Here is a 71,782-nt window from a genome sequence, read left to right on the forward strand (position 1 = left end):
TGAAAAATATCCAAGTCAGGTAATTTCCCCCACCTCCAGGATCCTTTAAGCTTAACACGGATGGCTCCTACTACGCTAAAGACAAGACTGATGGTATTGGAGGTGTTATAAGAAATGCAAATGGGGAGAGGGTCATATGATTCCCCAAAAAGATCTGTGCACTCAACCACACTCATGCCGAGCTAAGTGCCTTAGAGCACGGGTTACATCTAGTAATAGACCACAAACTAACTCCGGTGAAAAGTGAGACAGACTCTATCGAGGTAATTGAACTATTAAATGAAAAAATCCCTATTTTTAATAATTTAATTAACTCTTGCAGGTCTCAGTTGAAGAGGTTGGGGAATCCAGTCATCCGGCATAGCCTCCAGGAGGGGAACAAAATAGCACATGCTTTGGCGAATGAGGGTCTAAGAAGCAAGCAAGTGATAATATATATATTATAAATTATCCGCCTACGTCTGTATTTTCAACCTTACAATCAGACAAAGAAGGCGTGTTGTCAGCTAGAACAATCCTCATATCTATGTTTACTAAGTTTGCTAGTTTTAGAAACCTATGTGTACTATCTACTTGTCACGACCCCAACCCCGGTCATGATTGCGCCCAACACACTGCTAGGCAAGCCCGACCATTCAACAACATTATCCCAATTCTTATTCAGATTATAGATAAATATCACAGAGAATTTACTAAGTCATTACATTCAAGTGTATAATTAATAATAAAATCTGCGGAAGTTCAATTAAAATACCACACCATAGCCCAATAGAATCCGGTGTCACGAATATGAGCCTCTAATACAGAATATCCACCTATTACAAGTCTGTCTAGGAAAAATACGGAATAAAAGATAGAGATAGAGGGGAGAGATCAAGGCTGCGAATGCCATGCAGCTACCTCAATACTCCCGGATACTGCCTGCTCAGCTAAACAATTCCTCACTTAGCCTGTGGTGTACTTGGATCTGCACGCAAGGTACAGGGAGTAATGTGAGTACTCCGACCCAGTGAGTAATAAACATAAATAAAGACTGAGAATAAGAAATCGTGGAAAAATACAAAGTAAACTATGACTGGCAGTTTAGAACAACAATTAGTGAAGCAACAAGTCAATTAAATCAGAGTACCAATTACTGAGACAGGTATAACAGATAAAAACAAATGCATGAGTGTAATGCAATGCATGTGATGGTACACTCTATGCATGAGTGCAATGCAATGCATATGATGGTACTCTCTAGTACCCACTGTGGCGTGCAGCCCGAGCCATCCATTTTATTTATCGTCGACGACGCTCACTGTGCAGACTCCGGAGGGGCTCCTACAGCCCAAGCGCAATATCACGCCATCTCGTGGCAACAAATCTAGGCCCTCGGCCTCATATCAATATCAATGTAATCAACCAGGCTCTCGGCCTCAATATCAATGTAATCAACCAGGCTCTCGGCCTCAATATCAATATAACACTGCTGCGGCGCGCAGCCCGATCCATGCTCAGTCCAGAAATCATCATAAGCCCCTTGGGCATTTGTAAAACAGTAGTTCTCAGCCCGAAATATCATTTAGAAATATCATTTAAGTTTTCAAATCTTAGAAAGATGGCTGAGTTTGCAAAACAGTATTTAAAACCTTGGACTGAGATCAAATGATATGCATGTATGCGAAAACAGTGATGTCAATCCCTGAAGGATTCAAATAATTGGCAAGAAGCCCAAATGTAACAATTAAATCCAAGTAAGGATGATTCTCAATTTAGTTCAAATAGAAAACACGGTAAAAACATCTCTCGGGACGGACCAAGTCACAATGCCCAATGGTGCTCTACCCCACGCCCGTTATCCGGCGTGTATGTCACCTCAATAAAGCGTTACGATGTGAAATTTTGGGGTTTCAAACCCTCAGGACATCATTTACATCAATTACTCACCTCAAACGGGCTATTTCTTTAATTCGCGACGCCTTTGCCCCTCGAATTGGCCTCCACGTGTGTCGAATCTGCCCAAAATCGTAACGAATATATCACATAATGCTAAAGAGACAATACCCAATCGAAAGCACTCGAAAAATATCAAAATTCACGAATTTGGCAAAACTCGAGCCCCGGGCCCACGTCTGGAAAAATCAAAAAATTGACATCACCGGATTCCTTATCTCGCCACAAGTCTATACACATCAAATTTACCAAAATCGGAGTCCAAATGACCCCTCAAATCCAAATTTGAAATATTAAAACTCAAGCCCTAGTTCTTCCTCTTTCGCTAAATTTCCATGGATTCCAAGATCAATTTCACAATAAAAACATGTTTTTAGTTCATAGGACTTACCTCCAATCACTTCCTGTCGAAACCCCCTTCAATCCCCGTCCAAAAGCTCTCAAGGTTGCTCAAAAATGGAGGAAATGAGACTTGGATCGCGGGTGAAATGTTTATTAAACTTACTGCCCAAAATTTTTCGGAAGTACTGTTCCCCCGCGCGGTTACTGTTCACGCTGCTAAAAAAAATACATCAGCAGCCAAAGAAATTGCAGCACTTTTCTTTTTACTAAAATGGCTCTAACTCCATCATACAAACTCAGAATTCGATGATTTTTGTTCCTATGAGTCACAAATAATGATACAAACATAGTCCTTCAATCAAAACTCAATTTAGAGCTCGTTTGCTCAGTGCGATATCTATTTCGCTCGTTAAACAATTAACTCATGTTTCGTGTCAAAAACCCAATCGCGACTTGATGAATTAGACCAAACTTTTCAGATCACTCCTATAATTCATTATTTAAATTCTGGAAATCTCGAAATAAAATTTCGATCTCTAGAACTAAAAATGGACCTTTGGATCATTACATGCTTATGCTCAAACGACAAAAATCTTCCAAAAACTCTTCCAAAACTTATCCGAGCCTCATGGGACCCCGACCAAACATGCTAACATAATTCATAACATTATTCAAACCTCTTCCAATCATCAAAACACCTCAAAAAATATCAAATTACCCAAAACTCATCGAATTCAAGCCTAATTTTCTAAAAACTTCCGAAATACACTTTCGATCAAAAACCCGAACAAACCACGTCCGAATGACCTGAAATTTTGCACACATATCCCAAATCACCTAACGAAGCTACAGCAACTCTCGGAATTCCATTCCGACTCTCGGATCAAAATCTCACATATCAACCGGAATTCGCCAAAATATTAACTTCGTCAATTCAAGCCTAATTCTACACCGGACCTCCAAAATTACTTCCGATCACACTCCTAAGTCACAAATCATCCCCCGAAGCTAACCGAATCATCGGAATTCATATCTGATCCCTCTAACTCATAAGTCAACATCGGTTTGACTTTTCCAACTTAAGCCTTCTTAAAAGAGACTAAGTGTCTCATTTCTTATCAAAACCACTCCAAACCAATTCGATCACATAAGATACGGATAATAAAGCATAAAGAAGCTGAGAATGGGAAAAACTGAGCAGTAACCTATGAGACGACGGGTCGAATCGTCACACTACTCAAAGCAGCTGTAATGGGACATCCAATGTCCTTGTAATGACTTAATATATATGAATATTTCCCTTTGTTACCAAAAAAAAAAAAACAGAATTGATGATAATTATATAGTGCAATAGCAATGTAATTTTCGAATTTTCAAACTTTCTTTCATTCTTTTTAAAATATATTATACTTTTTAAATTATTTCTCTTTCATTTCTTTCCTTCTCGCCATCTTCAACAGATGTGGAATGCTAAAGCAATTAGATAGAATTGCTTAAAAATATTTATTATGAGAACTTTTTTACGAGAACACTTGCTAAAAATAATTTCGTATTTTAGTAGTTGTATTTTTATTTAGCTTGGTTTGAGAGTTTGTGTAATTTATATAACCCGATCCTTGCTCATTTTATAAGATTTCTATGCAGAGTTTTTTGGTCTTTAGACTGCCGTTTTCCTTGGTATTCATGTTGCGGCTGACAATAAAAATGGAGGAACAAGGTAGGCTGCAGATTTTGAGTCTTACTATTTGATGTTTTCTTACTCGTATATTGTTATTGCATTGGATTAGTTCTCGTTGTATTCTCTAAATTCAGCAATAACTCTAAGAAAGTAACAAAATATTTTTAATGATCAAACTTATGTATATTTTTTCTCCCTATAGGTTACTACTTTGATTTTGAACAAAGATTTTATCAACAGTGAGCTTATTATATTTGTGAGTATCATTTTTAAGAATATTACAGTTTATGGCTCAATGCGCTAGTTAATTTTCGAGCCGCATAAATTGAAGTGATCGGACCGAACAAATCAAAATAGAAAATAGAAAAATCAAACGATATTAAATTTAATTAGGTATGGTATTTGTATCGCATTTTTAAAAATTAAATATTAAAAATACCGAATCTGTTATAAAACAATAAAAGAAGAAGAAAAGTATTGCATAGAAAAGTAGGGAGAGAGAATTATTATTGATTTGGGATCAATTACAATGGAATATAACCCTCTATTTATAGGGAGAGAGTGACTTAGCCACCAAGTAATAAACCCTAGAATCTCTCTAAATATAGACATTCACCATAAATAAAATTCTATTTATAACACTCCCTCTGAATGTCTATTCAACAGATAATGTGCCTCGTTAAAACCTTAATTAAAATAAAATCCAGTGGGAAAAAAATTCTAGAAAAGAAAAAAGAGTACACATGTTTAGAAATGCGTCTTTTGGTTGCCTCGTTAAAAACCCAGTAGGACAAAACCTTGTAAGGAAAAAAGAGTGAAACGCGTATTAACTCCCCCTGATAAGAGCATCAATTCATATCCTTGAGTCTTCGCATCCCAATCTTGTTCACTAGCTTCCTGAAGGTTGACGTCGGCAGAGATTTGGTAAATAAATCACCCATATTAACTCCAATGAAATGTTGCACCTTGAAAATTCTCGTTATCACATTATCATGCTTATAATTATAGCAAGATACATATGTGCACAAATAGCACTTAAGATATGGTACTTCAGGACAAATAATTGTATATGCTTTAAGCAATTTAAATCCTTCGTGGATTGTCATATAAGTATAGTCATATAAGCCATTTAATAGACTTTAGATGCATATCAATTTTTCATGTCATGCTAGACATATAAGATAAATAAAAGTGATTGCACATACCATTGACTTTATATTTTCAAGTGTTTGAACTACAGGTCCAAAACTATATGTCTTTCGTATGGAATCAATTCTATTCGAAATTGTTTCTCCAGACTTAATATCCTCATATATATTTAGCGCTATCATAGATGTCGACGACGAACATTTTATATCGGTTCCAATCTCCTTATTTTTCATAAAGACATAACATAGAGATCTCTTCATTCATATATTCAGGTACCTGAACCTCTCTTGAGATTTTATGAAGTGTTATGTCATGTGATCTTTTAGATCACTTGCCTCCTTATTATGATCATTTTGATCATTTGCTCGTCTTCTTTATTAAGAAGTTTATTTGAAACTGATTTGTCTATACGCCTTAAGCGTACCACAGAGTTTGTCCTTCTAGGATATATTTTTGTAGGAGCATTTTCAGTGAGAATACAGCTACTTTCTTTGGGTCAGCAAATGCATCCGGCATGCTTTGCAATATATTGCACATGGATTATCTTTTTATGAACTTCAAGTTCATGTTATCTTATTCGAGGATCTAGATGTACATATGAAAATTCATTCCACGTAACTTTTTCTCAATTGTTTGTCATATTTTCCCCTCATGTTAGAAAAACTAACTTGTTTTCTCAACTTTGAGAACTCATTTTTGTGCATTATGGTATTAATCAAAATATATCCCGCACATCAATAATAATAATATGAATTATTTGGTTCCTGACCCTAAACCACTTGTAAGGGGAGAATGTAATATACTTTCGTATATGACCTATATCAAACTGATATAGATAACTTTGTTCTCATAAGCAATTATTTAGCTATTAAGTGGAGGCACTCAATAAATTATTTTGCTAAACCAACTGTGATGTAAACCAACTTGTCAAAATGAACTATCTTGAATAAAAAATCTGGAAATTATGCTCTAAATCAAATTATTGAGCAGTTACCTCGCAAACAACAGGTTGCAGGTTAATAATAGTCGCACATGTAACTATCTCATAGATGCATCTTATGTGGTGTAAACCAACAGTGATGTAAACCAACTTGTCAAAATAAATTATCTTGAATAAAAAAAATCTGGAAATTATGCTCTAAATCAAATTATTGAGCAGTTACCTCGCAAATAACAGGTTGCAGGTTAATAATAGTCGCACATGTAACTATCTCATAGATGCATCTTATGTGATATACATGGCAAGTGAATGAGCCCATATTCACCTTTGATATTTTCAGCATTCATGGGATTCAATCCCAATTTTATAAGTTGGTCAATTAATTAATGTGAACAAGCAATATAAGAGAATTTGTAAAGAACTTTCTAGTCATTTAATATTTACCCATGTGAATTCTCTTTTATTTTTGTACATCATACTTAAATTAATATGGCTAAACTAATTATGCCAACTGAATAAATTATCAATATTGATAAAATTCAGATTTACACCATGACATGTGCAATTATTAATAAACTCCAAGTTTATTATGATATGAGTTTTTATATCAATAAACATCTACTTTATTGTGGTATTCTTTTATTTATGTAGTACAAACTGGAGAATAAAGTAGGTAGCTTTTCATATATATATATTACCCCGTTACAAGTTGTAGTAATAGAAGATATCAAATCTTTTCTTTATTTATAGTCTCAATATAACCAACCGCTTTCGCAAATAGTTTAGAAACTGAATAAACTTTTTTGAGACTTACTACAACACAACAAATTGACATGATGATCAATTGTATTCCTCCAAAATAGTAATAATTGGCTCTTCCAGAGCTCTCAATTAATTTGTACTATTACATATTCATCAACATTCATATGGTGAATATCTCTTTTAAAGAGAAAGTTATACCATTATGGTTATGGTCAAAATTATATGCAAGATATGTTTCTTGCATTAATGTTATTCTTTAATAATCACATTACCAAAATATTTTGGCGTGCAATAGGTACGTGACCAATGACCATTCATGACATAATAATGACATTATTTTCTTATATCATCTCAAACCTCCTTCTAGGATGAGTGTGGTATATTCACTACCACTAGTACGTTCATATTCTTTCAAGAATGAATATGTATTCATAAGTCAGATGTTGTCACATTCACATCATGAATGGATCATAATCATCTATATGTGCTTTACTAAATCTCATGTCAATTTGATGACAAATATTACTTTCACAAAATGAAGGATTATTTTGAGAATCCTTATTGTTCTCATTACCACAATGATGACGATTATAATTCGTCTATTGCCACGTCCACATCCATTGATACATTCATAGTAATAATTTTGTCTTCTTTCAGACTTATCACATACTGCTATCGCATTCTTTTAAGGGAATAAGAATGAAGCAAATTCAATGAGACGAGTTTTTAATTATTTGCCCACGACCATACATGAATTTGATCATGACAAGGCATAGAAATTTTAGCACTTTGGCTGGTTATAATTTCTTTCAAACTCTATTAGAGTTATAATCAAAGTTTATTGTCTTTGCTTGTATTTAAAATCAAATTATAGAATAAAAGAGAAAAATAGGGTAAAACACTTACTTTAAATCAAGAATTTAATCATGAAGGAAGTTCATGGAACAATTGACAATCATTATGCTCAATCTCAAAGCTTCTACTCAATTTATTAGAGTCTCGTGCTGATAACATGTTATAAATAATAAAAGAAGAAGAAAAGTGTTGCAGAGAAAAGAAGGGAGAGAAAATTTTTATTGATTTGGGATCAATTACAATAGAATATAACCCTTTATTTACATGGAGAGAGTGATTTAACCACCAAATAGTAAACCCTAAAATATCTCTAAATATAGACATTCATCATAAATAAAATTTTATTTATAAAATATTGAAATATCATATCGCATTAACCGAGAAACACCCCTAAGTCAGGTAGATGCTTAGATACTTGTGATATTTTCTATGATTTCAAGTGTTGGTTTTCGAGAAATACTGAAAAAAGGACAAACATCCCTTGCGAAACTCATAAAAAATTCCTTTTTAAGTTTGAGCATGACACGTAATTAGACGTGCAGTTAATTGTTTTTAAATTGGAAATAGATAAGAAAAACGTGAGTTTTTTTTAAAAAAGAATCCTTCTTAATTATCATCCAAAATAGAGTCATAATTTGAAGTATATGTATTATGAATTTTTGATTAAATTTATAACTCATTTTATTTACTGGATCCATAATTAAATTGTTTTATATATATTTAATAATTTTTTAATAAAAATATAAAATTTTAATAAAAACTACTAAGGTCGTACGAAACTATAGATAATATTGTAGCTCCCTAGCAAAATAATGATATCTGCTTAACCAATCAGGATTGTGATAGAGTGGTAAATATTCCTTCATTCTTAATCAGGTTGTTCGACGTTTGAATATAAAATTGTCTTTATTAGGGAATTCTTTACCCCCAATCATGCATTGAAGGATGGTCAATCGAACATCCTTCATCGAAAAATTATACCATATATATAATAACTTATATTATGTATCTAGGTCAAAAAAAATTCTTTTTTTATATGTGGATATTAAATTTTCAATATTCTTCGAGAAATTTTTAACTTCGTCATTGTCCCAATATGGTATTTTTCGGTACGAGTTATCGGATCCCAATACGACCCAACAAAAAAAAAGATAGGTGCGTGACTTACTTTAGCCTTTAAAACGGGCTTTATCCCATTTTAGACCGACAAAAACCACTTCAGCTGCGGCAACTCCAAAGTGAACAGTGGTGAGTAACAATGTTCTCAGATCAAAATCTGTTTCAATTCATCGTCTTCTTTATTCTCCTTATGTCAATACCCACTTTCATCTTAAGCCAATTCTTAACTTCTCCCTATGGCAAACATTACCGTTCAAATTCAGGAACCACAATTTCATCACCTTTTGCATGGTTTCTAATGGAAAGTCCAACACTTTGGCTTACAATTCTCCTCTTTCCTTTTGGTAAAAATCACACAAACCCTTTAGCCTATATTCTCATTTCTCCTTTCCTTTTACATTACGTTAATCGTACAATTATTTACCCAATTAAACTCTCCCAAAAAACCACTAATGGTAATTTTCCATTGCATATTGCTTTGACAGGTTTTGTTTATAATATTTTGAATGCTTATATACAAACTAGATGGGTGTCTCATTATGCTAATTATGATGTTGATAAGTGGTTTTGGTTTAGGTTTGTTGGTGGGATTGTTGTGTTTGCAATTGGTATGATGATGAATGTTTGGGCCGATGGAGTGTTAATGGGCCTGAAAAGTCAACGTGGCGGATATAAGATTCCGAGAAATGGGCTTTTTGAATATGTGAGCAGCCCAAATTATTTGGGTGAAGTGATGGAGTGGTTGGGCTGGGCTTTGATGACATGCTCTTGGGCTGGGCTTGCTTTTTTCGTTTACACTTGCTCTAACTTGGTTCCGAGGGCTGTTTCGAATCATAAGTGGTATTTGGAGAAATTTGGGGAAGATTATCCTAAGAATAGAAAAGCTGTTTTTCCATTTTTGTACTAAGATATTTTATGTATATCTTGTTGCGTCTTTGTGATTATGCAATGCAAAAACTATTCCTGCTTTTAATATTTCTCAAGCATAATGTGTTTTTATCTTCTGCTACATTTCTTTCTCTATGCTATTGTGATCATGCATGTTTGTTTTGAGCCGATGGTCTATCGGAAACAACTTCTTCACTTGAACAGGGTAGGGATGAACCTGCAGACTTAGTACCCTCTCAGACCCCCACTTATAGAATTGCACTAAGTATGTTGTTATTGTTAAACAACACCAACAATCCAACATACCTAGTGATTCCCACAAGTAGGGTCTGGGGAAGGTAGTGATTACCCTCACCTTAGTAGGATAGAGAGGCTATTTTTGGTAAATCTTTGGCTAAAAAAAATTAGAAACAAAGCAGTAACAACAACAAGATATTAGAAAAAATAAACTCAAAGATAACAATCAAACAGTAAATAGTAATATATAGCAATTTAAGAATTAAAGTATACCATACTAACACTAATATTACTGGTACGAGGATGGAAAAGAGAGTCGCTCAACTGAAAAACTTATGTTGTCATTGTTGTAATGTGTTTTTATCTTTGAAATAAATTTCATCCCTTGGCACCAGCTCAAACTTAGAAAGTAGTAAGAGAATAATTATTGCATGTATGTAGGAAATGATCCCATGGGTATAAGATTTTCGGCAGATTTTCCTAATTTGAAGTTTGAAGTATTAGCAAGTAGTAGAGAACCTACCATATTTAAAGTTTTAGCAAACGCAGCTCACAATTTGTATTTCATTATGATATTAAATGACAAAGTAAAGAAAGTTGCAGAGGACATACAGTTGTATAGAGAAGGAGGATCCAATACATTTGCAAACTCAATGGCATTGTAATAGTAATTTGGTGAATTTACTGCAAACATAAAGTGAAAACTAACTAGTAGATTTTGTCCCTATTATATGAATTCGATTACAATATGATACACAATTCGTTGAATGTTATTTCTAGTAGATTTTCTCTCTATTACTTGAATACGACTACAATATGATTGATAATTCAACATGAACACAAACTAATTTATTAAGGGGTGTCAAAATATGATTCAATGATGAACACAAACTTTATTAAGGGGTGTCAAAATATGATTCAATGATGAATACAAACTTTATTAAGGGACGTCAAAAAATGATTCACAACTCAACGATGAAGACTGTCACACCTCCTTTTTCACACCTCCGAGAAGGGTATGAGGGAGTTTTTCCCAATTTAAGTGACAATCGAAACGGAATTATTTTTTTAAAGTTTAGAGACGCCACTTGGGATGATTTATGGTGTCCCAAGTCACCGGTTGAAATCCCGAATCGAGGAAGGTTTTGACTCTAATTATGATCTGCGAACACAGAAATCCAGGTAAGAAATTCTATTAACCCGAGAGAAGGTGTTAGGCATTCCCGGATTTCGTGATTTTAGCACGGTTGCTCAATTATTATTATTGACCTAATTATCTAATTTTAAAATATTTTTAAACCTATGTGCATTTTTAACTTTAAAACCGCTTTTATTTATTTAAGGAATTATTTCAAGGTTATTTAAAATACATCGCAAGCCACGCTACATGAAATGCACCCGTGATTCATGACACGTTCTATTTAACCTTGTTAGAAATTAGAACTGGGTCACATGAAATGTACACCCGGATTTAATAATAGCCATGATAATTATATAATTAACGCGCCTAAAGCAACCTACGAAGTTCATTTTTAATATCTAAATTATAACATTTGTGAGGGCCATGAGTGATTTAATTAGGATGGCATACCTCAATCCATTCTTTCTTTAAGAAATTATACTTAATTAAAGTCATCGAAAGATGTTTGGATTCTTATCTAAATTAAATCTATCTAACATGACTATAAGCAGCCTGCGCAAAATACCATACTAGCCTAACGTTTAGGGGGAAGGGGCGAGTTCCAAACTTGCAGTAACAACAAACAACATTTTAAAGGGGAATTGGGCTCAAGGGAAAACCCAAAGCTGAAACTAAAGTGCCGGAAGTCTTAAGGGCTAAGCTGGGCCAGACACAAAGCCCAAATATGAGAATCACTGTGGCTATTCAAAGAAAATTTCAGTATATTATCAACTAATGATCGAAATAAGTACTAAACAAAGTGTAAGGGAAACAAATGACCAATATCAATCTGAAACACCTCAGCTGAAGACTAGGCCACTTAAATCTGGGCCCAATGCTATAATGTACTCAGTAATTATTTTGGGGAACAAACTGTGTGCTTTCGGAGGTTGGGCTCAAGGTAGAGCCCAAAAGAAAATTCATCAAAATTCCAAATGGCCCCATTTGGACCTAATTCAACTTCTCAAAAACGTGGCAGGAATGTGTTGAGAATTAAGGCCCTACTGAGGCCATAAACAATCACCATTCACACGAAAGAACATCATATACAATTCCCAAATATACAGCGACAACAATGATATTACAGACCTCGAATTGTTACTGCTACTAATGCTACAACATGAACTCGGACCATTTAAACTATTTATCAACTATACTAATGCAAACACGATCTGTTCTATCAAGTTAAAGCCCAGAAAACATATACATGCTGAACATTGTATTTTAAACATATTAGAGCCAGATTTTACATACCCCACAGTGGTAAGCTTTCAGCCCCTTCTAAAGAGCATTTCCCATTAAACACATAAACCTCAAACACACCCTATGAAAAGTCATACTACTACAGTAGACTGAAGCTTCAAACAAATCTCCCAAAGCAACTTAAAGGCACAAATACCTCCCACACACCTTACAATACAGTTCAAGCTCAAAACACACATCTATTACGTACCAATTTTAGCTAATTTCTAACATACTAAAAAACAAAATGGGGAAGGGAAGGAAACAGAAATACAATAAATTCCAACATCATGGAATCGATCTCTAGCAGAGCAAACAGGCATCTACTGAGTGGCAATAGCCAACAAACTCTAAAGCTTCAAGTGTATTATTCACATGGCCATAGGGATTCAGCTTACATACCTGGATATAAACCAAAAACAGCCACAGAACTTCAGCAAGAAAATAGTAATATCACCAGAGTTTAAAACAACAACAAGCAGCAACTATCAATCAGCTTTAACCATGTTTTGAACCCAGAAAAAGAACAACAATATACTCAAGTTTTTAAAACCCAAGAAAGATGAAAACCATCTGCAATGGAAGAGTATTTGTGATTTTTTTTTGTATTTTTCTTTCTAATTTTTGAAACTCTATCAGTGTGTGTGTATTCTTTAGTGTTTTAGGTGCAGAGAATAGTATTTTTAAAATCTCCTCCTTTAGAGTGAGGGAAAGGGTTCTATATATAGGTGCTCACTCTCCATGTGCTACTAAGGAATTTTTGAATCAAATCTCTGCTGCCCACCCTAAATTTCAGGAAAAAAACATCTTTCAAAACTGATTTCTGTACAGCTGTCAGATATTTTTATTTTTCAGCCTTTTATCCTAACAATTTTGGGCAGCTGTCCATTTTAAGAAGTTTCCATTTAGTTACTAAAGATTCTCCCAAGTTAAAATGCCCAAATTACCCCCTTAAATTCCTAGTTATTCAATTAACCCCTTGAAAGTTTATACTATCCCCAAATCAGGACTAACACATTTAGGCAAAGAACATATCGAAATTCAGATTGAACAAACAATAGTCATTAAGCATTTGAACCTTTTAAGCTAACCAAAACAAAACAATTCAGCAAACAGAAGCATTTACATCTAAAACCAAACGATTTTCAAATTGTTCAAGCTTATTGAAGCTACGAGATGAAAGACCTAACAAAAATTAAACTAGACTAAACATGCAAATTGAGTAAGGAAACAAATACGAAAGGAAAGATTAACCAAGGACCTATAAGAAATCAGAAGGAACAAAATCCAGGTTCAGAAGATTTTTCATCAATGAACTCTGAATTAACCTAAGAACAAAATTAAACCCTTACAATTCAGAAAAGAGAGGAAAAGAAATACCCTCCGAACAATGAAAACTCTGGACTTCGAATACATTTGGTCCGGTCAGAGGCGAATCAACTAAATCCCGGCGACTCCGAAATGAGTTTAAACTTACATTAACCAATAGCTCTTAACAAAAGCCATTGGCTAATGTCAGTTTCAGACTCAAAACATGCTCAAATCGACGGAGAAATCAAATAAAAGACATGATATTCTTGACCATTTTTAAATCTAAAATATGTGACTTTTGGATCAATCGAAAGACATGGTCACGAGATAGATGATGAGAGGGGAAGGTAGTGATTACATGGTGTCGATTTTAGTAGTTTGGAAGAGGTTGGGTGAATTAGGGCTTGGCCCCAGATGTGGATTTGGCGAGTTTGGGCGGTGATTTAAAGGAAGCTATTTTTGGGTTTGAACAGAGGGGGAAAGGGTAATGGTGTGGTAAGAATTTTAGGGTGATTTGAGGTGTTGCCGCCGGCCGGTGGGGATTTGGAATTTAAGGGCGGTAGATCTCTAGGGTTTGGGGTGAGGCAGACGGATTGGGGATTTGACTGGGGGGAACCGGTTAGGACATACATGTATTGGAATAAATCAGTTCCCAGCCGTTGGATCACACAAGATCAACGTCTGGGATTCGCTTGAAAGAAACGGCGTCGTTTGGTTAAGTGGGGTAAGACCTGGACCAGGTAAATTGGCTTCGGGTTAGGTTTGGGGCTGACCTGGGGTTGGATTTGGGCTCAAACGATTTGGCCCAATTTTGGGGCCAAGTTAGACCCTTTTTAATTCTTTTCTCTTTCTTTTTTTTCCCTTTTTTTTCCTTTAATTAACTAAAATCCTAAATTACATATCAAATTAATCTAATTTGCAAGGTTAATCTAATTATCTAATTGTAATATTTACAAAATTAGTTGATCCTAAATTAAAGAAAAGAAAATTACTAAATTAGAATTAAAAGACTAAAAATGCAAAAGTAAGCCAATTTTTATGATTTTTGTTTTTTTAATAAAGCAACTAATTCACTAATTAACCTAAAATGTAAAAATAAATCCTAAATGCAATGCATGGTATTTTTGATATTTTCATGATTTTTAACAGAAATAAACATGCACAGAAATGCAAACAATTAGCACAAATTCTCACAAAATCCTATAAACTGCAAATAATGGAAAAAATTTATTTTTTTTGAATTTTATAGGAGTAATTCATATAGGGCAAAAATCGCGTGCTCACAGCTGCTCTTCTTTGCTCGGAAACACGAAGAGTTTTCGTGCAAAGATAAAGTAATCGGATACAAGCGATTTTTGCCCGTTTGAATACTTTGTGGGAAGAATTTTTAAGAAATTTGACCGCACCTTGCTTCCGAGGTTGCCTACATATTCTTGGCTATAAAGGAATCAGGTCGGTGTAGTTCGGGAAGTTTTGGTAGCTGGGACTACCAGGAAACTGTGATTTCACTGTTGCTGCTGCTACTACTGCTTGCTGAACTCCTTATTACACCAAGACAAAATAAAAAAAACTAGACCAAACTATGATCTATGAATTACAAGAATCCTATCTATATCTTCAAACTTGATATTGCAGTTTCTGTCGCTCTGCTGACTTGTACTCTCCAGATGAGCTTCATTTGTTGCTGACTTGAATTGCATTCTGAAATGAATTCCCTTATTCTCCAGGCGGGCGCATGATTGCCGGCACTTGAACTGTATTCCCGTGTTCTTCAGGTGGGCGCCTGATTGCCGAAACTTGAATTGTATCCCCTTTGTTACCTTAAACTGTTTTCCCTTGAATCTGTGATGTCTTCCTTTGAAACTTGAACTACTTCTCTTGTTCTCTAGGTAGGTGCCTGACTGCCAAAACTTTGAACGGCATTCCCTTGCTCTCCAGGTGAGCGCCTGATTGCCGAAACTTTAACTGTATTCCTTACTCTCCAAGTGGGTGCCTGATTGCCAAAAGTTTAACTATATTCCCTTGCTCTTTAGGTAGGCGCTTGATTCCCAAAACTTCAACTGTATTCCCTTGCTCTCTAGGTGGGCGCCTGATTGCCAAAACTTCAACTGTATTCCCTTGCCCTCCAGGCGGGCGCCTGATTACCAAAGTCTAACTGTATTCCCTTGCTCTCCAGGTGGGCGCCTGATTGCCAAAACTTTAAATGTATTCCCTTGCTTTCCAGGTGGGCGCCTGATTGCCAAAACTTTAACTGTATTCCCTTGCTCTCTAGGTGGACGCCTGATTGCCAAAACTTTAACTGTTTTTCCTCAGAACTGACCTATTTTCCCTTATTCTCCAGGTGGGCTCCTGATTGCTGAACTTGACTCGTCTTCCTTTGAACATTGCTGCTTTCCCTTTGTTCTCTATATGGGTACCTGATTTCCAACACTTTAACTGCTTCTTCTCGAAACTTGACTTGTTTTCCCCTGTTCTTTAGGTGGGCTCCTGATTGCTGACCTTGAACCATATTCCTTTGAACATTGTTGCTTTCCCTTTATTCTCCAGGTGGGTGCCTGATTTCCAACACTTGCACTGCTTTTCCTCGAAACTTGACTCGTTTTCCCTTGTTCTCCAGGTAAGTTCCTGATTGCTGAACTAGAACCATATTCTCTTGCTACTTGGAACTGTTTTCCTTAGAAACTTGCACCATTTTCCCTTGCTCTCCAGGTGGGCGCCTGATTGCTGAGCTTGACCTGCTTTCCTTTGATCTTGTGTCGTCTCCCCTTGTTCTTCAGGTGGGTGCCTGATTGCTGAACTTGAATTGTCCTCTTCTTGAAACTGCTTTTCTTTGAACTATCTTCCCTTGTTTCTCCAGGTGGGTGCCTGATTGCTTGAACCTGAACTATTTTCTATTCTTGAAACTCGTGTTGTCTTCCCTTGTTCTTTAGGTGGGCACCTAATTTCAACAAAACAGACAAAACAAAAGACATTTTTCTTCCACAGTTTGACATTGGGAACATCTGTGAGTGTTAACTGATTTCTTCTTATCAAAATAAATTTTAAACATTCTAAACTAAATTCCTTTATCCTGAAAATTTCAAACCAAGCCTCATCTCAAAAGTGAATAACTCAACTGCCAAATTATACTTCCCAAAAGTAGACCTCTCGTCAGACCTTTGTCATTTGCGAGGGTCTAAAAAATTACTAAATTCTCTTATCCAGGAGGATAGTGGAGCTTACTACCGAGCCTATCTGGCACTGCTTTCCTCACAGAGGGTTTCTCCCAAATAAACGATTTCCTGCCCCTGTTTCAATCAAAGAAAAATATTGTCAGTTTGAAAATGTGGTGGTTAGTTTGCGGCATTCTTGCTGAGGGTGGCTTTCCCACTGCCATGCTTTGTTCTACTCAGCTGCATCTGACTAGCCAAGAGTTATTTAGCCTTCTGATTGAACCTTAACCACGAAACCTTGAATGACCCGAGTGCCCTATAATCAACCTATTGTTTTATCATGTCTGTCTCTCCCATCTGAACCTTTGTGTTTCTACCCACAATTCACGAAACCACTTGATCACTTGAACCCTTGCTAACACCTTATTTTTCCTTTTTGCATCATGCTATTTTTGGCATGTTGTGGCCGCACTTTGATTTGTGCAATTTAGAAGTTAGTAATAAGCTTTGCAATCCTTTATTTTGCTTAGAAAGTCTAACATTGAAAAAGCTTTAGAGGAATAGACCCAAAAGGAAATGAAATGTAATGACTTCGAGAGTTATGACTAGAGAAGAGAATCAAAACAGAAAGACTCTTTGAGGAAGAAAGGGAAAAGTGACTTATCTGAGTGAGGTTGCTGGCGTCAATGGTCACGACATGCACTTCGGATTAATCAGTCTAGTCCATTAAGTCGATCCTCTTTCAATCTTCACACTTTATGCCTAGGGTTCTTATAATCTGACTCCTTTGCCAAGTTAACAACCTTGTTCGGCTTGCGGTGCCCTGAAGTGGTTTTCACCAGCAAACCTCTCTCATTTATTCATCTCTCAACTCACCATTGCCTTACGGTGTCTGTGAGGGTTTTCACAAATAAGACTCTCTCATTTTTAAATTCTCTCAGCTTGCCATCGCCTTACAGTGCCCGTGAGGATTTTCACCGATAAGACTCTCTCATTTTTTCATTCTTCCTGCTCAGAACAGAGTGTTGCGTGAATCACACCTCTGCTTGCTCGACTTGGAATCTCTCAAAGACTGATCAGAAGGTCTTTCTTTAGACCGTGATGTGGGCTTTTGGATAGGGTTAGAAAGAAAGGGTATCACAAAGGCTCAAAATAACTTGCATGGGTTCAAAATTACAACTTTTGGAATCAGATTTCTTACAACAATCACAACTTTCTGCCCCAGTTTCTTTGCTTGGGGACTTTTAAATTTTTATTTGGATGGGACCGAACTGTGAGGTTGCCTACGTATCCTTAAATGGAATCAGGTCGAACGTAGTTCATGTCATAGGAATTGTTTTGTTGTTGTTACTTTTTCCTTCTTTCTCTCTTTTTCCTTTTCTTTTCTCTTTTTCTTTCTTTTTTTCTTTTTTTTCTTTTCTTTTTTTTTTCTTTTCTCTTTTCTCTTTTCTTCTTTACTTACCTTTTGCGTTCGTGTTTCTGAATTTTGCTACCGATTCCAAAAGAGGGGTATGAAAGGAAATAAATAAGGCTCAAAGGGGTATCAAAGGATAAAGTGTTTAGATAGCAGAATAAAATGCCTTCGTCATTTCAATCTTCAAAATATGCCAAGTACAAACAAAAATTTAGACAAACCAAATAAATCATACATAATATCTTTTGACTGCATCAGAATTGATAGCCATATATACACATTTACCTTCTATATCTGTTAAATATAAAGCACCATTGGACAACACTCTTGTTACAATGAACGACTCCTGCCAATTTGGGGCGAACTTGCCTTTCGCTTCAGCCTGATTTGGAAGGATGCGTTTCAATACTTGCTGACCCACTTCAAATTTCTGCTGACGCACCTTCTTTTTATATGCTCTTGCCATTCTCTTTTGATACAACTGGCCATGACACACTGCTGCCAGTCTCTTCTCATCAATCAAACTCAATTGCTCCAAACGGGTTTTGACCCATTCATCTTCATTGATTTCGGCTTCAGCAATAATCCGAAGGGATGGAATTTCAACTTTTGCGGGTATCACTGCTTCAGTACCATATACCAACAAATAAGGAGTTGCACTTACTGAAGTGCAAATAGTAATGCGATAACCCAGCAGAACAAAGGGAAACTTTTCATGCCATTGCCTGGAACCTTGCACCATTTTTTGAAGTATCTTCTTTATGTTCTTGTTGGCTGTCTCGACTGCTACATTCGCCTTGGGGCGGTATGGGGTGGAATTACGATGTGTAATCTTAAACTATTGACATACCTCTTTCATCAGATGACTGTTAAGATTAGCACCATTATCTGTGATGATCACCTTTGGGATTCCAAACCGACAAATGATATTCGAATGAACAAAATCAACCACTGCCTTCTTGGTCACAGATTTGAAAGTTTTAGCTTCCACCCACTTGGTGAAATAATCAATGGCTACCAGAATGAACCTGTGCCCATTGGATGCTGCTGGCTCAATTGGTCCGATGACATCCATACCCGAAACAACAAAGGGCCATGGTACAGACATTGTGTGCAATTCAGATGGTGGATAATGAATCAAATCTCCGTGTACTTGGCATTGATGACACTAGCGCACAAAGCTGATGCAATCTCGCTCCATGGTGAGCCAATAATACCCTGCTTGAAGAATTTTCCTTGCCAGAACATACCCACTTATATGCGGTCCGCAAACCCCGGAATGCACTTCGGTCATGATAGTCGTGGCTTGTCTAGCATCTATGTATCTTAACAATCCAAGATTTGGAGTTCTTTTGTACAAAACTCCTCCACTGAAGAAAAATCCACTTGCCAAACGTCGAATTGTTCTCTTTTGATCCCCTGTGGCTTGTACCGGATATATCCCCGACCTGATATACTCCCTGATATTGTGGAACCAAGGTTCACTGTCAAGTTCTTCTTCTACCATGTTACAGTAAGCATGCTGATCGCGGACCTAAATATGCATAGGGTCAATATAAGCTTTATCTGGATGATGCAACATCGACGCCAGAGTAGCCAAAGCGTCAGCAACCTCATTGTGGATCATTGGGATATGCCTGAACTCCACTGATCTAATCCGCTGACAAAGATCCTACAGACATTGTCGGTATGGTATGAGCTTCAAATCTCGAGTCTCCCATTCTCCCTGGATCTGGTGCACTAACAAATCTGAATCTCCCAAAACCAGCAGTTCCTGGACTCTCATGTCCATGGCTAACCTTAAACCCAGAATGTACGCTTTATACTCGACCATGTTGTTGGTACAATAGAAATGAAGCTGAGCAGTGACAGGGTAGTGATGCCTTTTTTCAGAAATGAGTACAGCTTTTATTCCAATGCATTTCATGTTAGCGGCCCCATCGAAGAAGAGTTTCCAATCGGGCTTTTCATCCTTCTCGAGCTCATCAATATGTATTACCTCTTCATCAGGAAAGTAAGTCCTTAAAGGTTCATATTCTTCATCCACCGGGTTCTCGGCCAAGTGGTTGGCCAAAGCTTGGGCTTTTATCCCCGTCCGAGTCACATATACGATGTCAAACTCTGTGAGCAAGATCTGCCACTTTGCGAGCCTTCCTATGGGCATGGGCTTCTGAAAGATATACTTTAAAGGATCCAGGCGAGAGATGAGGTAAGTAGTGTAAGATGATAAATAATGCTTCAACTTTCGTGCTACCCAAGTCAGGGCGCAACATGTCCTCTCAAGGGGAGTATACATAACCTCATGAGATGTGAACTTCTTGCTGAGATAATAGATGGCTTGCTCTTTCCTACCAGTGATGTCATGCTGACCCAACACACAACCAAATGAGTTATCCTGGACTGTCAAATAAAGGATCAAGAGTCTTCCAAGTTCCGACGGGACCAACACAGGTGGGTTCGACAAATACTCTTTGATCTTATCGAATACTTCCTGGCACTCATCAGTTCATTTGACCGCAGCATCCTTCTTTAGCAGCTTAAAGATGGGCTCACAAGTTGTCGTGAGCTGAGTAATAAACCTGTTGATGTAGTTCAACCTCCCTAGCAGACTCATCACCTCGGTCTTGTTCTTTGGCGGTGGCAATTCCTGGATAGCTTTGATCTTTGATGGATCCGGCTCAATGCCCTGTTGACTAACTATGAATCCCAACAGTTTCCCAGATGGAACACCAAATGCACACTTTGCAGGATTGAGCTTAAGATTGTACTTACGGAGCCTCTGGAAAAACTTTCTCAAATCTTTAACGTGGTCAAACTACTTCCTGGACTTTATGATCACGTCATCCACGTACACCTCAATCTCCTTGTGTATCATGTCATGGAATATGGTTGTCATTTCCCTCATGTAAGTTGCCCCAGCATTTTTCAAACCAAAAGGCATGATCCGGTAGTAATATGTTCCATATGGCGTGATGAATGTCGTCTTTTCCGAATCCTCCTCATCCATTAAAATCTGATGATGCCCTGCATAGCAATACACCAAAGACCCAATCTCGTACTTGGAATAGTTGACAATTAAAATGTGGATATTTGGCAGTGGGAAATTGTCCTTTGGACTTGCTTTGTTGAGGTCACGGTAATCAACACACACTCTGGTCTTACCATCTTTCTTCACAACATTGGCTAACCACGTGAGATACCGCGTGACTTGAATGACCTTTGCATCAAGCTGCTTTGTGACTTCTTCTTTAATCTTCACACTCATGTCAGTTTTGAACTTTCTCAACTTTTGCTTGACAGGAGGGAATGCTGGATCAATTGGCAACTTATAGACCACCAAATCTGTACTCAAGCCTAGCATGTCATCATACGACCATGCAAAATATCCTTATATTCCAACAATGCTTTAATTATTTCTTCCCTGATTTGCGGTTCAAGATAGACACTTATCTTAGTTTCTCTGACATTATCCGGATCCCCTAAATTGATTGCTTCCGTATCATTCAGATTAGGCTTGTTTTTTTTTTCAAAATGATTTAGTTCCTTACTAATCTCCTCAAATACCTCATCCTCATCGTATTCTGATTCATCATCACACTCTATTTCTTGGATTATTATTTCAGAATTAGATTGACTTTTAAGGCTTGGCCGAGGATTCCTCATGCATGTCATGTCATTGAACCAGCATAAAAAGAACTGTACAAAGAAGAAAAGAAAACAAAAATAAAACTATCAGGAATGATGGAAAAGGGAAATTGCATTTCATTGAAAATAAAGGATAACAGGATTTGTACATTAACAAGCGAAAAATAAAAATCTGGATTAGAACCCTGGAATAACTTAGATAGAAAGGAAAATAAAACAAACTACCAAGACTCCTTCCGAGTAGGGAGAGGAGTAGCCTTACAACTGTTAAGCTTTACATTCGGCCCGACGAACTGCACGTCTGCTTTGATAGAACCTTCTCCAACTTCTACCATGTTCACATCATCAAACAACCTCTGGAACCTTTCAATTAATTATTCACCAACGTCAACCACAGAACTTGGAACTATCGTCACTGGGCGTTTCCTAGCACCAAGCTTGACAAAAGACCTGGAGAGACGCGGAATAGGTTTCGAAAGTGCCCACGCCTTTTGTTTTAACCTTCTAGCCCTTTTCACATCTGTCGCCGTGGGTTTGAATTTGAGACCGAATGTACCCAAGTTTTCAGGGAGGGACACTAGCTATATGATACCCTACAAGGATGCACCCAGACCTTTACCTAGCACAAAACCATTTTTCAGCATTTCAGAGGCCATCATGACGGATGCAAAGGCTATCTTTGGAGTTGGAACACATTTCCCTTCTGGAACCTTCTCGACCGGCACTGTTTCAAAAACTTGATAGACCCAAGGCCCTTTGACATCTTCAGCCTCAATGAATGGGACAGAAGCATCACTGTGAGCACACAAATTCTCATCACCGTGCACGATGATCTCCTGTCTATCCCACTCGAACTTGACCATCTGGTGCAAGGTGGACAGGACTGCTTTGGCGGCATGTATCCAAGGATGACCTAACAACAGATTGTAAGAGATGGCTACATCCAGTACCTGGAACTCCATGGTGAATTCCACCGATCCTATTGTCAATTCAAGCACTATATCACCGATCGAGTCTTTTCCTCCACCGTCAAAACCTCGGATGCATATGCTATTCTTGTGAATCCTCTCATCATCAACTTTCAACTTGTTCAGAGTAGAGAGAGGACAGATGTTTGCATTGGAACCGTTGTCAACTAACACCTTGGTGACCACAGAATCTTCACATTTTACCGTAAGATAGAGAGCTTTGTTGTGTTCAGTACCTTCCACATGCAACTCATCATTAGAGAAAGTGATCCTGTTTACCTCAAATATTTTGTTGGCGATCTTTTTCAGATGGTTCACGGAGATTTTGTCAGGGACATGAGCTTCGTTCAGAATTTTCATCAGGGCCCGACGATGCTCGTCTGAATGGATCAGCAATGATAACAAGGAAATCTAGGCAGACATCTTTCTCAACTGCTCCACGATGGAGTAATCTTGCACCTTTATTTTTTTCAAGAACTCCTCCACCTCTTCTTCAGTGACTTCTTTATTTACTAGAACCGGATTATCTCTGGATGTTTTAGCTTTCCTTAACTCTTCCGGGGCAAAGCATCTCCCCGAACGAGTTAATCCCTGGGCCTCGTTAACTTCTTCTTTCACTTCCTTTCCCTTATAGGTCACTATCACCCGTTCATAGCTCCACGAGATAGCCTTGGTGTTGACTACCGGCAACTGGGTTACCGGCTTGATGATGACAGGGTCCGTACGGGCACCTTCTACAATTATAATAAGCTTATTTGCCAACCTTGGCACGACCACTTTTGACTTTTCTTGCTTTGCCATAGAATCACTTGGAGATCTTTTCTTAACTACCATAGATGGCTCACCATTTGTCATGCTTAACTTGTTCACTGATCCTCCAACCGCTGGTTTTTTGACTAGCCTAGCCTCACTGGACCGAATCATCATAACAGACTGTGAAGGCTTCTTGGGCTCCCCCTCCCTTGTGCACTATCTCGATCATGTTTGTTTCCTCATGGGTTGGCAATGGGTTCTGATTGATGTTGGGTGTCTCTGGAGTTTTGACTTCAATCCGATTTGTGTCGATGAGCTCCTGGATGGCATTTTTCAAGTGCCAGCACTTCTCCGTATCATGCCCCGGAGTACCAGAACAATATTCACAACTCAAGAAGTAATCAAGATTCTTTGGAGGAGGGTTTGGCAATTTCAACTCAATTGACCTCAGCATATCCAACTGCGTCAATCTATGAAATAAACTGGTATAGGACTCCCCCAACGGGGTGAAAGTTTTCTTCCGCTGCAACCTCTCGTTTTTAAATGCTGGATTGGGTCGGAAACCTGGGCCGGTAGGGTTTTGGTTGGCTCATGGGGGTGGGTAAGCATATTGTGGAGCTGGGTAGGTGTTTTGTGGGGTTGGGGCACACCATTATGAGTAGGCAGGAGGTTGAGTATATGTCTGGGCGTGATGGACAGAAATCTAAGGGTCTGGTGATGGGAAGTAGTGTTGGGGTAGATTATATGAGGTTTGGGTGTAGGTTCGGTGATGGGGTCGAGATTGGGTATAATGATGTGACGGGCCCCTCGATCCAAACTATGATCCTGAATCAATTCTTGCCACATCTTCTTTCTTCTTCTTTCTGATCACTCCTCCAGTACCATTCTGAATGGCTTGAGTAGTTGCTTTGATGGCCGAGTAGCTCATGATTTTACTTGATTTAAGCCCCTCTTCCACCATGCCACCCATCTTCACTACCTCGTTGAAAGACTTGCCTATGGCCGATATCAGATGGCCAAAGTAAGTAGGCTCCAGAGCCTGCAGAAAGTACTCCACCATTTCGCTCTCTTCTATCGGGGGGTTAACTCTTGCTACTTGTTCTCTCCAGCGAAAACCGTATTCCCTGAAACTTTCACTAGGCTTCTTCTCAATCTTAGTCAGAGATAAACAATCTGGAACAATCTCGATGTTGTATTGGAAATGACGAGCGAATGCTTGGGCCAAATCATCCCAGGTATACCATCTGCTGTGATCCTGACGAGTGAACCACTCCAATGCCGCGCCGCTCAGACTCTAGCTAAAGTATGCCATCAACAACTTATCTTTCCCATCGGCTCCTCTCATTTTACTGCAAAATCCCCTCAAATAGGCCACCGGGTCTCTGTGCCTATCATATAGGTCGAATTTAGGCATCTTAAATCCCATAGGCAGTTGAACATCGAGAAATAGACATAAATCTTTGTAGGCTACACTCACTTGGCCTCCCAATCCCTACATGTTTCTGAACGACTGTTCCAAGCTTCTTACCTTCCTGAACATCTCCTCCTGCTCTAGGTTTTTAGGTGGTTTCTCAGTCTCAACTGGGAGGTCGAAATGAGGAGTGTAGGAGTAATGCTCTAGGGCCTTGAAAGTAGGCTTCGGGGGATAGTATTGGTTATCTTGGGTTTAGAATAATGGCTCACTGGAGGATCTATGGAGTGTAGCTAGCGGTGGTGCCACGAGAACAGGGGTGGTTGGTGGAGGAGGGTATGGGATTGGTTTGGGTGGTGGTGCTTGTGGGGTCTGGGAAGTGGTGCCTTGGTAGTGGTGGTAATGAGGGAAGCCTGGAGATGAATCAACAGTGGGAGGTTTTTGGGATTGAGCCAGGGGCGGGACGAAAGCCGCGTTAGCGGGGTATGATGATGGTGGATGCCCTTTCATCCACGCCTGGTACATCTCTGCCATTTGGTGTTTCAACTTATGTACCTCCTCTTTTAGATTAACATCAGACTCTTCCCCCTCCCTTGACGGATCAATAGCACTTGCATCCAGTTCTTGGCCAGCCATGATCAACTTGTCTTTGGACCTGGTGTTGTACGGGTGAGTTGCCAGAATGCCAAACAAACTAACCACCTGCCTGAACTTGATGACAACAAGCAAACTGGTTAGTGATTAAGAGCTTAGCAGATATGCAACCGCACGTTGGGGATGCAATGCACCTAAGCAGTTAACCATTTCTATTATGCATTTAAACGGTTGCTTACGTCATCCCGGCTTTCACTAATTTCCATTTTGCAATTTCTTTCTCTTTTTTTTTTTCTCATTCCTGCTTTTCTTTGCTAGATTCTTGTTTTTGTTATTTTGTTCTCTCATTTTTCTCTCTTTTTTGCCATTATTTTTCCCACAGTTTTTCTCGTTTTCTCTTTTTTTCTTCTTTTTTTATTTTACTGTTATGATCGAATCCTATGGGGATTGACTACATATCATGACGCCGCATGATCAGACCAAGCGTAGTTTCGGGGATAAGTGTAAAATAAAAGAAAGATACATTTTTTGGGTTTTCAATTTTTTTTATAAAATAAAAGCAAAACATCCTGGTTACAACAACTTCTCCTACAATATTTAATCATAAAAACTAATAGACTCGAAAAGGTAGACTAACAGACTCCAATAGAAAAATGAAAATACAGACTCGAAAATGGACTAACAAACTCTGGAAGAAAGATGAAAATACAGACTCGAATGAAAATCATGAATACATAAGTGCCTCAATTACTACTCCAAGGGCCCGTAGGACATCGGTCGGTCTTGCCGTGGGCCTATGCGCCATATCTTCTTGAAGGCGGAATAGGTCATCCATGATCTGTCGGACAAAAATCATAACGGAAGCGAAGAACATGGACCTGGTCATGTCTTCGCACTCGTTGCACTTCATCACAATGTAGTCTACAATGCTCCTAACCCTTTCTCTGATAATACCCTTCTCTTATAGCATCTGTCCAATCTGTTGAGATCTGGCCCCCAAAACTTGTTCAGCTGTATGATTTTGCTCTTGAAGCTGTTGCAGGTCTTTTTCTAGCTATGACATCGGTGCATAACAGTGTTCTCTTTCTACTTTGAAGCTCTTTGTTTGTTTGGCCATTTCATTCTCGAGGGTAGTTAGTTTTTTCTTTAAGTTGGTGGCTTCTCCCTCATACTTTCTTTTTAATTGCCGGACAAACTCGGCTCGTCCCTCTACGTTCTTTGCTAACTATGCCCGGGCTCTCGCCAGATTACCATCGGAATTTTCTAGATCATCCTCGCACTCGGCTATTTTCCTCCTAAGACCATTTATGAGTCTTTCATCCTTTCGACTCCTTTCCTAATTCTCAGCAACTATCTTCATTTTTTGGATTTGGACTTGAATGGCTTGGTTTTCTTGGGCCAATTTCTTTTTCTCCCCTTCATCGGCAGTGGCCTGTACAATTTTGTCAAATTTAAGATCTCGAATTTGTCCCTCCAATTTGCTTATTGTGGCTCTATAACTTGCTTCTTTTGCCAACCAATCTCATTGCTCCTGTGCTCCATTAGTGAATTGTTGTACATGGGACCTTTTGGCGGGTCGTTCAGGCTCTTGATGGACTTGAGACCTTTTACCGTACCAAGTTGTGTAACTAGGCTCCAACTCGCCTCTGGACAAATCCCGTACCTGAGTCTTTGGCTCTAGGAACCTACATTGATGCCAAATTCGATGCACCCTTTCTTCCGGGTAATCAGCTTTTGGTCCCAGTTCGATGACCTGCCGACTCAGATCCTCATCATGCGGGATAGTCTGGTACCTGCCTAACTGGCGTAGAACTCTGTGTAGGGCATAAGGCCGAGTACTCCGAAGACCCATCAATAGAAAAAACATACTTCGGCCGACATGTAAATGACTTCACTGACCGGGAGCCACCCGAATGTCCATTCAATCTTGCTTGCAGTCAGGGAGCTCAAATGTGCAAACCATGCTTCCGTACCATCCGGAAACTCATGGCCCTCCACCCGATTTTCATGTTTTTCAATGCATTTAAGACCGGTCATACCACAGTTCATGTACCCCGGGCGGTGGCAAAGGTATTCCTCCATCCAGAGTTGTAGAAGCATATTGCATCCCTCAAAAAAATTTCCTCCTTTTCGGCAAACAGTTAGAGCTTGATAAATCTCCGCTAGGATCATCGGTACAATGGTGCCATTAGCCTTTTTAGTCATGAAGTCGGTTATTCCCAAAAGCCCCAAATATATGTTTCCATCCTTTCTTGGGCAAATTAGAACGCCCAGGAATGCCACTATAAAAGTCAGTCCCTGTCGAGCTTCCCATTTATCTTTATTTCCTAAATGAGTTAGGCCGGTATCTGGAGTCTCAAAATCGCGGGGCTTCCCGTAACGTCGGTACAAGAAGTGGAATGTGCAAAATCCCTCAGCCAAATTTCCGTCTTTAACTTCGCCACTGATGCTTAGAAGATCCAGAAACTTATGGGGAGTCACCGTTCTAGGTGCCACTAGGTATTGATTTCTGAGATTCCCACTAAAACCAGCGTAGCCCGCTATTTCCTCAAGCGTAGGGGTTAGCTCAAAAACAGCAAAATAGAACACATTATGTGTTGGTTCCCAAAAGGGTATCAAAGCCTCAATTATATCCTTCCTCGGCTTAATCTTCAGAAGACCAATAAGACCGCCCAAAGATTTTATCACAGTACCTCTATTGACTTCCCCTAAATCGTTCCACCACATATGGAGTTCTAACGGCATTTCCTCGAGGATTGTGAAAGGTTCATTTTCAATCGTGCTCATCCTGCACATTTATTTAAAGTGATCGGTTAAAAAGACTAAGATTTACTTTGACTCAAGAGAAAAATACCAATTTTCGAAAATTGCCATTCAAAACAAACACTTTTGCGAATACAACCCTTCAGCACCTTAGGAAAGAAGATTTTAGGGCTGTGTTTGCTAACCAACCAAAATTTGAAGGAGGACCTTAGGTGGCTATTCTTGCAAAAGCAACCTTCCGGTGCCCTTTTTGGGGCATTTTGGCTATTTTGGACAAGAACGACATTACTTGATTTATTTGTGACAAAATAGCGACACTTCATATTTTTTGGATTATTTTTGCAAAAATGGAGTTGGACCCGATGAGGGTTGCCTACATATCCCACATCCAGTGAGAATCAAACTCGCGTAGTTCGGTCAATTTTGACGCAACAACAAAAAAAGAAACATAAATATTTTGAAATAGCTTTTTCCTTTTTCTTCAAAAATTTCGGCAGAGTTTCGGGATATTTTAGACACTAGATTTTCCACATGCGGGTAATTTCCTCTCTCTCACCTCAATTTGGTTTTTCTCAATTTTCTCCCCTATTCTAGAAGCCGGCCAGCATGCAATCTGAGTCAAATAAATGCGCAAGTAGCAGGTAAAATGCATCAGGATGGTCTTTTAATTTCGGGTACACCTGTCCTAGACGGACTCAACCCCTGTATTGAGTCTCCAAAGTCAAATGCACGTGATGCAAACAAGCGTCCCTACTAGGGATCTGGCATGAGGCTTGTTATACTAGGTTTGAAATCCTGGGTTTATTTGTTCTAGACCTGGCTTACCCGAGCGGACAACTCGAGACGGGGGCCGAGGGGGGGCAGCGTACCGGGAATATAGAAGCTTCACCGGTTTTGCAACTTGTCCGAACCTCGTTCTAAAATTGGGATATGACTCTAACAGAAAAGAAGTCACACGAAGTGCACACTTCCCAGATGATTTAGAAGACTCAGAGAGAGGAGGGTTTCGTAACAGTTTATATACAGTTCAAAGAGTATCAAAGCAGTAAAAAGCGACAATTAACACATTAGGCTCAAACATATAAATAAAATCAGATAATAAATAAAGCCAAATATAACAATTATTCTAAGCTCGAATTCTTGAACCCTGAACCAGAGATTCTGGGTTCGATCCCCAGTAGAGTCGCCAGAGCTGTCACACCCCCCGGAAGAGTATAAGGGAATTTTTTCCAATTTAAGTGATAATCGAAATGGGATTATTTTTTTAAAGTTCAGAGTCACCACTTGGGATAATTTATGGTGTCCCAAGTCACCGGTTGAAATATTGAATCGAGGAAGGTTTTGGCTCTAATTATGGTATGCGAACACAAAAATCCGGGTAAGGAATTCTGTTAACCCGAGAGAAGGTGTTAGGCATTTTCGGGTTTCGTAATTTTAGCACGGTCGATCAACTATTATTATTGGCCTAATTATCTGATTTTAAAATACTTTTAAACCTATGTGTATTTTTAACTTTAAAACCGCTTTTATTTATTTAAGGAATTATTTCAAGATTATTTAAAACACATCGCAAAACACGCTACATGAAATGAATCCGTGATTCACGACACGTTCTATTTAACCTTGTTGGAAATTAGAACCGGATCACATGAAATGTACACCCGGATTTAATAATAGCCATGATAATTATATAATTAACGCGCCTAAAGCAAACTACGAAGTTTATTTTTAATATCTAAATTATAACATTTGTGAGGGCCATGAGTGATTTAATTAGGATGGTACACCTCAATCCATTCTTTCTTTAAGAAATTATACTTAATTAAAGCCATCTAAAGATGTTTGGATTCTTATCTAAATTAAATTCTATCTAACATGACTATAAGCAGCCTACGCAAAATACCATACTAGCCTAACGTTTGGGGTGGGGGGAGGGCGAGTTCCAAACTTACAGTAACAACAAGCGACATTTTAAAGGGGAATTGGGCTCAAGGGAAAATCCAAAGCTGAAACTAAAGTGCTGGAAGCCTCAAGGGCTAATCTGGGCCAGACACAAAGCCCAAATATGATAATCATTGTGGCTATTCAAAGCAAATTTCAGTATATTATCAACTAATGATCGAAATAAGTACTAAACGAAGTGTAAGGGAAATAAATGACCAATATCAATCTGAAACACCTCAGCTAAAGACTGGGCCACTTAAATCTGGGCCCAATGCTATAATGTACTCAGTAATTATTTTGGGGAACAAACTGTGTGCTTTCGGAGGTTAGGCTCAAGGTAGAGCCCAAAAGAAAATTCATCATAATTCCAAACGGCTCCATTTGGGCCTGATTCAACTTCTTAAAACCTTGGCAGGAATGTGCTGAGAATTAAGGCCCTACTGAGGCCATAAACAGTCACCATTCACACGAAACAACATCATATACAATTCCCAAACATACAGCGACAACAATGATATTACAGACCTCGAATTGTTACTGCTACTAATGCTACAACATGAACTCAGACCATTTAAACTATTTATCAACTATACTAATGCAAACACGATCTGTTCTATCAAGTTAAAGCCCAGAAATATATACATGCTGAACATTGTATTTTAAACATATTAGAGCCAGATTTCACATACCTCACAGTGGTAAGCTTTCAACCCCTTCTAAAGAGCATTTACCATTAAACACATAACCTTCAAACACACCCTATGATAAGCCATACTACTATAGTAGACTGAAGCTTCAAACTCCCAAAGTAACTTAAAGGCACAAATACCTCCCACACACCTTACAATACAGTTCAAGCTCAAAACACACATCTATTACGTACCAATTTTAGCTAATTTCTAACATACTAAAAAACAAAATGGGGAAGGGAAGGAAACAGAAATGCAATAAATTCCAACATCATGGAATCGATCTCCAGCAGAGCAAACAGGCATCGACTGAGTGGCAATAGCCAACAAACTCTAAAGCTTCAAGTGTATTATTCACATGGCCATAGGGATTCAGCTTACATACATGGATATAAACCAAAAACAGCCACAGAACTTCAACAAGAAAATAGTAATATCAGCAGAGTTTAAAACAACAACAAGCAGCAACTATCAATCAGCTTTAACCATGTTTGAACCCAAAAAAAGAACAACAATGTACTCAAGCTTTTAAAACCCAAGAAAGATGAAAACCAGCTGCAATGGAACATTATTTGCGTTTTTTTTTGTGTTTTTCTTTCTAAGTTTTGAAACTCTATCAATGTGTGTGTATTCTTTAGTGTTCTAGGTGCAAATAATAGTATTTTTAAATCTCCTCCTTTAGAGTGAGGGAAATGGTTATATATATAGGTGCTCACTCTCCATGTGCTACTAAGGAATTTTTTGAATCAAATCTCTACTGCCCAGCCTAAATTTCAGGAAAAAAAGCATCTTTCAAAACTGATTTCTGTACAACTGTCAGATATTTTTATTTTTTAGCCTCTTATCCTAACAATTTTGGGCAGCTGTCCATTTTAAGAAGTTTCCAATCAGTTACTAAAGATTCTCCCAAGTTAAAATTCCCAAATTACCCCCTTAAATTCCTAGTTATTCAATTAACCCCCTGAAAGTTTATGCTATCCCCAAATCAGGACTAACACATTTAGGCAAAGAACACATCGAAATTCAGATTGAACAAACAACAATCATTAAGCATTTGGACCTTTTAAGCTAACCAAAACAAAACAATTCAGCAAATAGAAGTATTTACATCTAAAACCAAATGATTTTCAAATTGTTCAAGCTTATTGAAGCTACGAGATGAAAGAGCTAACAGAAATTAAACTAGACTAAACATGCAAATTGAGTAGGGAAACAAATACGAAAGGAAAGATTAACCAAGTACCAATCAGAAATCAGAAGGAACAAAATCCACGTTCAGAAGATTTTTCATCAATGAACTCTGAATTAACCTAAGAACAAAATTAAACCCTTACAATTTCAGAAAAGAGAGGAAAAGAAATACCCTCCGAACACTGAAAACTCTGGACTTCGAATGCATTTCGTCCGGTCAGAAGCGAATCAACTAAATCCCGGTGACTCCGAAATGAGTTTAAACTTACATTAACTAATGGCTCTTAACAAAGCCATTGGCTAATGTCAGTTTCAGACTCAAAACATGCTCAAATCGACGGAGAAATCAAATAAAAGACCCGATATTCTTGACCATTTTTAGATCTAAAATATGTGACTTTTGGGTCAATCGAAAGATATGGTCACGAGATAGATGATGAGAGGGGAAGGTAGTGATTGCATGGTGTCGATTTTAGTGGGTTTGGAGGAGGTTGGGTGAATTAGGACTTGGCTCCAGATGTGGATTTGGCGAGTTTGGGCAGTGATTTAAAGGAAGTTGTTTATGGGTTTGAATAGAGGGGGAAAGGGTGATGGTATGGTAAGAATTTTAGGGCGAGTTGAGGTGTCGCCGCCGGCGGGTGGGGATTTGGGATTTAAGGGCGGCGGATCTCTAGGGTTTGGGGTGAGAGAGACGGATTGAGGGTTTGACTGGGGGGGGGGACCGGTTAGGACATATATGTTTGGGAATATGAATCAGTTCGCAGCCATTGGATCACACAAGATCAACGACTGAGATTCGCTTGAAAGAAACGGCGTCGTTTGGTTAAGTGGGGTGAGACCTGGACCGGGTAAGTTGGTTTCAGGTTGGGTCTGGGGCTGACCTGGGGTTGGATTTGGGCTCAGACTATTTGGCCCAATTTTGGGGCCAAGTTAGACCCTTTTCAATTCTTTTCTCTTTTTTTTTTCTTTAATTAACTAAAATCCTAAATTACATCTCAGATTAATCTAATTTGCAAGGTTAAGCTAATTATCTAATTGTAATAGTTACAAAATTAGTTGATTCTAAATTAAAGAAAAGAAAATTACTAAATTAGAATTAAAAGACTAAAAATGCAAAAGTAAGCCATTTTTTGTGATTTTTATTTTTTAATAAAGCAATTAATTCACTAATTAACCTAAAAAATGTAAAAATAAATCCTAAATGCAATGCACAGTATTTTTGACATTTTCATAATTTTTAACAGAAATAAACATGCACAGAAATGCAAATAATTAACACAAATTCTCACAAAATCCTTTAAAATTACAAATAATGGATTTTTTTTATTTCTCTTGAATTTTATAGGAGTAATTCATATAGGGCAAAAATCACGTGCTCACAAAGACAACCTTTATTTAAGGGGTGTCATTCGAACATCTCGCAAAACATATTCATATATTATAAGTATATCATATATTATAAGTATAAATAATATATTTCTTAAAAATATGTATACATACAACACATTGACATTGTTACAATAATTTACTTAAGTCCAGAGTTCTAGACCCATATTTTACTCTACTTGTGCAACATAAAGGCCGGAGCTTTGCCAATCTTGCAAACTTTACTAGGGTTTACAAAATTAAATAGTGAAGAAAAATGGGGAAGAACTGTAATATCGAAAAGTCAGAGGGTCTAAAGGACACGTTACTGGGATTTTGCCATTCTGGAACACTGTCTAGGGTTTATATATATAATTTTTCCGCTTAAAAACGCAGTAGCTGCCATTGGTCTGGTTCTCTCTCCCGAAACACAAGCAGTAATTGCATATTGTTGGATCAGATTCAGGAATCAAGATGGACAAGAGTATGATTGGAGATTTGGATTCACTTCCTGAAGCAGATAAGCTTAAAATGGCCGCCATGATTGACCAGCTCCAAATTCGTGACAGGTTCTTACTTTTCTCCTTTCTGTTTGATGTTTATATGCACTTTTTCACTTGGTAGAATAAATAGGAAACGAATCTCCTATAGGTGGCACAAAAAAATAATCGTAATTTACCAGTTTGATTAAGAAATAATACCTTTTTTTAAACTTTTACAAGATTTAATTACTGTTAGCCTTTTTGGTAAGCTGTATGAGTATCAATCCAAAACCTTGATTTACTGCTTGCTGCGCCACAGATTCATGATTATATTTTCTTAGCAGGTTTAAGCTAGCATTTAGAATTTTAACCTATGCACCTTTTCTTATTCCCTAAAGCTGATTTTATATTTCTTTCCCTTAATATTTTAATTAAGAATGGAGAGTATTTGGTAATTTGTTCGAGTGGTGGTTTTGGAAAGCTTGGATCAATGTATATGAGTTAATTAGGCAGTCTATTCAGCATGCTGTTTGCTGGTCTTAGACTCGAGCAGCAATCAGCGCTGGTTTGTGTTGGATGATTGTATACTGCTAGTCTTATACTCATAATGGAAATAAGTCTTCACAAGTTGATTTGAATCTAGTTGTTCTGAAGGCAGAGAAAATGATGGAGGGCAGAAGCTAGTAATATATTGAGATAACGAAGTAGAAATTGAGTATAATTCCAGGGCTTCAGAAGCATAGCTTTCCTAGGGAGCTGTGATGTTTATAAATGAGAGAGAGCTGTGAGATGTGTAGGTATATATACAACCTATTTTGCACCTAGCTTCTGGGTTTAAGCTTGCCTCAAGCAAACATTTTGCATCACCCCACAGCGTAAGTCTAGTTTCATTAGTTTAAATCCAAATATAGACTTGAAAGTGTACACATAATCTGCACTATTATGCAATTAGCAATGTAACAAGCTAGTGTGGGAATTGTGTTAGTTTGGGTAGTTTATTCTATCACATTAAAATAATTAGTCAGATTCTTGAGAAGACTCCACGGAGGAACGTGGTAGTAATGTGTTCCTAGAGATGATTTGTTGGATGGTGTTTCCTTGCTTCGAGCTCATTAAGTAGGGGGTTGTAGCGTAGTTTTGAGTTTAATCCTTGGAAATAATCAGCTAAATTCTGTTGTGGCCTCTGAGGTTGAGATCTCCAATGTGCGAGGTTGAAACATCTATCAAGCTATTTTATTGGTTCAATAATGTTTTTGCAGGCATGCCTTGTTGATGAGCATCAAACTTATTTGTGTCGTACCTTTTGAGAGTAATAAGCTGATTTTTCTGGATTGAGTAATTGTTATTGTAGGCCATATCTTGGTAGTGAGCCACATTACCTATTCGGCTATTCATGTCATGAGTTTTTTAGAGTCCAAGTCCTTTCTTGAAAATGAAACTATAGAAAGTACTCATTCTGTTTCAATTTATGTGAACCTATTTTGACTGGGCGCGAAGTTTAAGAAAAAAGAGACGATTTTTGAACTTGTGTAAAATGAGGCACATAAATAAAATACATAAATTGAAACGAGGGAGTAACTTTTATGAAGCCCTTCTCATGGAGCTGAACTCATTAACCTTTTTTATTAGAAGGCTTCTAAAAGTTGTAACATTTTTGTTCGAAATATTGAAATGCTTCTGGACAAAATAGTGTGGAAAACAATGGAAGATTCAACCAAGAGACACCTGCACATCTTGTACATGATTTTTTGATGCCACCTTCATGTTTATTAATGAAATTTGTTGACTTGTCAAAATAATATTGGAGTACTCTCTGGGAAGGATTTCTGTTAAGAACACAGGGCAAAATATGATTAAAAGAATTAAAAATTTGGGAGGCTATCTGAGCTTTACATTGTTCACATCAAATTTGTATACTATGTGATAAGTATCAAATAAAATTTCTAATCAAACATCCAACTGTATGGATCTTAAGTTTGTACTGAATATGCAATTGGCAATTCCTGTTTGGATACTGATACTCCATGGAAAGGACATAGGTAAGTTGCAACATTTCACCTTCGTTGGCTCGTCTATCAGTTCTGCTCACTGATGTGCATATTTTGTGGCATATGCTGGAAAATAGTAATTTGAGAATTGAGAAAATGAAAGCAATAGTTACCTTCATAAAGTTAGAGACTTTGGAGTAGTTAAAACCACTATCTTAGTAAAAGGAATTAAACAAAGAATGAAATAAACTAAAATATCTTAAAGCAGAAACTTGAAGGAAATTGAAGACATTATTTTATTTTCTTACTGCCTGTCTCTATTAATACTTTCTTATGGTAATAGTATTGTAACTCTAAAGCCTCGTCTCTTTTGTCTTGAAATATTGCAGCTTGAGAATGTATAATTCCCTGGTTGAAAGATGTTTCACGGACTGTGTAGACACTTTCAAACGCAAAACTTTGGACAAACAGGAGGAGACCTGTGTCAGGCGATGTGCTGAGAAGTTCTTGAAGCATTCTATGCGTGTGGGTATGAGATTTGCAGAGCTTAACCAAGGCGCACCAACACCAGATTAAAATGCTTCTAGTTTATGCCTGCAATTCAACTTCTCATTACTGTAGGCATTGTCTATTGCGGGTTAGTTAGTTAAGGAAAAGGACGTGGAAGTTCCTTGCATATCCTTCGTTTTTGGATCAACAGCTTTCCTCGTCAGATCAATTAGTATACTGTACTTTTGCTTCTCAATCCCAAGAATATTTCGAGTGAAAAATATTAGAAACTTGAACAGTAGAACTGGACTAGATTGCAGGTCATTTGCTGTTACCATAGCATTCTTTTGTGGCAGCATTCAGGAAAATAATGTGGTATTCAATTTCGTCAAGAATGCATTTATGTTGCCTTTTCAGCTGTTTATGCTATTTAATGAACTCGAAGTTGATAGAGCTCAATTATTAATTTAAAAAATAAGAATTTGATATAGCTTAGTGGAAATTGTTGCTCCCTGATTGTTATACTATTTGATGCCACTTTTTCTCTCCTTTTTCCTTATCGTGTTGTCTCCCTCTTTTTTCTTCTTTTTCCCTTTTCTTCCTTTACACTTTTTTTGAGCCGATGGTGTATCAGAAATAATCTCTTTACCTTTACAGGTATGGGTTAGGTCTGCGTATACACTACCCTCTCCAGACCCACCTGTGAAACTATACCCACCTGTGAAACTATACTGGATATGTTGTTGTATAGCTTAGTTATGGAATTGAATTCATCTATTTTGCCTATCTTCCACATAAGGGTTGTCAAATAAACACGGTTGCCCTTGATAATCAACTTTATTTTGGTTTCTGATTAGATACTCAATGATTCATGTGATGTCTTTTTTCCCAAAAGTTAAAGCGGTTTTTCTTCCGGCAAATTACTTTGGACGGAATTTTGCAACTCCGATCGTGTATGTTGGAAGGCGTTTCCGAAGTGGCTAAATTTGCAAAAATTTATAAACATTCATTACGCATTAAATGGGGTTCCCAAAATTGAGTATTTGTGCACTTCTCCCCACTATATGGAAGTTATTGGCCTTTTTAATTTCGATTTGCATTGCGGGGACTATTTAAGGAGAAAGCATTATTATCAAGAGATTTTTCATTTTTACAAGTTCAAATTGAAGATCTCCAGTTATGGTTGAAGGAATTTTATATATACGATGACTCATACTCCCACCCTTCGGGTAGGGGTAAGGTCTGCGTACATATTACCCTCCTCAGACCCCACTTGTGGGATTATACTGGGTCGTTGTTGTTGTTGTTGTTGATGATGACTCATACTCCCTCCGGTCCAAAATAAGTGATTTTTTGGTTGTTTTCACACATATTAAGAAATTCACATTTTAACATTAATTAGCAATGAAATTGACCATATTAACATTTACTATCTCTTCACATAAACACTCCTAACACATACTCCAACATTAATTACTCCAAGGGCAATGTAGGAAAAAAATAATTAATTCATTCTTGAAATTTGAAAAAATCACTTATTTTGGACCACAAGAAAAAAGCCAAAAAATCACTTACTTTGAACCGGAGAGAGTAACATTTATGGTGGCCGGCCTATGGAACTCACTTTCATATATTCACCACAACTAAATTCCCTATTTATCATACTAAGTGAGCGTTTGGACATAAAGAATTGTAAAATTCCGAAATAAATTAAAAAATTTCAAGTGAAAGTAGTATTTGAAAATTAAAGTTATGTTTGAACATAAATATAATTTTGGATTGTTTTTAAATTTTTGTACGTGATCTGAGTGAAAATTTTAAAAAATATTTTTTTGGAGTTTTTCAAATTTTTATTTTTTTTTAAAAATATATCTTTAAGTGAAAATTAATATTTTTATGACACATTGATTTCGAAAAAAAGTAAAAAAATTTCGAAAAAAGTAAAAAAATTCATGACCAAACGTGCTCTAAATTTTAGCCGTGGATCATCCATCAAGGAGATAGCCACTCGGTTAAGACTTATCCATCAAATGAACGCCAAAATTTCAAATCCAACGGTGTAAAATTACCCAGGAATATCTAAACCGATGAATATGTTATTCAACGTATATCCAACTGAAGTGTGCCGTTTGAGGTTCAAACTTTCTTTTCGTAACCTACACGGGAAACCGTTAACGCCGTTACGGCACTCGTGTTAAATCCGTCATAATTCCAAGCAACAAAATGTTTAACGGCTACCAAACGGCCCCGTCGGTGACCCCCTTGATATATTCGTTATGTACAAAACCTTATTTTTTTGTTTAATATTATGAAGATTTACTTTTCTGTAAAATTCAACGGGCAAAGTTTTATTTTAGCTTAATTCATCTCTTAATTTCTCTCTCTAGGGAACTCAGAGATTTATTATTAGGTTTTGAATGAGCTTAAATATAAGGTTAGTTTGCTGTTAACTTCTTAAAATTGCGTTAAAAATATCAGTTTATTTACTCTTTATATTTTTATTGATTTTTGATCAATTTAGTTTCAGTTTTATTTTATTCAACATGTATAGCCTGGTTAATCTGAATCGATTTTTGGTTATTTTGTTGAAAAGTTAATGTTTGGATCGGTTTTTATTTTTCATGGAATATATTGCTTTGAGTTTTTTGCTTGCTTATAATTTTGATCTGAAAATCGAAATATGATGTTCGGGTTGAGTTATATACATAAAAATCATTAGGTTTCTAATAAAGTTGGGATTTTTTCATTGAATTTTGCTATTGGATTGGTGATTTAAGGTTTTTTAGGTGTGAAGCATGGATGAATTGAAAATAGAGGATTGCTGTACTGAGAATAAGCAATCAACGGCTGCTTCAGCTTCTTCGGTTTCTGAAAATAGTGGCAGTGTAACTGTAAAGTCATTGGAAGTATGCAGCCCGATGCCTACATCACCAGCTCACCGGTAAATATTGTTTGGTTCTCTATATATGATTTCCTAAATTAGAACCAGCATATTTGACCTTGTATACTTGCTAATAATAGTTTTGAATCTGAACATTGGGAGAGCATACTTGCGAGTTTTGATTTCAAAGTTTATCTGAAGTTTATATTTTCTTTTTCGTAGATGACTTTTAAGTATCATTCTTTGGTACTTCGGGTAAAGTTTGGCTTTTTTTAAAGTGGAATCCCTAGTCATGAGATGGTATAATACTCCTCTGTTGCACACCTTAATTTAGGTCATTTGTGAATTAGATTAGAATTTAGAACTACGTTGTGGCATATGAAAGTGATTCAGCAGCTGAATAGCATCTACATGTCAAGATTTTCTATCATGAAGACAATAGATTATTAGCGTCGAAATGTCATGCAATTTTTTCTCCGGTCATCTCCTTCATTCAGTCACATAGCGGATTCACGGTCATGTGAAATATCATGTTTCTCTATTGAGGGGTGTTTGAAGTTCACGGTGTTTCTGCTGCTAATTTTTTAGTTTTGAATGGCTGTGGCAAGATATAGATGTAGAGTAGTGATTGATGCTTATTGGTTTTGGCATTTTGTGATTCTTGCTTCCATCTGGACCGCACGTAAATAATGAGATCCTTACAATGAGTTGAATTTTGCAGGAGAACCACTGGTCCAATTAGACGAGCAAAAGGTGGTTGGACTCCTGAAGAGGTAAGTAGTTTTCTGGATATGCATGACACAATCTTCTGGTGTAAGATAGCCCAATAGCCTAAAAGCTCAAGCCCTCAGGTTATAGTGAGTTGCAGTTTTCAAGTTCAATAGTGGATACTACTGAGTTACTAATGAATAATAGTAGGAATTTGGAAAAGTTGGTTTCTGGCGGAACACTTTTTCTAATGAGTTTGTCTGTGCTTCTACAGCCCCATTGTATATTAACATTAATGTGCTCTATTCCTAGAATTTCTTATTTATTGTTGCTTGTCTTTTGTATGATTAATTCAGCTTTTGGTTTTACTTTGAGGAATCATGCATTGATTAGATTAATTTCCCAATGCCACAGGATGATACTTTGAGAAGGGCTGTTACAGTTTACAGGGGGAAGTGCTGGAAGAAAATAGGTATAATTTATTTGCTAGTTGTTTTGGAAGTTATTAAAGATTGAACAATCTTCAGCAGCTAGTTCCTTCACTACCTATTACAGATTGAAAACTCTTGTGCTGCAAAACTTTTTTTTTTATAAGGTAATAAATTTCATTAAAGAATAGAAAACACATTCCCGAATACAAGGAGTATACCAAAAAGTAGAAAGCCTTGAAAAAAACATGGGATATGCATGTCTGCTTTTTCCATTTCATAATAGCAGGCAAAAATAATTGTCCATGCATATAAATATTGCTTATGAACTGTGATTCGAACACACTGACACTCATCTTTGAAAGTTGATGTTGTTGAATATCAAAGGTTGTAATATGATTACTATGGAACCCTATTTCTACAAATAATATTGAGTAGGAAAATGATTCTATGCCAAGATAGTGAGCAATATTTGACCGATAGTAAGCTACTAAACTTGCAGTAAAAATCATATTAGGTTGATTAAATAAAGGGATCTCTAACCACTTATTATCATATGACTCTATAAGCTGGGAATAAAGCACATAAGATCCGAGGTGCCACTAGGTGTAATAGTCAATCTAAGTAACTCGGGGAAAGGTTTAGCTTAAGAGAGGTCGTTTGCTATCTTTGCCTTGTTCTTTGATGCCACCCCTTTCCAAAGACCAACTAGGATTTCTTATTTGGCTTGCTGTAAATCCTCCATGACGAATTTAACCTAAGGCAAACCATTTGCTTTCTTTGCTTTGCTCTGAGACATCATCCTTCCCAGAGACAAGCAGAGTCTTCTTTGTTGGCTAAACGCAAAAGGTCCCATGGCTGGCTTGCCTCTCTCTAGGTTGGCCTTTTTGCTTGAACTAGTGGTATTTTACTTGTGCAGTGGTGTAGCCCATGGTGCAGTCAGCTATGATATACTCAACCTTCTTCTTTAGCAGTACATAGATTTCTTGGTGGAGATAGTTGATTTGTTATTGATTATTATGGCAGTTTTTGGTCTGGCGTAATTGTACCATCTTGGTACCTTCATTAATAAAACTTTACCTTAAAAAAAATGATATTCTCAGCCTTCTTCTTTGGCAGGTCAATTTACGACATGTAGTGGTTCTCTCTTGAACAAAATTATCTCAGATCTGTAGGTGGTTTATTTGTGTGTGTGTTTTGAATGCATCTTTAATAGACATGCTAGGCCAATATGTTCAAACATGTTATTACTTATATGCTGTACTGAATTATTTGTAGCTTAGATCTAGGCCAGCTTTGGCAGTTACTTCTGCAATTTGGTTCATACTACAATCATCATGTGATTCTCTATTTCGTTTTTCTCAAATTCCTGTGTTGTAATTGTTGTTTGTAATATGAAATAAAAAATTTCACATTGGCTATACCAGCAAAACTATGGGTGTTTATCGGGCGGGCTGGGACGGGCTGAACGGGAAAAACCCCAGCCCGTTTGGTTAGCAGGCGGGCTGGGGATAGCGGGCTCTTAGTGGGCTGTGTTTTTTGGAGTTTTTGTGGGCCCGTACGGGTTAGGGCTCAAACGGGCTCGGGCAGGTCGGACTCCAATTTCTTTTTTTTCTTTTTTTTTTAATTTAAATTTTATTTTTCTTATTCAATGTCATTGATAGTTAAGTATTTGCAAACTTTTAAGGGTTAGAATTAAACTTTGAAGTTTAAAGTTTTAAATTTGAAATTTGTATTTTAAAATTATAAAATTGAAATTAGAAAGTAAGTGGCTACAAAAAATTATTTAATAAGAGTATAAGACCAATAGGCAATGTAAGGAACAAACTCCGAAGGCTTTCATTTATATTTTTAATACTTCAAATTAATTGCAAGTTTTTTTTTTGATTTTTTTTTTTGAACTTGCAAATTAAAACTTAAAAGTTTACAATAATTATAAAAAATAAGAAATAGTACATCACATGCTTTGCATCATTTTTGTAAGTTCTTCCATGTCAACATGAGGTTTTGGTTTCCGGCATTGGTTGAATCGAAACCATAAACCATTATATCTCCAATTTCTTGGTCCTCCTCTTCGTTTACCTCGTCACGCCCTTGATTTCGCCGTTCTGATCTTATCCAATCTCTGAAGCACACTAGAATTTCCAAAGTGTTGCTGCCCAATGAATGACGGGTAGCTGCTACCTTGCTTGGCTAAATGCGCTCTCTGATGCGACTGTTGAAATTGGCACATTTAGCACGTCTCGAGCCATGGCCGAAAGAACAGGAAATTGATTTGAGTTGCTCCTCCACCAACCCAGCGGTAGAAAATCCTTTGTGAGGGGCTCTGGTGACTTTTGCAAGTAGAATTGTAGTTCATCAATATTCCTGCTACTGGTTTGTTGATGCTCTCCTAGTGTAGACCAAATCTGATAATCTTGAACACAATCATCATCATCCATAGTTGTTCCAGATGTTGAAGGATTAGTTGAAGGAATATTTGCATCTACAACCGAAGAAGCATCAACAATGTTAGCATAATAATTATATAAAGTTTGTAAATGTGTGTGTAGCTCAGAAATACAAGTGTCAATATCAGGAGTTTCAGTTGGGCCAATATCCATATAAGTATATAAAGCTCTAATTAATTGGCGACACTTTATCATTTTGACAGTAGGGTTTAAAATAGCACCAATTAGGTAAATATAGGGAATTGGGTAGAAATACTTTTTAAACTTATCTAGCATAGATTCAACAACAATAGCATATCCTTCTTTCTGCTTCATATTATGTAGTAAAAGAGAAATTTCAGCAATATGAACTAAACCATTTGAAATGGTAGGATAATAAGCTCCAGAAACTCAAGTGTAGCCACATAAAATTTTTGTAAAAATTGTATAACATCATGAATGACTTCCCAAGTTCTAGATGTTAACAAACGGTTAGGATTGGTACAATGAGAATTAGCAACTTCAGTTATAGTTATTCTATATTTATAACAACATCTTAAGAACAAATAAGTATAATTCCACCTAGTAACTATTTCTTCAGGCATGAGTCTTGGTTTTAGTCCATATACATTTTTCCTTAAATGCATTTAATCTAGCACTTCTATTATTTCCTTGAATTACACCAACAGCTCTCCTAACTAAAGTAATTTCATCTCTAAATAATTCAAGGTCACTCTTCACAATCAAGTTATAAATATGACATGCACATCTAACATGAAATATTTCAGGAATTGGTGGGTGTAGATGCAATTTTAATATTGTAATAGCAGCAGTGTTGTTAGAAGCATTATCAAATGACATACACAAAACTTTTTCTGCAAGATTATAAAATATAGCAACTTCATGTATAGTATTACTTATAAATGCACCAGTATGACTTTGATCTTCATCATATTTAAAAGCAATAATACGTTTTTGCATACAAAAATTATCATCTATCCAATGGCATGTAACAGTCAAATAATCATTTCCATTCACAGCACGACCAATATCAGAAGTAAGAGAAACTTTACAAGGAAGACTTGCGAACAAATAACGTATATATGTCTGATATTGTCCAAAAAGCCTAAAGATATCAGCTCTACAAGTACTTCTAGGAATACCTTTAAACATAGGGTTATAAATTCTTTGAATATAAGTAACAAGATACAGTGAAGAAGCAAAACTAAAAGGTAAACAACCTAAAACAATCATTTTAGCTAATTCTTCCCGATCTTTCTTAATATCGTATTTCCCAAATAACCCACCAGTACTCGGGTTAAGTCTTTGTTGCCCAGATAACTCATTTACTCCCCAATCAAGAGGGTGTTTCTCTTCCATATGCCTACGAAGTTGACCCGTTCCCCCTCCTTTACCGGGCTCATGTTTATAATGTTCACTACAAATTTTACATTTTACATAATTTTTTTGATCTTCTAGTCTTTCAAAAAACATCCAACACTTACTTCTTAATCGTCGATTCTTCTTAATAGGGAGAGGAGGCCTACTTGTTGCAACCCTAACATTTTGAGTTTGACTAGCATTACCAGGTGTAGGTGATGGTGTTTCAAGATTATCGGGTGATTGAATATCATCTAACAAAGCATCTAAATCATCATCTACACCATAATTTTCTTGCATTCGCTCATAATCTACATTTAAATTTTCAGGTGAACTTCTAAGAAATATGTGTAAAGCTACTAGAAGAACCAATACCACCTCTTGTTTTTTTTTTGAAGTTTTCTTACTATCGCCTTTACTAGTGCACGCTTTTTTGGCCGCTCTAAGTAAATCCATTATATAAATTAAAGTAAGAAATTAAAGTAAGAAACTAAATTAATAATTCTAAATAATAAAATAAGTGTACACCAAATAAGAGAAAGAGATGGAACGAGTGTACCGGGATTCCTTATGCCGCACTAATTTTGAATTTTTGATATCAAAATTCAAACTTCAATTGATAGACCGAAACTTGATAGTTAATAATACTTGAATACTTGATACCACACTTAACTTGAATAATTGATATTTGATAATAATAATTTTGTAATGGCTAAACTAAATAATTGATGAAACTTGAAATAATAAATAATTGAGAATTTGAGAACTATAATATCAAGAGAGACTTGAGACTTGAGAGAGAATTAGAGTAGTAAGAGAGTGAATTGTGAGGAAAAATGAAGAAGAAGGGGGGCTATTTATAGATTTTAAAAGGTTAAAAAAGTAATTTTGCAATTATTAGGGGTGGGAGGGCTATATTTTTAATGGGGGGGCCGAAATTGGCATTTTTGCAATTTTTGGCCGTTCCCCAATGGTCATTTCTCAATTTGACCGTTGGGAACGGTCCAATTAAATTAAAAAAAAAAATTCCAACGGTAACCGGGTTGCTAACGGGCTGCAGCCTGTGTTCAGCCCGTTAAGACATTTCGGGTTCAACGGGTTAGGGCCACCATTAAGCTAAATGTGAACGTCCACAACCCGCCCCCCTAAACAACCCGTCCATTAATGAACAGTAGCGGGCTGAACCGGGCTGAAGCGGGCTGAAAACGGGTCAGTCCGGCCCGATTAACACCTTAAGCAAAACACATTAGACGGAGAGTGTAACAAGCATATGTCGAGGATAAAATGGGAGAAGGTTGCCTGAGATGATTTCCGTTATCCTATGTAGACCTCCAAACTGGTGGTACTTAGGCATGGCACAGTATTTGGATGGTTGAAGGTGTTAGAACAAAACGAGATTGATCTAAAATCACAAGGAGAGAATTTGAAATTCATGTGGTCTTAGCTAAGAACAAAATTGAGTGGAAGCAAAGGATTCATATATGGAATATCAACTAATTAAACAAAAAGAATATCAACTGATTGGAACTAAGACTTGTTATTGGTGCACCTGAGGTTGGTATTTGTGAAGAGTCTTTTAGTTTGATTAGAATTTGTATGTCGGTTTAAGGATAAGTGTGAGATTTGGAATTGAGTATTGGAATGGAATGAGACCAAATAAAAGAATAGATATCGAGGATTCATGTAGCCGACTCCAACTTGTTTGGTGTTTCGGTATAGTTGTTGTTGATATATTAAAGAATGGTGAATATTTTTGTTCCATAATAGAGTCTGCCAAACCTGGTTTAACAGATGGTAAACTTTTAAGGTTTACCAAAGAGCGGACACACAACTTCAACAAATGTTAACTTGTTTGAAGTTTTTTGTGAGTCACTCATGATTTGTTTGATATCAACTGTTATTGGTTGTTGATCATTGGGCAACGTATTTCACTCAGTTCTTGATTTAAGCTTATCCTGTAACTAGATAAAACAATCTGGTTTTATTCAAACCCTGATGTACATGCAGCTGAATTCTTTCCGGATAGATCTGAAGTGCAATGCCTGCATCGATGGCAAAAGGTTCTGAACCCAGACCTTGTAAAAGGACCCTGGACTCAAGAGGTTGGTTTTGCTTTTCTTCTATGTTAATCTGTTCTTCTAGATTGTGCTTCGATGATCTTTGGTAATTTTCGATGTCCTTCACTTTATTGGTGATTTGTGTATAGGAGGATGATAAGATCATTGAACTGGTGGCAAGGTACGGCCCTACAAAATGGTCTGTCATAGCCAAATCATTGCCTGGTCGGATAGGGAAGCAATGCCGTGAGAGGTAAGATCAGATATGGTGGTCATAAGTTGTGTAAATGTTATCCTTGTTTAATTTAACAGTTCCTTCCATATATCAATACAGCTATCTGTTGATTCATTGCTAACTTTCCCCATTGTGGGACTTAGATACTACATGGTCAGTCAAAGATATATAAATATGACTACCTTGGCTTGCTTTTACCGGTTCAACTTTTTCTGCTAATATCACAATCAATTCTTTATTTTCCTTTTCAAATTGGGAGAGCTTACTGCATTGGCTTAATGATGATTTTTTAATTTCTTCAGGTGGCACAATCATTTGAATCCAAATATTAAAAAAGATGCCTGGACGTTGGAGGAGGAACTAGCACTCCTAGATGCTCATCGGATCTATGGGAACAAGTGGGCTGAAATAGCTAAAGTCCTACCTGGAAGGTAATCATTCAGCACTGATATTGAACATCTTTAGGTGGGTCCAACACTAGTTGATGATCTAAAGAAGTTATGAATTCTTCATTCAGTAGATTAAAGAGAAAAAAAATCTATATGGCGTTTTCTGCTATTGGGTTCTAAGCAGTCACCAAAGAAAAACTATAGGAAAAGATCCTGAAAGATTGTGTGGAGATACTGGAATTGTGTGTAATGAATCAGTTTATGCTATTATGTCTTGTAGTGCGACGGTGTGAAGGCCTTTGTTTAGCAGCTAATCTTTAGGCGTAATTTAACTTCATGTTTTTTGTTTGTCCGGCTAATATGCATATTATCCCCATGATAACTATGCTTTTCACCCGATTGTGGTAGAAAATGATAATTAGTATGAATTTACTAGTTAGTTCTTATATGCATATTTCTTATCCGTGGATATCACATTGATAGAAACAAATATCATTGTAGCCATAAAACATTTGATCTGTTTTTGTGTCTTAGCTAGTGCTATCTGTTGGTAACTTTTGGTACCCAGAAGCTTGTATATCATTGGTTTTGAGTTTGACTTTAAGGTAGATAAGCTCTGAAGTTAAATTTTTTTCAGCCATTGTTCCATATAAATGACGCAATAACCTACAGAAATATGCTCGAGAATACGGAGTTCATTCATAGTATCTTTTACAACTCTTAAACTACTTTTCTTGGTCATAAATGGACGAAGTTTTATACAGGACTGATAATGCAATCAAGAACCATTGGAATAGCTCCATGAAGAAGAAGTTAGACTTTTATTTGGCTACTGGAAACCTTCCATCTGTTGGTAGGGACGGCCTTCAAAATGGTTGTAAGGACACAACTGGTACAGCTTCAGCTGAAAAGGCGCTTGTTTGCTCACATAAAGGATCAGATTCAACTGAGCTTGCTTCATCAGGAACTACCGATGTGTGTAAAATAGAAAATTGTGACAAGAATCATCAAGATGCCAAACTGCTGGTTGCAAATATTGATGCTTCCAAAAGTGGTCCTAAAAATGAGTCTGCTGATTCTGAAGTTGTTAGGTGGGAGGCAGAGTCACCGGTAATGGATTCTATCCATGTTAAACAAATTAAGGAAATCAAGTTTGAAGGATATGGAAAGAATAGTGAAGTTGATCATTTTAAAGTCATTGAAACTCCATTTTCTTGTGAAATACCTACATATGGTACATTATACTACGAACCTCCACAGTTAGAAAGTTGTATTTCAATGGATTCAGATCATCTGAATATTCGATGGGCACATTGTGAATCTGATTCAAGTCCAAGTTTGTCACCTAGTTCTTTCTTGACTCCACCTAGTAGTCTGAAGGGTAGTAGTTTGTATTCACAAACCCCTGAATCCATACTGAAGACTGCTGCTAGAAGCTTCCCGAATACGCCTTCCATATTTAGAAAGAGGAAATTGAACTATACGCCAGGTAATAAAATTGGGAATGCAGATGGAGATACGCATAAGGATGAAGTACATGATGCTTGTGAGGATAAACAAACTGACAGTTCAGAAAAATATGTCATGATTCGGGGAAGTTCTTCGAAAAACCCTTCTTACAATGGTATTGGGCCATGCGATACCCAGGCGTTTAACGCCTCTCCTCCATACCGAATAAGGTCCAAACGGAAGTCCATCTTCAGGTCTGTGGAGAAACAGCTTAAGTTTGCATTCGACAATGAGCAGCACAATACTAGTACTGGAATTAATGATTCAACTGTCAAAGAGATATCACATGTAGCAGATTGTTTGCGTGCAACAAGAATGGGTATCACCTAGAACCTATGGTAAGAGCCTTCCTTTCCTTCTAAACTACTAAAGTATATTGCACATTCTAGTAGTTGAATCCGAAATTGATTCTCATTGATATACATAATTTCCTAATTTAAGTCCTCAATAACATAATATTGACGACTCAATTACAGAATATTCTAACAGCTTCTTTTTTCTTATATGATTTCTGCTTTACGTCAAGCTTTAATTCAAACTTCGGAGAAAGAATCGAGTTAACAGTGTGTCTAAGTAATCATTCATTAGAAATTTAAATTCTGCTCATGGATCACCAATAAAAAAAAGGAGAACTCCGCCCATGGATCACCAATAAAAAAAAAAGAGAACTCCGCTCATGGATGATGCACGTGGTTGAAATCACATTTTGCCAAATACTGACAATGTAAAATCCACTTTTGCTACTGGAAGTACTCACATTTTTCCGATATGTGACAAAACGGTTCACTGCCATGCTTTTCTTCAACCTATACTTGTTAGCATTAGCACTATTATGTACTCATGCATGCTCTTGTCATCAATTGCGTGTCATTATTGGCTGTCTAAAATTTCTGAAAATATTCTTTAGGGCGGAAGAGCACGAGCATGTTTTTGAGCAGTTCCAATTGGATTACATCATTACCATTATCATCTTTTCTGTCGTGCAGGATAACTGCTGGAAGCGGTAGTTTTACCCTGCTATTATCCGTGACACTGGCTGTCATGCAGTTGGAATTCTTGAGGTGTTGACCTTCATGAATCAAAAGACCTCATCAAATTCCAGAAGAATTGACCTTGCATATATACGTTTGTGTTAGGTTCCTTCTGAGTTTTCTTTTTTTCTTTTCTCATCTACACCAATTATTTTTAGGTCCTTGGCTATTCATTATACATAGATATTATAACAGTGAGTATTATTGAACTTGAAGATAAGTTGCAATCTATTAGTACAGGAACTCATCTAAGTACGTTGGTGGAAAATTATGTCGAAAATAGTTGTTCAATAAGATCAATTGTTTTGCTGGATAGTATCTTCGCAGTTCATACCAGTAATGAGGTAAAACTATCAGCTTTTCTGGGCTCATATGGTTGATCTCACATGCTATTTCTGTCTCAAGTGGACTCAAATGGTTGTATCTGCCAATTATGCTGTACCACTTGTGGACATCAGATAGATACTGAAACTGTGATCGGAGCACGGACTTTTGTTATGTTGTTCCCAGCTCAACTTCAATATTATGCCATGAGACCTCTAGATAAGGTAAAATATTGCCAAAAGTGCATTGTACATGACTTTGAATAGAAGTACAGAGGCATTAGACAAAGTTACTGGGGAAGAATACAAGCACAATTATAAGCTGAGAGGCTAATTGGCAGTTTCATCTTCAGAAAAAGGAGGGGAAGAACCTGAGATTCACACTTCTCCTAAACCAATTGGAGTTCTCAAATTAGAGCGGTATACAAATTACACATGGTAAAAATTTACCTGGGGTTTATAATTAACAAGCAAATAAAATGTCTAGACTTTTATCACTTGACCATTGGTAAGTGATATGGAATATGGATAAACTGTTTTGTTTAGCGCAAATATCACGTGCATGTAAGTGTTTTCCACATTGTGGGGAATCCTAAAGAGTGAATAAATGCAAAAGAAAAAGCGCCATCTCCTGCAGAGGTTTGGTCTAGCGGTAAGAGCGCAACAGATAATGTGTGGGCTAGGTGTACTTCGCAAGTTCAAACTCTACCATAAACAAAAGTCTTGTATCTAAGTGGTGATAGGTGTGTGTGTTTGGGGGGGGGGGGGGGCTATCGAGTTTAGGACTTTGCGCCATCGACCCTAAATGACTAATGGTTATCAAAAAAAAAAAGTGCAACCTTGAATAGTCGGTTCTTCGTTTTTCTTTTCTCTTATTCCCCTCCGTTGAAATGAGATCATCCTAAATAGAGCACTTGTTGTAATACTTACAAGGTCCACATCTTGAGTTGGTTTCTATCATTTATTTCCCGGAGCGTGAACTCCTTTTCATGGACAATCTACTCAAGCAGAGGCGGATACATTGTGTCAGATAATTTTAACGTGGAACATAAATTTATGTGTAAAGTTTCATTAATATTGTAATGTATAACAATATGAACCCATAACTTAAAAAATACGATGTGTTCAATGCTAAAATCTTAAAAGTTGAACCCATAAAACTTAAATTTTAGATCCACCTCTGCACTCAAGAGTGAACTCCTTTTCCATGGAAATAAATAAACAAAGAGTAATAAGAGGAGAATGGTGAAGGTAAATGCTAATGTACTAATCATACATTATTAAGTTAACTAATTCTTCGTTTTGGTGAAGATACAAATGTAAGGTATTTTAATTATATTTAATTAACCGTGACATTAACAAACAGCCGTCTTAGCTCAGCTGGTAGAGCGCGTGGCTTTTAACCACGTGGTCGTGGGTTCGATTCCCACAGACGGCGACATCTGCTGTTTGATGTGTTTTCTTTTTGCATTTAATTATATGCTGCTGAAAACTCATTAAATTACTCACAAGCGGATTGATAAGAATATTGTTAAATGGTTTACAAGTTTTGACGAACTGACAAAACTTGATATTATCTTTTTTTTTTTTTTAATAGTGTAAAATAAGCTCACCAAAATTGATTCTCATATTATATTACACAACTCGACCATCTAATCTGAAATATTAAAGCTATGGACCAAACGTCCCAAAACAAATCCCATCAGATATTAAAAGAAAAGCGCATTCCCCTTCCCAAAAGAAAAAGGCAAGAAATTGCAAATAAATTCCAAAGTATCAAAGGCAAGTAGATTAAAATGGGGAAATATTCTTAAAGACAAGTCAAAGTAGATCACAACAGGTTTAGCGAATAAATTCAGCTAAAATAGAGTAATTACGTGTAATCATTACCGGATTTTAAACCACAAATTAATCTCTGAGCAACAAATTTTAACTTAAAATATACAGCAAGTTGACTAACAAGTAGGAAAATATTTGTTAGATTTATTCTCTCTTTCGAGAAGAAATATTTGAAAGATAAGGGGGGTATAAATTCCCATTTGACCTATCCCTAAATTTTAACTCTTTCGAGTATTGGAGAATATCTTGATTTGTTCTTTATTTGCCAATTTTGACTGATATCTATGTAGAACCTAAGCTTAGATTTTCTTTTTGACGACGGAAGGCAAAAAGGGCATAAACATAGATGCTTTAGGACGAGGAGCGTCTAGAGTCTCTTAAGAAATGACAAAGATTAATTAATATTATGTTTACGTCGGTTCGTATTTAAAAAAGTTCGAGTCAGAAGCATCACTAGCTTATGCTCTGACCTGAATAGTTTTACCCGTAAAATAGAATATTTGAATTTGTTACGTGGTTTATAGACAAGCGAACTGATTTGATCCAAATGATAAATAAATTAGATTAAAAAAAAACGCTAAGCTTTAAAATCAAAGGAAATGACATGCCTGACTCCGATAGCAATGCTTCTGTGGAAAGAAGTAAGAGCAATATTAGACAGAAAGTAAAATTGTATTATTTAGCTTGAGAATAAAGTTTAGCATAAGTTTTTCAAGAGACGTGTTTACAATGGTTGTTGATGTCACTATTTGTAGCTATACCTAGGAAACAAGATCCTAGGAACAAGCCCTCTTAAATGACAATAAAGGGGGCCACTGATCAAAACGTAACGGCAGACCATGAATGCCAAAATTCTCTGAAACGACTACCTATTGAATACTAGGGAATATTCTTCATTAAACCATCTCGTGACAAACATTTGACCTAATTTATCTGCTATTAGTGCATTCATAGCAAACAAAGGAGAAATTGACATATATACAATAACATGATCAAGAAGCTCCTTCTGGCTCCTTCCTTAGCTAGTAGATCCGCTACTCCGTTCTGCTCCACAACCCATTTGTTATCTCTAGCTGAAATAAAACTTGTAGTGAGGTATGTACAACGGGACTGATAATGGCATCAAGTTATTAGATTGAATTACACAACCTTTATTTTGGTCATTGTTTAGAACATAGAATTTTGGGACTAATTAATTACCTCAAAGGTCTTTGTGCTTGTTCCTATTTGGAATCGTTTTATTACAAAATGTATATGTAGTAAAATTGCAATGAGAGCTTAAGGTTTGGCCCAATCTTGAAACAACAAATACGCCAACAAAAGAGTAGTACCATTTCAGTGATGTAAAATTTCATTGTCTTTCATTTAATTAGTTGATAGGCAAAAACTGTCGTTTCTGTTAGCACTTCTTAGCCATAGGTTATATATATGATGGTAAGTGGCCAATTGATTAAGACATTAATGAGGAATTCTGAAAGGGAGTCTCACGCCATAATTAAATGGGACGGAAATAGAGTATAGATTACGGGTCCAATAGCTTTGATTCCGGTCAGAAACGGGGCTAGAATTTGAACGTTATAGGTTTGGGATTATAATCATCTTAAGTTATTGGGTTTTAAATTAATAATCTTTTCATATTCATTGAATTTTTTAATACAAATATAGGGTTTGAACAAAAGTTATTGAGTTCGACCGAAGCCGCAACCAACACCGTGGCTCCGCCCCTAATTCAGATTCTGTATTTATTGTAAGAAATTCGTTGAATATGTAAAAGTTAATATTAACTTAGGTCTTAGAACACAAAAACGTAAAAGAACTAAAATTCTGAACACATAAATTTCAACTCCTAGTTCCGCTTATGTACTTACTATCATATTCTGTTGCATGTTAAAATTCTTTTTAGCTTATTTAATCGCTGCTTGCTTTTTCATTAAAGACACGATGCGGAAAGAAGAGAAATGATACAAGAAACAATCAATGGAAAACAAGAGAGCTACAAGTAATAAAATATAGGATTTGCAGTATAAAAATATAACTTTCCATTACATCAATATTAATATGAAAATAAAGCTGAAGGCTACAAGTTTTCCCTAATTTTGGTCCTGTTGCAGCTGCTTCAGTCTCTATAGCTTTTTCACTTCACCTTAACCAGGTTTAACTTTTACCAACACCCACATCATCACATAAAGGTTAAAAAAACCCAAAAAGTAAAAAATAAAATACAAATCCATTCCCCAGAAAGTTGATAAAAAAAGAAAAGAAAATAATTTCCGCATACTTCAAATTTTCCCAGATAAAAAAGAGAAAAAATGAAAGCAGGAAATTGTGTGAATTTTTCTATTTTCTTTTTATAATAAGATAAAAGAACATTTTTTTTTCTTTTATAAGGTCAGTATAATATTATCCTTTTTTTTTTTTTTTTGAAATTAAACCCGGAAATTCTTACCCTGGAAAGTCTGACCAAATTGCCAATTAGCTGGTGCTATATCATAAGAAGCAGAACTGCGTCGATCACTGGCCGTGACTCTAAAAGAAAGGGCTTGGCCAACAAGTAAAGCATTGGTTTGCCAATTTTGACCCCAATTTCGATTCATTGCTATCCAATTGGTTTTTGTACCTTTAACATAAACCTTCTGAATATCCCCTGCTCCTGCCACATTTGTCACTAATACCAAGTTAAAGTAATTAAAACCGTTGACTGTGAATCTGATTCCTCCTTGCTTTCTGCATGGTACCCTGTAAAGAATTTAAAAAAAAAAAAACATTTTTAGTAAAAGACTATGAGCTAAGGGATCGTTTGGTAGGGTGTATAAGACTAGTGCTGCATAAGCTATATTAGTAATGTATGAGTTAGTAATGCAAACATTGATTATGTAGAGATTATTTCTTATTCACTGTTTGGTATGATGTGTAAAATTTAAATGCATTGCATAATTTTTAAGAAAATTAATCATTTACAAAAATATCCTCCATATTCTTTAGCTTTAAGGGACTTTAAGAATAATTTTGTCTTTAACCATGCTGATGCATGCATTAATAGCCTTGATATTGCTAATACCATGTGCTTTGTATTAGTTATATATAGGATAATACCAAATATGTTGTATCACTAATACTTGCATTAGTAATACATATGTTGAAAAAAATGTACTCCCTCCGGTCCAAAATAAGTGATTTTTTGGCCTTCTTTTTGTGGTCCAAAATAAGTGATTTTTCCAGATTTCAAGAATGAATTAACTATTTTTTTCCTACATTGCCCTTGGAATAAATAATATTGGAATATGTGTTATGAGTGTTTATGTGAAGAGATAGTAAAGGTTAATATGGTCAATCTCATTGCTAATTAATGTTAAAAGGTAAATTTCTTAATATGTATTAAAACAACCAAAAATCACTTATTTTGGACCGGAAGAAGTACCAAACAAGAGATTAGTATTATTTTCTTTAATGCACCTACCAAACGACTACTTAGGGTGCGTTCTCATAGACCGTACCAAGTTAATAAAAAGTCATTCGTATATACATTTAGTCATTTAAATATGAATATATTTTCCCAATTTCTTTATAATTTTTTGGGATTAATTTATTCAATTTAATAAAAATATCGAATGCAGTAAATAATACTATCTCCTAATTAATACCGTACAATATGGTCGGGACTCAACAAGCACTATGTAACCTCAGAAACACATACACTAAAATCTAAGCAGGGCAGATCCCAATTTTCCTGGATTACTGTTTTGCATGTCTCAATTACCTTTCTACCCCTCAGAAACACCTAAAATAGCAACTTTGACGCTCCCTATTATTAAGGGCACATGTGACAAAGATAGGAAATTCGTTCTTTAATTGGGTCAATTTACAAGCAAAATATAGCTACGGATAGGGGACCATACTAAATTTTACTATGATTTGTGGGTTGTGGCATAGCAAAGCTATTCTTATGTAGGCCTAAAAAGACCATTTCATCTATGTTCAATATTGTTTTCTTGGCCAAAAGTATTTTTTTGGATAAAAGTTTTTTTATTCCAAAGCTAAGGTGTTCGGCGAAAAAGTATTTTTGAGTAGAAGTAGAAGCAACTTTTGAAAAGCAAAAAAAAAAATAACTTTTTTTAAAAGTACTTACAAATACTTTTCAAATTAAACTATTTTTAGAAGCTTGACGAAACATGCTATAAATCTTGTCAAACAGTTCACAGCCGTAACGAGATCATGACTAATCAAATACCCAAACAAATAGGAGTAATGCAAAGCAATAACAAACAAAGTGCATTAGCAAAAGATGAATTTATAGCTTAGGCACTTTGACTAACCGTCGGTAATTTACAGGAACAATTCCAGCACGGTACTCAGCAATTTTGAGGAACATAGGCATGGCGAGGTCGAAATGGGGTCGAGGTGGGTTGCACCACCCTCCATTATCGTTAGGCAAGGCGTAGTTTGGTGGGCAGAAATTTGTAGCAGTCACTAATATGGAAGGGTTCCCAGGGGTGCACCATTTCTGGTCAGTACACTTAAGCTCAAAGCAAGCGCCGCAACTCAGCCCATTGTTGAAAAGTACTGTACTCAGTGCTGCATTGTTCACTCCGTAGCCTTGGCTGTACAGATTCCCATATCCACAAGCACCACCTAGGAAAAAAAACACCTAGTGTTAAATCATGAGCACAAGCGGAGTTAAGTTATTGAGTTTTAAATTAATGATTTATACATACTTCATGAATTTTACGAGATAAATACAGAGTTTGAATTTGGATCAATTGGATTCGGCCAAATCCGGAAGGGAAGGGCTAGCTCCACCCCTGCCCATCCGTAACCTTCTAAAATGAGTCATACACATATGTATGACTATAGTTATCTTATTAAAAGTAAATTAAGAAGTTTGAAATAAATTATTTCTTTAAAAAGTATAAATTTTTTTTGAATATACTAAATAGTCTGTTTGGCCAAACTAAGGCTAAAAGCACTCGTTTACAAACAAAAAAAATAAAAAAAAAATTTAAGTTAAAAATGTTTGGCCAAGTTTTAGAAAAAAAGAAGAAGTAATTTTGAGTAAGGAGAAGCAACTTTTGAGAAATAAATAAATGCAATGAAAAACATTTTGAGAAAAATATAATTAAAAATACTTTTTAAAACTTTGGCCAAACAATAATTATTGCTAAAAAATATTTTTCAAATTAATTAGTCAAACATAAAAATTACTTCACACCAAAACTATTTTTTTTTTTTGAAAAACACTTCTAAACATTCATTTTAGAAATTTGGTCAAATAAGCTATAAATATGCCATATAAATCGGGGGAGAGGCAATAGTATTTAACACTATAGAGTCTTATTATATTGAAGTAGTAGTTTAAATCGAAGAATTTTGCGTAAAATGGGGAGAAGAGAAGAGAGGTATAATACCCATGGTGCCAGAGGCATCAGAGCCTCCATAGAAAGTGGCGTGGGCAGTTGTCCAGGGGCCGCCGGCGTAATTGCCGGAGATTTTTGCGTTAACGGACGTCAGAAAACAGAGAACACTAGCAATGCAGAGTGTCCAATTAGTCACAGCCATTTTCTCACAGTGAAGAGTTCAGTCTAAACGGGAGAGAGAGAGAGAGAGAGAATGGGGTTTGAGCAGAGGGCGAATTGAGAGGGAAAGGAAATTAAGTGGGCGTATTTATTGAGGAGTTACAATGGCAGGGTCTGTAATTAAATGCTCTGTTTTTGTTAATTATGTAATTTTTCGAATTTTTTAAAATGTGACATATATGTGGACGTATTTATCATGGGGTTAAGCTATAGGCCATAGTATGAAAGGGGGGGGGAAAATATTGAACAAAAATAGGATCTATAAGAATACATGTGAGGTGCACGTGGTCATGAGAATAGCTAGCTTGCTCAAGGCACATGGAAACATGGCAATGAAGTAGTGAAGTTTCATGATTCATGCTTAGACTTATGGCAAAGCCTAAAAGATTAGAGGGAAGCTTGAGCTTCTTGATTTAGTGTTAGTAAAACTTCCAAAACACTTCATGATTGGTACATACCATATGTTATGGGCCTATGGCTTTTAAGGTTTCTTAACTACGTCAACGTGTATGAATCTGAAGCAATATACGGCTCCCTATGACATATAGGTCATGTGTTTGAATTGTAAAATCAACCACTAATACTTGTATCAGGAATATGCTAATCACACTCCTTGGGATGCGTTCCTCAAACCCTGCTTAAATATGGGATATTTCGTGTATCGTGATGCCCCTTTATTTTTATTTTTTTGGTAAAGAATAATTGAACCATCTTTCAATTTGTGTGTTATTTCGATGAGCATGCTAATTAATCGGAAGGAAGAAAACCTGAAGCAAGTTGCTAGTATAATATGACAGTACTAAGTACATTTTTTCTTTAGTTGAGAATACTAGTTGCAGATAGGATACCAATTTGCAACTTGCAAATAATGAGATAATTAACCAGCTTCAAACTAGGAAATCGGTCGCAGTGTTAGTAGTTAGTACTTGACCTTGAAGCATTTACTTGACAGCTATAATGCATAGGTTAAATTAAAATTGAAAACATTATTTAACGAACAACAATTTTTTCTTTTTTAAATGCAATATAGAGCTGCATAAAAAATAAATAGGAGATTTGGGTCCTTTTAGCATAGGGAGTAGTTCAAGGCCAAGAAAAATGCACAAGGTAGAAAATGGAAGACTAATAATTTCAGACAAGGTGCGCACTCCTGAGCGCAAATTTGGGTGGGCGGGGTTGTGGGTGGGAATATCACTCTTTACTTCCTCTCCAATCATAATATTTCAGTTACTATTTACCAGCTTCATTGACACTTAAGCCGATTCTTTTATTTTGTTGTAGAGTGTAGGTAAAGAGTGCGAATAAGAATGTTAAGTCAAAAAGTGCTTATAATCCAGTTTGATCAGCTTATAAATTTAGTCAAATATCCTCATAAGCACTTGGTTTATAAGCACTTTTAATTTTACCAAACGTGTAAATAAACTGAAAAGTGCTTATAAACTAGTTTGACCAGCTTATAAGTTTAGCCAAACACCCTCTTGCTCTTGAAAATAAACTACATTAATTTATCCTCCGTTTCACTTTTGTATTATTCATATCCCTACCATTGTACTTTAGTATCCAAATTATCGTTAGTTTAATATTCGGAAAGTAAAAATTATACGTGGCAACCTCTAATCGCTCTAAAAAAAACACCCGCCCCACTTTCCATTATATCCAACAGACCCAACCCTTTTACCCGACCGACCCGAACTGCTTGCTCATGCTAGTGGAGTCGTGGTATAGTGATATTTCTACTACATGCTTTTCTAAAAATGGATAGGAAGAGGCAAGTTGCATTTCGTTCTTATACTAAACGGATTTAAGACTAGACTCTTTTTTGTAAACGGTTTTAAGACTAGTCTCTATACTATTTTTGTAAAAAGTTGGCAATGAAACAAAAGAACCTCTACAAAGGAAAAGAAACAAAGAGGAATACGAAAAGTCGAAAATATCCAAGACCCACTAGACTGAGCTCCCAATATAGCAACTTTTAGGGTAAACCAATTAAGAATCTCAATAAACTTTATGATGTGGACTACGTTTGAGCTCTTCTATTTTCATAATAAGATATAGTCTTGTAGGAGAGGGAAAAAGGGACATATATAAGAAGAGAAAAAAAGGTTATACTATCAAAAGTCTAGTTATAAAAAAAGTTTAAAGTTAGATGTTATGTGCTTTAATCCTTTGAAACAAGTTGTATAAAAGTCGAACTTTCTTTGATATTAAGTTTTCTATAAGAAGGAATGAAGTTGCAAGTTTGAAGTGCTTGTAGAGGTTTAATTACTCTTAAAGAGTTCAAACATTGAATTAGTGGGTATGATCTACCTAATTTAGAGAGTAATGTTGGATTAACAATGTATTAATCATATGCCACAAACAGATCTTTCATTCTGTTGAAAAGCAATGTACGTACAAAATAGTACTACTCATAGGGTTTGGTTAAAAATAAAATGCATTATGTTATATTTCACCCATGCACATGATATAGTAGTTGGTTTGTTTTATATATTATCACTTTGATTAATCTTCAATTACACAAGAAACATTAAAGTCTCATTAGCAACTTCAGATTGAATCAATTCCTATCGAGAATGCAAGTTAAACTTCCACCACGATGTGTCATGTGCATGTACATAGAATACACACACAAAAAAAAAAAAAAATGTAAGAAAACCAAAAAGCGCCATGTACCGTTGACCTACTAGATCTGGTAAATCTTTCAAATCATCAAAAAGTTGTAGTAAAACCTTATTTACGTATACATCAATTTAATTTGTCAGCAATCCCTCAATTCCACAAGATGACGAGTCATGATGGCCATAGAAAGACGTGATTTTGCACCAACTTCACTTAACTAACACTTCAGCTAGCTATCATTAAGGGCGAGTGCAGAACCCAATTGTGGTTTTTTTGGATAAGTGTTACATAAATATGTGTAAAAAAAAGAGTGATTATTCTATCTATAATGTGATTTTATACCGTGCTATACTTTAACGGTATTTTGACGGTTAAAATAAAGCGCCGCGTTATATTTTCACGCATAGCGTTATTGTCACGACCCAATTCCTCGAACCCGGTCGTGATGGCGCCTCTCGTGAAGACAAGGCCAGCCAGACCAAAACAGACTATCTCTTTTAAACAGTTAAATACCATAAGTAGTTCTAAAACATAATATAATAACCATAATTTGCGAAATTAACGATAACAACAGTAGAAACCATCCCGACACAACCCAAACCGGGGTGTCACAAGTCATGAGCAACTAATAGTTCCGGATACCAGTCTACTAGATATGAAATCCATTACAGAAGTTCAAGAACATGAAAATAGTAAGATAAGGGAGGTACGGGACTGCGAACGCCAACAACTACCTCGTAGTCTCCGAATCACTGCCTGAACTGGGAGAATCAGCACTTAGGAGCGGACTTTGCGATGCCTGAATCTGCACACATGATGCAGGGAGTAATGTGAGTACTCCGACTCAGTGAGTAATAATTATAAATAATGGTTGAAAGTATAAAAATACGTAAAGGCACAAAGCAATTCCATATCAAGCAGTAAGATCACTTAAAACAGTAAATCAGTGAAGAAATCAAATGATATTCCTTTTTAAAACAAGTAAAACATGTAATTTAACAGGTAAATAACAAGTAGAAATCCGCCCCTCGGGCACAGTATCAATCGCTCAGAACAGTATCAGCCCCCCAGGCTCACTCTTAGTATAGTATCAGCCCCTCGGGCTCAGTATCAATCACTTAGAACAGTATCAATCCCTCGGGCTCACTCTCAGATCATAATGGGTACCCGCGCTCACTGTGGGTGTGCAGACTCCAGAGGGGCCCCTTACGGCCCACACGCTATATCAAGCCACCTCGTGACATCATCACTCGGCACTCGGCCTCACATCCTTCAAGCCATCTCGTGGCATATAAAGTATCTCAGGCCCTCGGCCTCATATCACTCAACATATCCTCACATATGGCCCTCGGCCTTACTCAGTCCAAAAATCATCACAAACCCCTTGGGCATTAGTAAAACAGTAGTTCTCAGCCTAAAACATGATGTAGAAATATCATTTAAGTTTCAAATCTGAGTAAAAGTGGCTGAGTTTGTAAAACAGTAGATATCAACAGGACTGAGTTCAAATAATAAGTCAAGCAGTGAGGAAAAAAAATGATAAAAACCCTGAAAGGTTCAAATAGTTGGCACGAAGCCCAAATATGGCAATCAGCCCAAATCATGATGATAACAAATAAATTTCAGTCAAATATGCGGTAAAATCATCAATCGGGACGGACCAAGTCACAATTCCCAGTAGTAAAAGACCCCACGCTCATCATCCAGCGCGTATCTTGCCTCAATATAGCACTACGATGTGCAATTCAGGGTTTTTAAACCCTCAGGACATCATTTACAATCATTACTCACCTCGAACCGGCTAAATCTCTAGCTCGCGACGCCTTTTCCCCTCAAATCGGCCTCCACGGGCGTCGAATCTATCCAAAATCAGAATGAATACGTCACAATATGCTAAGGAACAAAGCCCAAGCGAAAATAATCAACAAAGGGCGCGATTTCCGAAATTACCAAAACCCGAGGCTCGGTCCCACGTCTCGTAATCGGGTAAAATTTACATTTTCAGAATCCTCATACCCTCACGAGTCTAACCATACCAAAATTATCTAATTCCGATACCATTTGGTCCTTCAAATCATCATTTTACATTTTTGAAAGGTTTCACAATTTTCTTCCCAAATTCCATCCCAAATCATGAATTAAATGATGAATTAAGTGATAGATTTATGTATTCTATCCAAATCTGAGTTAAAATCACTTACCCCGATGAATTTCTTGAAAAACCTTCGAAAAATCGCCAAAATCCGAGCTCTCTAGGTCAACATATTAAATAAAATCCAAAACCTCGTATTTATAGAGTACCCTTCAAATTTCAGCCTCCGCGGGCCGCACCAAATCGACCGCGGTCCGCCCAAGCCAGTGCGGTCCGCGCAAAAACAACCGCAGCCGCACAGGCCTTCCTCTACAGTGACAGGCTTTAGTATGTTGGCCATAACTTTTTCTACAGATGTTCAAATTGCAATATCTTTACCTTTCTGGAAACTAGACACGAAGTGCTACAACTTTTGTTTTTGAATCATCTTGAATTTCCTTGTAGATAAACAGATATGAGCTTCCGAAATAGGACCAGTGAATCATTCCCCACCGCGGCCGCACACCATTTTGTGCGGTCCGCATGACACCTACCGCGGCCACACTTCTTTTTGTGCGGTCTGCACAGCACATACCGCGGCTGCACTTCTTTTTGTGCGGACCGCGCGGGTGGTTTCCGAGGCCTGCAGCCCTCCTGGACCTGCTACAACTATGATTTTCGGCCTAAAACATTCCGGAACCTACCTGGGACCCCCGAAACTTCAAACTAATTGTACCAACATATCCATGACATCATTTAAACTTTTTCAACACTTTGGAACGCTTACGACAACATCAAATCACCATTTTAACATAGGATTCAAGCCTAAGAACTCCAAGAACTCTTAAATTATGCTTTCGATCAAAAAGTCTTTCAAATCTCGTCCGAATAACCTGAAATTTTGCACGCACATGCCAAATGACACAACGAAGCTACTGCAACTCTTGGAATTCCATTCCGACCCCTATATCAGAATCTTTCCTATCAACCGGAAACGCCGAAATCTCAATTTTGCCAATTCAAGCTTAAACCTTCCATGGACCTCCAAAATGCATTCCGATCACGCTCTTAAGTCCCAAATCACCTAATGGAGCTAGCCCAACCATAAAAATTCCGATCCGAGATCATATACAAACAAGTCAAATCTTGGTCAAACCTTTCGAATTTCAAGCTTCAACTGAGAACTGTTTTCTTCCAAATTTAATCCCGATTACCCTGAAAACCAAAACCAACGATTTACATAAGTCATAATACATCACACGGGGCAAGTCATGCTCGAAAATTAGCGAGCGAAATGCAAAAGCTCAAAACGACCGGTCGGGTCGTTATATCCTCCCCCACTTAAACATACGTTCGTCCTCGAACGTGCCCGGAGTTGTTCTAAAAGCCAACCAATCGCTGAATAACCTCACCATGCATATACCCGGGGGTGATCTCACGTCACCCTATCTCACATAGGTTCGATAACACAATATAACTGAATTTTCACAATTCATCCTAGTCCATAAACCATAGAACCACATTTCCTCTTCTGAATTCATTCATAAGATCAGAATCTCACATCTATTTTCCGAATAAGCCCGAACAAGCTATAATCACCCATCTATACTATCTCTGGTGCAATCACATGATATACAACATAACTCAACACTTGTAGGGATAACTTCTAATCACAACAGCTGCACACAACATCCGCATACCGATAGAAAAACTCTTATCAACTAAAGTCTCATCCCAACACTTTCATATACTGTCAATGATCACTAAGACACGCGGTAAGCCATAACCATTTCCCAGATCAACCGTTCATGAAGCCACTTCTTCCTTGGAAAATACCACAGCAAATTTCTGAACCGAAGCTCGATACTATCTTTCCAACATGCTGAAATCGAATCCGTTCATATTCATTAATGATCCCAACAATCTCCTATAATCCACCACACCACTCTGGTGACATGACACATCAATATAGGCCTAATCCATAACTTGACTAATACGCACACCAATAAGCAACGGTCCGAACATACTCAAATCATGAAAATGACTCAAATGAAAGAGATGTACCTCAAGCTCACCAGTACCCCCACAACACAAGGCTGAGAACCCGTCTCACATCATAGGAATAGAACACACGAATCTAACTCGCAAGGTCATACCTCCACATAACTTCGCTGCGATGTGCGATCCCATCCAAAATTGCTCCACATGAACCACCTTAAGTCACTATGCTTGAAATCGACAACCACGCAAGTCTGGAACCAAAGCAAATCATCATACCCACGGTGAAACAAATAACATACACCACAATAACCCGAAAGGACGTAACCGATACGCCATTCACTGAGCAATACCCAATCACTCTTCCCGCTCGACTTCCACCATGAAACCCTAATAGAACTGCACCTAGGTGCCCATAACCAACAAATCATAACATCTTGCAACACAGAAAGGTAACTCATGGATCTCCCTAGATTACTAATAAGCTCAATAACAATCGAATCAACACACCCCTCAACAGTACAATTCAGAGCCAACCAAGCCGGCTCAAATTAGAACACGCATCCACATTGGCCTGCCAACGAACTCCTTATCACAAAAATCCTGGAGCTGCTCTTCAACTCCTTTAACACTGCCGGTGCCATACGATACTGTGTCTAGCATCAAATCAATATCGAAATCAACAACCTTGCCCGACCACAAAAAACATATCCGAAAAGTCCCTCACCACCGGAACTAAATCAATGGTAGGAGCCTCTACACTGACATCCATCATGAAAGACCAAATAAGAAAGACAATCCTTCCCAGCCATCCGTTGGGCCTTCGAAATATAAAACTACTCCACTAGGGCATAATCCTACGGACCTCGCCACTCAATCCATGGCATTTCCAGCATAGCCAACAACGTCGCCTTAGTGCAATAGTCCAGAATGACACAACACAGAGACAACCAGTCTAAACCCAATATCACATCCAAAATCTAACATACCAAGCAACAAAAGATCCGCTCAGGTCTCCAAATCCCGATAGTCACTAAACGATGCCGATACACATGACTCACAACCACCACATAGCCTGAATATGAGACCTTTCCGTCTCCAACTCCATATGGCCCATGAATCAACATATCTGGTTCCAATTCCGCCGTCCGAATACATACCACACCTCAAATACCTAATCATTCCACGAGAGAAAATCTAGAATTCCTCTATGCCACTAAACAAACTCGAATATCAGGAGTCGATCTAACAAGAAAATGCCGCAATACTACCAAAATATCAACAACTTAATCACATTGGCCTTTCTGAAACAGTTGCCCTTGTCAAATCATCCCAAATTAGCAATACCATTTCCTTAATCATCTGAAGACCCTTTCTCTAATTATCTGAAGCTCGTTCCTTTAATTATCTGAAACTGCCCGCCGCCTAAGAGTTGTGACCTTCCTTTCAGATCCGAACCGCAACCTTACACATGCGATTCTCAATCCTTCACAACATACCGCATAACCTGTACCATCCTAGGATAACCATGAGAACTTCATATCCCTTTTGAACCACAAGCAATTATGCATTCCACTAGCCAAGAACTCCCCATTGATCCCATCTAGAAGAGAACCACTATACATCCCATTCTCTTCACGCCAATAGGAAAAATATACCTCTCTAACTGTGGTGGAAACCATCTAGAAATCCCCGAATTCCTTTTACACAACACTAACTCATCAGGACTGAATCCTTCTAACTCAACCGAGCTACGCATGTCACTAAAACCTAAAAGAATTGCTGTGAAACACCTACAGAGACTCGTTATCTCGAAAACACCCAAGGAACTAATCATATCCTTACCATACCGATCTGGCCTACGACCACGCTATCCCATCTATTCGAGTTTCCCTCTGATCTACCGTTAGCTTGACACTTCTTATTGCTACAACGCCATAATTTCTCAACCCAGACTTACCACGCGAGACCCAAGCATGAAACCACACTGCCTAAGGCTCATAAGCCGCTGAGTACTCTCTTAAGTGTTTTCAAAGCACCACGTTTAAAATACCTACCCTGAAGGGACCTCATACAAATCTGGAACCATTACCTTCCTAATACTGATATATAGAATCCCATAGTTAATGTAGAAAGTACCACACGTCTTAATATTTTCCAAATGAAAACTCAGTTCCTAACCACATATACAACATTAAAATACCCAATTGCTACATGTAGAATCTTGAACACATTAGAACCATTCTCGAGAGTCATTCACTCTATTCAAACTGCAATTAGTCTGATCAAATAAACCGAACAACCCGTGCCTCATTGGCACTCTGACACGCAGAATGTAACCTTATCCCAATACAACCAAGCAACTTCCTGCTCTATGCACCGAGCCCTCTTGCCAATAACAACTCAAGACATTCCGTGATTCTCACACACCTATGAAGCATAATATAATCTTCGTCAAAATTTTCCTTTACTCGAGCCATCCTCGGTCTCAATTTCCGCAAGCCATAACTGATTCACCAGCACACCTCAAACTGGAACCAACTTAGCACCTAACCATGCAATCGCCTAATCAATAGTAGGCTCCCCCACTTGGCTTGAAGCCATAGATCAGCACACACTCAATAACTCATAATGATTATACTCTATTGATGTCATGATACCATAGTGAGATTAAACTCAAATCTTTTATAAGCCTGTGAAAACACAGATCATCTAGAATTTTAACTCCTTTGCAAATCTCGCATTCCACTCTCGCAACAGTTACACCCACTCTCTAAGCGACCCAATTTAAATTGCAACACATATCCTTCACTCGCAAATGAGATCTTCTAATAGACACATAAGGATCGTACAACCTCAGAACATTTTGCAGGAGACAACCCACCTGTTTTGCCTCTAACTAACATTTCTATATACCTTCCACCATTATAAACTGTACGCAGTCACTTAGTCCTCCTGAGTCTGAACTCATACCGCAATATGAAATTTACTTCACTCACAATTGGGAAACATGAAAGATCCTTCACATGCTCATAACTCGGGGCTATACCTCGAATCAAGATGGAATTCAAGCACCTAATAGTGCTTTTATCCTCTAGCAGACCTTCTCATCGCTTCCAAATCATATGGATACATCTCGCAATACCAACATACTCATCATATAGTTATCCAGCCGTCACTTCCACTAGTAGGGACAATACCGAACATATACGTTCAAAAATACTTGCTCACCCAATCAGCACCTCGGTGCTCAAGCTATAGGCAAAGATCCGGCCTCAAGTCCTTCAGACTGACTCAACATCAACTCACAGAGATCACATCTCGCACCTTGATCGGGGAATCACAAGCCATCGATGCACATCTGATACTAAGCGTTCATGCGCGCATACGAACGCGTGGAAGGAATTCAAAGAGTTACATTTCAAGCTGAATCAAGGACGCACGATAAGAATTCAAGAATGTGAAGTTTTCCTAAAGGTTCTGCAGCCTCTCGAGGATAAATACAGACATCTCAGTACCGATCTGCGAGACTCTACTAAACCTGCTTATGACTCGTGAGACCTATGTAACCTAGGCTCTGATACCAACTTGTCACGACCCAATTCCCGAAACCCGGTCGTGATGGCGCCTCTCGTGAAGACAAGGCCAGCCAGACCAAAACAGACCACCTCTTTTAAACAGTTAAATACCATAAGTAGTTCTAAAACATGATATAATAACCATAATTTGCAGGAATTAATGATAACAACAGTAGAAACCATCCTGACACAGCCCAAACCGGCGTGTCACAAGTCATGAGCAACTAATAGTTCCAGATACCAGTATACTAGATATGAAATCCATTACAGAAGTTCAAGAACATGAAAATAGTAAGATAAGGGAGGCACGGGACTGTGAACGCCAACAGCTACCTCGTAGTCTCCGAATCACTGCCTAAACTGGGAGAATCAGCACTTAGGAGCGGACTCTGCGATGCCTGAATCTACACACATGGTGCAGGGAGTAATATGAGTACTCCGACTCAGTGAGTAATAATTATAAATAATGGCTGAAAGTATGAAAACACGTAAAGGCACAAAGCAATTCCATATCAAGCAGTAAGATCACTTAAAGTAGTAAATCAGTGAAGAAATCAAATGATATTCCTTTCTTAAAACAAGTAAAACAGGTAATTTAACAGGCAAATAACAAGTAAAAATCCACCCCTCGGGCACAGTATCAATCGCTCAGAACAGTATCAGCCCATCGGGCTCAGTATCAATCACTCAGAACAGTATCAACCCCTCGGGCTCACTCTCAGATCATAATGGGTACCCGCGCTCACTGTGGGTATGCAGACTCTGGAGGGGCCCCTTAGCCCAAGCGCTATATCAAGCCACCTCGTGGCATCATCACTCGGCACTCGGCCTCACATCCCTCAAGCCACCTCGTGGCATATAAAGTATCTCAGACCCTCGGCCTCATATCACTCAACATATCCTCACATATGACCCTCGACCTCACTTAGTCCAAAAATCATCACAAGCCCCTTGGGCATTAGTAGAACAGTAGTTCTTAGCCCAAAACATGATGTAGAAATATCATTTAAGTTTCAAATCTGAGTAAAAGTGGCTGAGTTTGTAAAACAGTAGATATCAATAGGACTGAGTTCAAATAATAAGTCAAGCAGTGAGGAAACAGTGATAAAAATCCCGAAGGGTTCAAATAGATGGCACGAAGCCCAAATATGGCAATCAGACCAAATCATGATGATAACAAATAAATTTCAGTCAAATACGCGGTAAAATCATCAATCGGGACGGACCAAGTCACAATCCCCAGTAGTAAAAGACCTCACGCTCATCATTCGGCGCGTATCTTGCCTCAATATAGCACTACGATGTGCAATCTGGGGTTTTCAAGCCCTCAGGACATCATTTACAATCATTACTCACCTCGAACCAGCTAAATCTCTAGCTCGCGACGCCTTTGCTCCTCAAATCGGCCTCCACGAGCGTCGAATCTATCCAAAATCAGAACGAATACATCACAATATTCTAAGGAACCAAAGCCCAAGCGAAAACAATCAACAAAGGGCACGATTCCCGAAATTACCAAACCCGAGCCCCTGGCCCACGTTTCGGAATCGGGTAAAATTTACATTTTCAGAATTCTCATACCCTCACGAGTCTAACCATACCAAAATTATCCAATTCCAATACCATTTGGTCCTTCAAATCATCATTTTACATTTTTGAAAGGTTTCACAATTTTCTTCCCAAATTCCATCCCAAATCACGAATGAAATGATGAATTCAGTGATAGATTCATGTATTCTATCCAAATTTGAGTTAAAATCACTTACCCCGATGAATTTCTTGAAAAACCTTCGAAAAATCGCCAAAATCCGAGCTCTTTAGGTCAAAATATTAAATAAAATCCAAAACCTTGTATTTATAGAGTACCCCTCAGATTTCAGCCTCCGCAGGCCGCACCAAATCGACCGCGGTCCGCACAAGCCAGTGTGGTCCGCGCAAAAACAACCGCGGCCGCACAGGCCTTCCTCTGCAGTGATAGGCTTTAGTATTTTGGCCATACTATTTTCTACATATGTTCAAATTGTGATATCTTTACCTTTCTGGACACTAGATACGAAGGGCTACAACTTTCATTTTTGAATTATCTTGAAATTCCTTGTAGATTAAAAGATATGAGCTTCCTAAGTAAGACTAGCGAATCGTTCCCCACCGCGTCCGCACACCATTTTGTGCGGTCCGCATGACACCTACCGCGGAGCCACTTCTCTTTGTGCGGTCCGCACAGCACATACCGCCGCCTCACTTCTTTTTGTGCGGATCGCACGGGTAGTTTTCGAGGCCTGTAACCCTCCTGGACCTGCTACAGCTATGATTTTCGGCCTAAAACATCCCAGAACCTACCCGGGATCTCCAAAACTTCAAACTAATTATACCAACACACCCTATGACATCGTTCAAACTTGTTAAACACTTCGGAATGCCTACAACAACATCAAATCACCATTTTAACATAGGATTCAAGCTTAAGAACTCCAAGAACTCTTAAATTATGCTTTCGATAAAAAAGTCTTTCAAATCTCGTCTGAATGACCTGAAATTTTGCACGCACATGCCAAATGACACAACGAAGCTACTGCAACTCTCGGAATTCCATTCCGACCCCTATATTAGAATCTCTCCTATCAACCAGAAACGCCGAAATCTCAATTTCGCCAATTCAAGCCTAAACCTTCCACGGACCTCCAAAATGCATTTCGGTCACGCTCCTAAGTCCCAAATCACCTAACGGAGCCAACCCAACCATAAAAATTCTGATCCGAGATTATATACAAACAAGTCAAATCTTGGTCAAACCTTTCGAATTTCAAGCTTCAACTGAGAACTGTTTTCTTCCAAATTTCATTTCGATTACCCTGAAAACCAAAACCAACGATTTACATAAGTCATAATACATCACACGAGGCAAGTCATGCCCGAAAACTGACGAGCGAAATGCAAAAGCTCAAAACGACCGGTCGGGTCGTTACAGTTATAAAATACTGCACTATACCATACTGTAGGACTGTAGGAAAAGGACACTCTCTATTTCTATTGTTACTGTCTTTCTTGTCAATTCTTGGGTCAGCAAGTTGGGCGTGGTATTTTCTGTGTTTTCAGGAATTCTCGGAGTATTGGAGACAAGTTGGGCGCACGAGCACTGGCTAAGGAGAGCAACCTGGGCGAGTGTCAGCAAGGGTGGTAGGAAGTGGGCGGGAGCATACAACTACATCGAGCACAACAAATCAGCCACAGGTTTTGTTATCAGGAGTTGGTACCTCCTGTTTTACTGTTTCCCTTTTGGTGTTAGCTAAATTACTGTTAATTTACTTCGCAATAGTTAAACCTTTAAACTAGGATACTAGTTACCACGTGTTTCCTTCTAGTTTGATTTGTGTACGTTGTGTACTAGCGAGTATTCTCTAGATTGTTGTAGGTGTAGTGGCTGCAGTCTGGGATGATAGAATAAGGGCATGTCCTCGGGTGGGGCGGAGTGTGGGGTGGGGTTCAGGGAGTGGGTCGGGTAGCAGGGGAGGTAGAGGGGGCAAGGGAGCCTATAAGTTGAGAATCGGGTCATGGAACATAGGTTCACTAACGAGTAAATCCATAGAGTTGGCGAAAATCCTGCAGAAGAGGAAGATTAATATAGCGTGTGTCCAGGAGACTAGGTGGGTCGGATCGAGGGCGAAAAATGTGTGGTACTCTGGTGTCCTGAGGGGTAAGAATGGAGTGGGTATCCTGGTAGATAGCCATCTTAGGGAGTCCGTGGTGGAGGTCAGAAGGGTGAATGATAGGCTAATGACTATTAAGTTGGTGGTGGGTGAGGGTACTTTAAATGTCGTTAGCGCGTACGCACCACAAGCAGGCTTGGATGAGGATATTAAAAGGCAATTTTGGGAGGGGTTGGATGAGATTGTTCGTAGTATACCGCCTTCTGAGAGGTTATTCATAGGAGGAGATTTCAATGGTCATATTGGGTTATCTGCAGGTGGGTACACTGAGGTGCATGGCGGATTTGGTTTCGGAGAGCGGAACGGAGGGGGCATTGCGCTGTTGGACTTTGCCAAGGCTTTCGATCTAGTCATTGCAAACTCGAGTTTTACGAAGCGGGATGAACATTTGGTTACTTACCAAAGTTCGGTGGCGAAGACTCAGATTGACTATCTCCTCCTCAGGAGATGCGACAGAAGGTTGTGCGAGGACTGCAAGGTTATCCCAGGTGAGACCCTCTCAACGCAGCATAGGCTTTTGGTGATGGACATTTGTATTAGGATA

At 37.5% G+C, this 71,782-nt stretch overlaps 6 protein-coding genes and 1 non-coding gene across 8 annotated transcripts; 4 read left to right on the forward strand and 3 right to left on the reverse strand.

The window, feature by feature from the left end:
* The first annotated feature begins 8,871 nt into the window (after nt 1-8,871).
* Nucleotides 8,872-9,753, forward strand: LOC104235786 (steroid 5-alpha-reductase DET2-like). Its single transcript, XM_070165179.1, has one exon. It carries the CDS (start codon nt 8,920-8,922, stop codon nt 9,685-9,687), a length of 768 nt encoding a protein of 255 aa, XP_070021280.1. The 5' UTR covers nt 8,872-8,919; the 3' UTR covers nt 9,688-9,753.
* A 7,115-nt stretch (nt 9,754-16,868) lies between these two features.
* Nucleotides 16,869-18,946, reverse strand: LOC138883875 (uncharacterized). The gene is made up of 3 exons (XM_070164592.1): nt 18,574-18,946; nt 18,440-18,498; nt 16,869-16,925 (listed from the first exon to the last, which is right to left on the reverse strand). The coding sequence occupies exons 1-3, from the start codon at nt 18,944-18,946 to the stop codon at nt 16,869-16,871; spliced, it is 489 nt and encodes a 162-aa protein (XP_070020693.1).
* Nucleotides 18,947-19,738: 792 nt separating this feature from the next.
* LOC138883876 (uncharacterized) lies at nt 19,739-23,177 on the reverse strand. The gene is made up of 8 exons (XM_070164593.1): nt 22,447-23,177; nt 22,128-22,212; nt 21,769-21,900; nt 21,044-21,529; nt 20,822-20,983; nt 20,459-20,695; nt 19,970-20,374; nt 19,739-19,876 (listed from the first exon to the last, which is right to left on the reverse strand). Exons 1-8 carry the CDS (start codon nt 23,175-23,177, stop codon nt 19,739-19,741), a joined length of 2,376 nt encoding a protein of 791 aa, XP_070020694.1.
* A 10,734-nt stretch (nt 23,178-33,911) lies between these two features.
* LOC104235785 (mitochondrial import inner membrane translocase subunit Tim9) lies at nt 33,912-36,988 on the forward strand. Its single transcript, XM_009789604.2, has 2 exons — nt 33,912-34,096; nt 36,387-36,988. The coding sequence occupies exons 1-2, from the start codon at nt 34,002-34,004 to the stop codon at nt 36,571-36,573; spliced, it is 282 nt and encodes a 93-aa protein (XP_009787906.1). The 5' UTR covers nt 33,912-34,001; the 3' UTR covers nt 36,574-36,988.
* A 1,798-nt stretch (nt 36,989-38,786) lies between these two features.
* Nucleotides 38,787-49,852, forward strand: LOC104235784 (transcription factor MYB3R-3-like). 2 transcript variants are annotated; one of them, XM_009789601.2, is made up of 9 exons: nt 38,787-38,920; nt 39,264-39,427; nt 40,089-40,140; nt 40,490-40,547; nt 46,320-46,414; nt 46,519-46,622; nt 46,907-47,035; nt 47,758-48,840; nt 49,489-49,852. In XM_009789601.2, the coding sequence occupies exons 2-8, from the start codon at nt 39,282-39,284 to the stop codon at nt 48,830-48,832; spliced, it is 1,659 nt and encodes a 552-aa protein (XP_009787903.1). In that variant the 5' UTR covers nt 38,787-38,920; nt 39,264-39,281; the 3' UTR covers nt 48,833-48,840; nt 49,489-49,852. The 2 variants fall into 2 exon arrangements, with proteins under 2 accessions (XP_009787903.1, XP_009787905.1); XM_009789603.2 differs by having other exon boundaries at nt 39,273-39,427.
* Nucleotides 49,853-51,221: 1,369 nt separating this feature from the next.
* Nucleotides 51,222-51,294, forward strand: TRNAK-UUU (transfer RNA lysine (anticodon UUU)). The gene has a single exon. It is a non-coding gene; the product is annotated as a tRNA-Lys (tRNA).
* A 1,106-nt stretch (nt 51,295-52,400) lies between these two features.
* LOC104235783 (expansin-A3-like) lies at nt 52,401-57,310 on the reverse strand. The gene is made up of 4 exons (XM_009789599.2): nt 57,098-57,310; nt 56,009-56,324; nt 54,142-54,431; nt 52,401-52,768 (listed from the first exon to the last, which is right to left on the reverse strand). Exons 1-4 carry the CDS (start codon nt 57,246-57,248, stop codon nt 52,644-52,646), a joined length of 882 nt encoding a protein of 293 aa, XP_009787901.1. The 5' UTR covers nt 57,249-57,310; the 3' UTR covers nt 52,401-52,643.
* Nucleotides 57,311-71,782: the final 14,472 nt, after the last annotated feature.

This window comes from Nicotiana sylvestris, chromosome 12 (genome assembly GCF_000393655.2).
Source record: "Nicotiana sylvestris chromosome 12, ASM39365v2, whole genome shotgun sequence".
In the NCBI taxonomy this organism is placed as follows: domain Eukaryota; kingdom Viridiplantae; phylum Streptophyta; class Magnoliopsida; order Solanales; family Solanaceae; genus Nicotiana; species Nicotiana sylvestris.

Bases quoted from the DNA above. Each gene is read 5' to 3' on its own strand.
- LOC104235786 (XM_070165179.1), top strand. From the start codon at position 8,920: ATGTTCTCAGATCAAAATCTGTTTCAATTCATCGTCTTCTTTATTCTC.
- LOC138883875 (XM_070164592.1), bottom strand. From the start codon at position 18,946: ATGGTGCAAGGTTCCAGGCAATGGCATGAAAAGTTTCCCTTTGTTCTG. The intron at 18,499-18,573 runs GCAAGTTCGCCC...TATATTTAACAG, and splicing joins AAATCAGGCTGAAGCGAAAG to ATATAGAAGGTAAATGTGTA. The intron at 16,926-18,439 runs GTATGATTTATT...TGATTGAAACAG, and splicing joins ATGCAGTCAAAAGATATTAT to GGGCAGGAAATCGTTTATTT.
- LOC138883876 (XM_070164593.1), bottom strand. From the start codon at position 23,177: ATGAAAATTCTGAACGAAGCTCATGTCCCTGACAAAATCTCCGTGAAC. The intron at 20,696-20,821 runs GTGATGAGTCTG...GATGAGTGCCAG, and splicing joins CGCCAAAGAACAAGACCGAG to GAAGTATTCGATAAGATCAA. The intron at 19,877-19,969 runs GTTTTGGGAGAT...CAATGTCTGTAG, and splicing joins TGAGAGTCCAGGAACTGCTG to GATCTTTGTCAGCGGATTAG.
- LOC104235785 (XM_009789604.2), top strand. From the start codon at position 34,002: ATGGACAAGAGTATGATTGGAGATTTGGATTCACTTCCTGAAGCAGAT. The intron at 34,097-36,386 runs GTTCTTACTTTT...GAAATATTGCAG, and splicing joins CAGCTCCAAATTCGTGACAG to CTTGAGAATGTATAATTCCC.
- LOC104235784 (XM_009789601.2), top strand. From the start codon at position 39,282: ATGGATGAATTGAAAATAGAGGATTGCTGTACTGAGAATAAGCAATCA. The intron at 39,428-40,088 runs GTAAATATTGTT...TGAATTTTGCAG, and splicing joins CCTACATCACCAGCTCACCG to GAGAACCACTGGTCCAATTA. The intron at 46,415-46,518 runs GTTGGTTTTGCT...ATTTGTGTATAG, and splicing joins AAGGACCCTGGACTCAAGAG to GAGGATGATAAGATCATTGA.
- LOC104235783 (XM_009789599.2), bottom strand. From the start codon at position 57,248: ATGGCTGTGACTAATTGGACACTCTGCATTGCTAGTGTTCTCTGTTTT. The intron at 56,325-57,097 runs GTATTATACCTC...TTTTTTTCCTAG, and splicing joins TGATGCCTCTGGCACCATGG to GTGGTGCTTGTGGATATGGG. The intron at 54,432-56,008 runs GTTAGTCAAAGT...AATTCTTTACAG, and splicing joins GTTCCTGTAAATTACCGACG to GGTACCATGCAGAAAGCAAG.